The 72,089-nt window shown below is 38.5% G+C and overlaps 3 protein-coding genes across 4 annotated transcripts; 2 read left to right on the top strand and 1 right to left on the bottom strand.

Moving 5' to 3' along the window:
- LOC109229447 lies at positions 20,828-33,617 on the bottom strand. 2 transcript variants are annotated; one of them, XM_019394886.1, is made up of 16 exons: positions 33,242-33,617; positions 30,963-31,115; positions 30,749-30,865; positions 30,356-30,440; positions 30,168-30,276; positions 29,895-29,962; positions 29,685-29,810; positions 29,559-29,610; positions 28,682-29,489; positions 27,764-27,967; positions 27,569-27,629; positions 26,416-26,529; positions 23,601-23,714; positions 23,411-23,497; positions 22,453-22,507; positions 20,828-21,385 (listed from the first exon to the last, which is right to left on the bottom strand). In XM_019394886.1, exons 1-15 carry the CDS (start codon positions 33,343-33,345, stop codon positions 22,481-22,483), a joined length of 2,229 nt encoding a protein of 742 aa, XP_019250431.1. In that variant the 5' UTR covers positions 33,346-33,617; the 3' UTR covers positions 20,828-21,385; positions 22,453-22,480. The 2 variants fall into 2 exon arrangements, with proteins under 2 accessions (XP_019250431.1, XP_019250430.1); XM_019394885.1 differs by having other exon boundaries at positions 28,682-29,610.
- LOC109229446 (beta-amylase 1, chloroplastic-like) lies at positions 41,179-45,216 on the top strand. Its single transcript, XM_019394884.1, has 4 exons — positions 41,179-41,851; positions 43,765-43,975; positions 44,075-44,185; positions 44,287-45,216. The coding sequence occupies exons 1-4, from the start codon at positions 41,283-41,285 to the stop codon at positions 45,091-45,093; spliced, it is 1,698 nt and encodes a 565-aa protein (XP_019250429.1). The 5' UTR covers positions 41,179-41,282; the 3' UTR covers positions 45,094-45,216.
- On the top strand, positions 59,509-61,244 carry LOC109230577 (late embryogenesis abundant protein 1-like). The gene is made up of 3 exons (XM_019396049.1): positions 59,509-59,618; positions 60,145-60,279; positions 60,881-61,244. Exons 1-3 carry the CDS (start codon positions 59,571-59,573, stop codon positions 60,962-60,964), a joined length of 267 nt encoding a protein of 88 aa, XP_019251594.1. The 5' UTR covers positions 59,509-59,570; the 3' UTR covers positions 60,965-61,244.

Here is a 72,089-nt window from a genome sequence, read left to right as displayed (position 1 = left end):
CTGCAGGAGACGTTGTCAATAGCACACGAAAATCTAGGAATCGGGTAGAATTCTAAATTTATGGCCCTAAAACTCCATATAATGAGTAACGGTTATGGCATGGCGGTGACTATAGTTCCATAGTTCATTTTTGATGGGCATGCATAATTTTAAACGATCCAAGGCCATGGATCGGGCCGGTGCAGGAGACGTGGACTATAACACGTGAAAATCTAGGAATCGAGAAGAATTCTAGTTTTATGGCCCTAAAATGCCAAAAAATGAGTAACGATCTTGGCGAGGCGGTGACTATTGTTTCTTAGTTTGTTTTTTATGGGTCGACATAAATTTAGGTGATCTGGGTCCGATGTCCCGGGCCAATACAGGATGCGTGGGCTATACACGAAAAATAGGAATCAGGCAGAATTCCAGATTTATGGCCCTAAAATGCCAAAAAACAAGTAACGGTCATGGCGAGGCGGTGACTATTGTTCCATAGGTCATTTTTATGAGCCGGCAAAATTTTAGGCGATCCGAATCCGGCCGCCCAGGCGCATGCAGGAGGCGTGGGCTATAGCCCACTATAATCTTAAATTGAGCGGAATACAAGTTTTAATGCCCTAAAACCCAAAAAACGGGTAAGGGTCATGAAGAGACGGTGACTATTGTTCCTTAGGTCGTTTTTCATGCGCCGGAAAAATTTTAGGCGATTCGGGTCCGGTCGCCCAGGCCTATGTAGGAGACACGGTCTAAAATCGAGGCGGTGACTATTCTTCCTTAGGTTATTTTTTATGGGCGGCAAAATTTTAGGCGATCCGGATCCGGTAGCCCGAGCCCATGTAGGAGGCATTGGTTATAGCACACGAAAATCTGAGAATCGGGAGGAATTCTAGTTTTATGGCCCTAAAATATCAAAAAACGAGTAACGGTCATGGAAAGATGGTGAATATTATTCCTTAGGTTGTTTTTTATATGACGGCAAAATTTTAGGCATTCTAGGTCCGGACGCCTTAGCCCATGTAGGAGGCATGAGCTATAGCACACGAAAATCTTGGAATCGGGCAAAATTCCAATTTTATGCCCCTAAAACGCCAAAAAACGAGTAACGGTCATAGTGAGATGGTGACTATAGTTCCATTAATCTTTTTTGATAGGTCGGAAAAGTGAGCCCCTGTAGGAGACGTCGTCTATAGCACACGAAAATGTAGGACTCGGGCAGAATTCTAAGTTTATGTCCCTAAAACGCCATATGAGTAGGGCTATAACACGTGAAAATCTAGGAATCGGGTGGAATTCTAGTTTTTATGGCCTAAAATGCCAAAAAATGAGTAACGGTCATGGCGAGGCGGTGATTATTTTTCATTAGTTCATTTTTTTATGGGTCGACATAAATTTAGGCGATCTGGGTCCGATGTCCCGGGCCAATACAGGATGCGTGGGCTATAGCACACGAAAAATAGGAATCAGTCAAAATTCAAGATTTATGGCCCTAAAATGCCAAAAAATAAGTAATGGTCATGGCGAGGCGGTGACTATTGTTCCTTAGGTCATTTTTATGGGCCGGCAAAATTTTACGCGATCCGGATCCGGTCTCCCGGGCGCATGCGGGAGGCGTGGGCTATAGCACACGAAAATCTAAAATTGAGCGAAATACTAGTTTTAAGACCCTAAAACACCAAAAAAAAAGAGTAAGGGTCATGAGGAGAAGGTGACTATTGTTTCTTAGGTCGTTTTTTATGCGCCTGCAAATTTTTAGGCGATTCGGGTCCGATCGCCCGGTGCCATGTAGGAGGCATGGGCTATTGCACACGAAAATCGGGGAATCGGACGGCGTTCCAGTTTTATGGCTCTAAAATACCAAAAAAATGAGTAACGGTCATGTCAAGACGTTGACTATTCTTCATTAGGTTATTTTTTATGGGCGACAAGATTTTAGGCGATCCGGATCCGGTAGCCTTGGCCCGTGTAGGAGGCATTGGTTATAGCACATGGAAATTTGAGAATCGGGAGTAATTCTAGTTTTATGGCCCTAAAACATCAAAAAACGAGTAATGGTCATGGAGAGACGGTGAATATAATTCCTTAGGTTGTTTTTGATAGACCGGAAAAATTTTAGGCATTCCGGGTCCGGACGCCTTGGCCCATGTAGGAGGCGTGAGCTATAGCACACGAAAAACTTGGAATTAGGCAAAATTCTAATTTTATGACCCTAAACCGCCAAAAAATGAGTAACGGTCATGGTGAGATGGTGACTATAGTTCCATTAGTCATTTTTGATAGGCCGAAAAAGTTTTAAGCGATCCAGGTGTGGTGGCCCGAGCCCCTGCAGGAGACATGGTCTATAGCACACGAAAATCTAGGAATCGGGCAGAGTTCTAAGTTTATGGCCCTAAAACGCCATATAACAAGTAACGGTTATGGCGAGGCGGTGACTATAGTTCCTTAGGTAGTCTTTTATGGGCATGCATAATTTTAACCGATCCAAGGCTATGGATCGGGCCGGTGCAGGAGACGTGGGCTATAACACGTTAAAATCTAGGAATCGGGTGGAATTCTAGTTTTATGGCCCTAAAATACCAAAAAATGAGTAACGATCATGGCGAGGCGGTGACTATTGTTCCTTAGTTCGTTTTTGATGGGTCGACACAAATTTAGGCGATATGGGTCCGATGTCCGGGGCCAATACAGGATGTGAGGTCAAAGCACATAAAAAATAGGAATCAGGCAGATTTCCAGATTTATGGCCTTAAAACGCCAAAAAACAAGTAACGGTCATGTCGAGGTGGTGACTATTATTCTATACGTCATTTTTATGGGCCGGAAAAATTTTAGGCGGTCTGTATCCGGTAGCCCGGGCCTATGTAGGAGGCATTGGTTATAACACACGAAAATCTGAGAATCGGGAGGAATTCTAGTTTTATGGCCCTAAAACGTCAAAAAACGAGTAACAGTCATGGAGAGACGGTGAATATTATTCCTTAGGTTGTTTTTGATAGGCCAGCCAAATTTTAGGATTCCAGGTTCGGACGCCTTGGCCCATGTAGGAGGCGTGAGTATAGCACACGAAAATCTTGGAATCAGGCGAAATTCTAATTTTATGGCCCTAAAACGCCAAAAAACGAGTAACGGTCATGGTGAGATGGTGACTATTGTTCCATTAGTCATTTTGGATAGTCCGGAAAAACTTTTTTTTCAAGCGATCCAGGTGCGGTGGCCCGAGCCCCTGTAGGAGACGTGGTAGCACACGAAAATCTAGGAATCAGGCAGAATTATAAGTTTATGGCCCTAAAACGCCATAGAACGAGTAAAGGTTATGGTGAGGCGGTGACAACATTTCCTTAGGTCGTTTTTTATGGGAATGCATAATTTTAACCGATCCAAGGCTATGGATCGGGCCGGTGCAGGAGACATGGGCTATAACACGTAAAAATCTAGGAATCGGGTGGAATTCTAGTTTTATGGCCCTAAAATGCCAAAAATTGAGTAACGGTCATGGCGAGGCGGTGACTATTGTTCCTTAGTTCATTTTTGATGGGTCGACATAAATATAGGCGATCTGGGTCCGATGTCCCGGGCCAATACAGGATGCGTAGCACACGAAAAATAGGAATCAGGCAGAATTCCAGATTTATGGCCCTAAAACGTCAAAAAACAAGTAATGGTCATGGCGAGGCGGTGACTATTGTTCCTTAGGTAATTTTAATGGGCCGGAAAAATTTTAGGCGATCCAAATCCGACCGCCCGGGCACATGCGGGAGGCGTGGGCTATTGCACACGAAAATCTGAAATTGAGCGGAATACCAGTTTTAAGGCCCTAAAACACCAAAAAATGAGTAAGGGTCATGAAGAGACGGTGATTATTGTTCCTTAGGTCATTTTTCATGCGCCGGCAAAATTTTAGGCGATCCGGGTCCGATCGCCCGGGCCCATACAGGAGGCATGGACTATTGCACATGAAAATCGAGGAATCGAGCGGAATTCTAGCTCTAAAAAACGAGTACCGCACATGTCGAGGCGGTGACTATTCTTCCTTAGGTTATTTTTTATGGGCGGCAAGATTTTAGGCTATCCGGATCCGGTAGCCCGGGCCCACGTAGGAGGCTTTGGTTATAGCACACGAAAATCTGAGAATCGTGAGGAATTCTAGTTTTATGTAGGGGTGTGCATTCGATTTATCGATTCGATTTTGACCCGTATCGATAATTACTTATCGATTATCGATTTGTACATATGCTTATCGTTATCGTTTTAATAAGTTTTTGATTTTCTCGATTTCGGTTTATCGATTTTTGGGGCTTATCGATTCAGTTATCGATTACACCAATAAGAAAATTTGCGGGATTCCACGGAAAGTATATCGCTATAAACACGCCTAACTAATATGGATAAAAAGAAGCTAAAATAAGACGAACACCGTTTATAACATAAAAATTGTGTCAACAAGCACATGCAACGAAACTAAAGTAAGGGATCAAATGTATGCCACCAACACTCCAACGGTATAAAAAAAATACATCATCACGGATAATTCTATTTTCCATTAATTTGAACCTCATTCCCTTGAGCTTTAAATATGATCATTCCTTAAATGTGGTAGATGAAATAATAGGGTTAGGGACTTAGGGTAAAGGAAAGGGTATTATAGAATAAGGGTAAAAAAAAATTAGTATTTATTTTCGATTTATCGATAAACCGATAACCGAATAGGACAAAATCGAAATCAAAATCGATAAATCGATAAACCGATAACAAATAATCGATTCGATTTATCGATAAACCGATTTGAATGCACACCCCTAGTTTTATGGCCCTAAAACGTCAAAAAACGAGTAACAGTCATGGAGAGACCGTGAATATTATTCCTTAGGTTGTTGTTGATAGGCCGACAAAATTTTAGGCATTTCGGGTCCGGACGCCTTGGCCCGTATAGGAAGCGTGGGCTATAGCACACGAAAATTTGGGAATCGGGTGAAACTTCAGTTTTTGGCCCTAAAACACAAAAAATGAGTAACTGTCATGGAGAGGTGGTGACTATTGTGTATTAGGTCATTTTTTATGGGCCGACAAAATTTTATGCGATCTGAGTCCGGTCATCCGGACCCATGCAGGAAGCGTGGGATATAGCATATGAAAATTTGGAAATTGGCTAGAATTCCTGCATTATGGCCCTAAAATGCTAGAAAATGAGTAACGATCATGGCGAGGCGGTTATTATTATTTCTTAGGTTATTTTTTATGGGCCGGTAAAATTTTAGGCGATTCGGTTCCTGTCGCCTAGGCCCATGCAGGAGGCGTGGGCTATAGCACATGAAAATCTGGGAATCGATGAAATTCCAGTTTTATGGCCCTAAAACGCCAAAAAATAAGTAACGGTCTTGGCGAGGCGGTGACTATTGTTCCTTAGGTTGTTTTTTATGGGCTGGCAAAACTTTAAGAGATTCGGGGTTGATTGCCCGAATTCATGCAGATGGCATGGACTACAACAAACGAAAATCTTGAAATCGTCTAGAATTCCTGTTTTATGGCTCTAAAATGCCAAAAAATAAGGAACGGTCATGGCGAAACGATGACTACTGTTCATTAGGAGATTCGGGGTTGGTCGCCTCGATTCATGTAGATGGCGTGGACTATAGCACATGAAAATCTGGGGAATCATCCTGCTCTATTTTATGGTCCTAAAATGCCAAAAAATGAGGAATGGTCATGGCGAAACGATGACTACTGTTCATTAGGTCATTTTTTATGGTCCACAAAATTTTAAGAGATTCGAAGCCGGTCACCCCAATTCTTGTAGATGGCATGGACCATAGCATACGAAAATTCTAGGAGTCGTCCTTAATTTCTTTTTTGTGGTCCTAAAAGGCCAAAAAAAGGAGGAACGATTCTGGCGAAGCGATGACTATTGTTCATTAGGTCATTTTTTTTGGCCCATAAAATTTTAAGAGATTCAGGGCCGGCCACCCGAATTCATACAGGTGGTGTAGACTATAGCGCAAGAAAATCTGAGAATCGTCCGAAATTTCTATTTTATGGCCCTAAAATACCTTAAAATGAGGAACGGTCATGGAAAAACGATGACTATTGTTCATTAGGTGATTTTTATGGGCCTGCAAAATTTAGGAAATGCGGAGCTGGTCGCCCGAACTCATGCAGATGGTGTGGACTATATACCACACGAAAATCTAAGAATCATCCTAAATTCTATTTTTATGGCCCTAAAATACCAAAAAATAAGGGACGGTGATGGCGAAGCGAGGATTATTATTTATTAGGTCATTTTTTATGGGCCCGCAAAATTTTAGGAGATTCAGGACCGGCCGCTTGAATTCATGTAGATGGCATGGACTATAGCACACCAAAATTTGGGAATCGTCCTGAATTCCTGTTTTGTGGCCCTAACACACCAACATATGAGGAACGGTCATGGCGAAGCAATGAGTATTGTTCGTTAGGTCGTTTCTGATGGGCTCAGAAAATTTTAGGTGGCTCAGAGCCCGTTGCCCGTATTCATGAAAATGGCATGGACATTAGCACACGAAAATTCTGAAGTCTGCCTGAATTCCTTTTTTGGGCCCTAAAAAAACCAAAAAATGAGGAGCAGTCATGGCGAAGTGATGACTATTGTTCATTAGGTCATTTCTCATGGACCCAAAATTTTTTGGCAACCCAGAGCCCGTCTCCCAAATTAATAAAGATGGCGCGGACATTAGCAAACGAAAAATCGAATATCATCTTGAATTCCTGTTTTATCGCCCTAAAACACCAAAAAATTAGGAGCAATCATGGCGAAGCAATGACTATTGTTCATTAGGTCATTTCTAATGGGAGCACAAAATTTTAGGCAATTCAGAGCCCGTTGCCGGAATTCACGAAGATAGCATGGACATTAGCACACGAACACTCGAAAATTGTCATGAATTCTTGTTTTATGGCCCTAAAACGCCAAAAAATGAGGAACGGTCATGGTGAAGTTAGTATTATTGTTCATTAGGTCATTTCTGATGGGACCACAAAGTTTTAGGCGATTCAGAGCCTGTCGGTCGAATTCATGAAGATAACATGGACATAGCATAGGGAAAATCAAAAATCGTCCTGAATTCCTGTTTTATGGCCCTAAAAGGCCAAAAACGAGGAACAGTTAGGGCAAAGAAATAACTATTATTCATTAGGTCATTTCTGAAGGGCCCACAAAATTTTAAGCGAGTCGGAGCCCGTTGCTTGAATTCATGAATATGGCATGGACATTAGCACACGAAAATTTTGAAATCGTCCTGAATTCTTATTTTATGGCCCTAAGACGCCAAAAAATTTAAAATCATCCTGAATATGACCGTCCCTCATTTTTGGCATTTTAGGGTCATAAAACAATATTACTCATGGCGAAGTAATGAGTATTAGTCACTGGGCGGTTTTCAATGGACCCACCAAATTTCAGGTCAATCGGAGTCCGTCAATTTTTTTAGCATCGCTAGGATCCAAGTGGTCGTGCATAGCACGTGTAGGTTCCATGTAGCCATGCAGATAGGTGCGGATTTAGGGGTGGAAGGGGGTTCACCCGAAGCCCCTTTGCCGAAAAATTACACGATACATATAAGGAAAAATCTGGTTTGTAAGTCTACATATTATATCTTGAGTCCCCTTGATATTGCCCACAAGCATAGCTCAATGGTCAAAAGGGTTCAATATCTTTATTAGGTTGCTGGTTCAATTCCCACTAGAAATAGTTTCTTTTAATTTTTTAATTTTTTTTTACCCTTTAGCGAAACTTCTGCCTCCGCCATTGTGTGCAGAGTATTCTTATGACCCCAATATTTTAAAAACGATGTATGTAGGGGTGTCAATGGTTCGGTTCGGCCGGTTATTTTATAAAAGTTGTACCATACCAATTTTTCGGTTATTCTATTATGCATAATCAAAATTAGACTTTTCGAAACCATCTCAATCATGTCGGTTTATCTTCGGTATCGGTACGGTTCGGTTAATTTTTGGTATTTTTTTAATATCAGGTAAAATTCACCAGTAGAAGCAGAATGCAATAACATACGTTCTTTTATAGGACTTAGCTAAACTCTCTAGACATTTTTACTGTTTAAAGGGTGATGAATTAAAAAAATGGCTAGAGTATAGATCCACCAACTATTCTACAACAACGTAAAAGAAATCAAACAAAGGCAAAGAAAATATAAATCACGCGAGTTGAAAGATATACCAAGCTGGGACTCAAAAATAAAGTCTATAGAAGATTAAATATTCAAAAAGATAAATCTAAATTATATGAAAGGAAACATATTCAATACATTGTGGTTTGCTACTGATCATAATCGGTAGAATATTTTGTGTCTTGCTAATAAAGATATTTGAAATAACTTAGTTTAAGTAGAAGTAGCATAATGGGTTTTAGGAATTAGTATTTGAGTTTAATTACTTGTTGGCTTGTAATAGTTTTCATAATCCCAAGGCCCAATGCATTATTATTTAAACTTACTAAATAAATATATTTTTCATATGTATAATTTATTCGGTACGGTTCGGTATTTTTTCGGTTTATTTTTATAAAATAAAAACCTACCCTTATTATCGGCGCGGTTATATATTTACATAAAAACCTAAGGTTTCTTAAAAAGAAACCTAAAAATCGATTCGGTGCGATACGATTCGGTCGATTTAGTCGGTTTTCGAATATCCATTGACACCCCTAGATGTATGTCATGATTTAATATTTCTCACATGGCCGTATCCGAGGAATCCTCTAATTTTTAGGCCAATTAGAATTCGTCAACCAAATTCAGAAAAATCATCATGTATATGTCATTGTGATTTACCTTGTGTATACAGCTCCCTTTTCCCCATGAATTTTGCTCTTGATAGGATCAATTAACCTCGCTTCTAACGGAAATTTTTTTTATGACAGCACAAAAGTTCTAATGCAAAGACGACATAGCAGTTTCCCAATCCATTCTTCATGCAACGGGCAGCAAAAATCAGAGTATATAGCCTGAAGATTTGACTGACATATATAGCGTTTTGAATTTATACGCTATACATATAGTATCCAAAAAAACGCTATACCCTGATTATGGACCCACCAATAAGTTAACTGACATAACAATAATTTAAATGTGTATAGCGTATATTTAAAGAACGCTATACGTCAAAAAATTTCCATATCCTGGGCTAGCCATTTCCTATATAAAGTGGTTAGGATTTTAGGAAAATTCGTTCACAAAAAATTCTAACTCCCATTCAATCTTTTCTTGTTGTTAAATTCTTAAGCATTTTTTTCGTAATGTCTGAAGAGCGTAGAATAAGAGTTTCATTATATTGGGGGGTTGAGGTTGTGATGGAGAATAACTCTGTGAGGTATTGTTTTCTCCACAGGGTCATGTTAAATTACCACTTACAATGGAGTACGATAAATTGATATCGTTGTTATGCAAAAAAAATGGGTGCGAGGAAACGTTCAGTGATACTTAAAGTTATCGGAAGATATCCGTATTCCGTCACTCCGCAAGGGGCTGCTTTTTACTCGGAGTTAAACATCTACGATGATGAAACTTTGAGGGATTTTCTGAGGACTCCGGATGAATACCGGGAATATCTTGTAATCAAAATGTTAGATATGTACGTCAAGGTCGAAGACGTTCCAAACAATGAGGTTGCTGGACAGGTTCCGGATAACCCCCAGTCATCGGGTGGTTATTCTGGAGGAGTTTTTACCGGACAGGTTCCGGATGAAAGAGTTTTCCTTGATTTAAACTTAACCCCGCCTGCTTTACATAATTTACAAGACGAGTGGTAAGCTTCAATTTTCCTTTGTGTTACGATGTATATTTTTGTTGTATTGAATTTGTATTAACGCTCATATATTTAACAGGGGGTACAGGCCGGATATGAATTTTACAAATTATGAACCCAAGCATAGTTTTGGTGTGTTGGATCATGGTGGTCCATCCGGGAGCCATCACCTAAATGAAAATGTCCATCATTGAATTTCATCACAAACGACTTGTAAGTGAAGTGATACAGCTATATAGAACAGTATCTTATTATTTTGTTGATTGTGCAGTGAAAACGAGCAAGTTGAACCAAATGTACTCACTCAATTTCCCGAAGACGACGTATTAAATCGGGATCTGGCAGATGCACAGAGTGAGGAAGAGAATAGTGATTACGACAACAATGCTGATGAATCTGGAGACGAGACACCCTTTCCTCGTGAGGATGGTGATGAGGAGGATGAGAAGGAAGGACCTGATTTGACGAGAGAGTATGCTCCACCCCCACCCCCCTACCCCCCTAGACGAAGAGTGTACGAGTCCCAAGTGTTGTTTCATTCAAAGGAGATTCCTTACCTTGATAACTTGCCAAGCACGCCGAATGTGGAAGCTCTCACAAGGGATTTTGATGAAATTCGGACAGCAATGTGGGATGAGTCTAGACCAACGGTGCTGGCAAAGGGCATGCTTTTTCCTGATAAAGCGCGCCTAAGCAAGTCTTGTAAAATGCACAATGTAAAAAAGTATCGTGAGATGACGGTATGGGAGTCAAGTCCGGTTGTATACAAGGTTGTTTGTCGCAGGTGGCTTTGGCCATGTCATTGGATGTTGCGTGCGAGCAAGAAGAAGACAGTTCTGTGGAAAGTGGGTAAATACATTCCCGCCCACACATGCGAAATGGACACATTCAACGGGAATCACTTCAACTTGGATATTGACTTGATTTCTCTTGTTCTTATTCCACACATCGAAGCGTCCACAAGGTATAAAATCAAAGAGTGCATTACAGCAGTCCACCAGGAACATGGCCATACCATTACTAAAAGAAAGGCCTATCTCAAGCGCAAACGAGCGTTTGAAATAGTCTATGGTAACTGGGATAAGTCATTTGCAGATCTGCCTAGGTACATGGCTGCACTGCAGCAGTTTAACCCCGGGACGGTTGTTGAATGGAAGCTTGAGCGGAGTCCGGGTAAACCAGAATATATATTCAATTACGTGTTCTTGGCGTTTAAACCAGCGATTGATAGTTTTTCGCATTGTCGGCCCGTAATATACATAGACGGCACTCATGTCTATGGAAAGTACGATATCAAGCTGTTGATAGCCGTGGCAGTAGATGCTAATGGACAGATATTTCCTCTAGCTTTTGCTATTTGTGCCAATGAAAGCCAAGAGACGTGGACGATGTTTTTGAACCACTTGAAAGAGCACGTTGTCAAACAGCGTTCCGGTATTTGTCTAATATCTGATCGGCACGGTGGTATCTTAAGTTCTGTGGAGAACTTGCCTGCATGGCAAGAACCTTATGCCTACCATCGTTACTGTGTTAGGCGCTTTAACGCCAATTTCCAGAAGGCATATCCCAACAAGGATCTGCATGATTTGATGTGGATGGCAGCAACAGACCACCAACAGCATAAATTCCGGAGGCACATGGAATATATCAGGCAAGAAGACGAGGCAGCCTATCGTTGGTTAATGCGACATGACCCTGAAAAGTGGACTTTGCATGCGGATGGTGGCAGATGATGGGTAACTCTGACTACAAATGTGTCAGAGTCTTTCAACGAGTTATTGAAGTCAGCAAGAGGATTGCATGTCACAGCCATGGTGCGAATGTCGTTCAAGCAGATGGCGGAGAGGTTTGTTGAAAGGTCTGCAGCTGCAACGTCATTGATGGAAAGGGGTGTTAAATTTATGCCAGTGCCGATGAAGAGATTTGAGAAATACAGACGGCGAGCGCATGGGCATTCATTTTTGCAGTATGATAACGAAAGAAATGTTTTTGAAGTTCGCACCGCTATCCATCAAAATCGGGGTAATAATGTACATACTGTAAATGAATCTACAAGGTTATGCTCTTGTGGGAAATAGTCCATCTACCACATGCCTTGCTCACATGCCATCAAGTGCTTTCAACAAGTTGGTTTAGGTGCAACCAACTATGTTGATCAACAATATAGTGTTGCGAAGTACCTAAACACATATAGTGGGCAGTTGCAGCCAGTGGGTGCTGAGCATTATTGGCCGCCTGAACCATTTAAAATGGTGTGTAACAAGTCCTATTTGCGTCGAATACAAGTGAAGAAGAGAACGCGTATACGGAACCAAATGGATGTTAGTGATACCGTTTATGCGCGCAGATGTGGTATATGCTCGCAAACAGGACACGACCGTCAAAAATGTCCTTTGGGTGGCAACGGTAATCAAGCTCGTGGTGGATGTTCTTCTATTGTGCCTAACTATCAATGAGTTTATGTTGTAATATTTAGTTGTTTTGCTTATGTTGCAAGATTTATAAAATAAAATTATGTTTGTTAATTATGAGTTGAACTTTTCCATTTCAGTTTTGTTAATGATAACTAAAAAAATTTATATATTCGGAAGAACTTGAAACAACATTGAAATTTCATAAAGCTGATTAATTTAATGTTAATTATGTTTGTTATTTTATATATCTGTGTTGTCTTGTCAAACTGAAAAAGCTGCCCAACTGACATAAAGTTATTTCGTACCCGTCAGAACCTTTAACACGCAAAGTATAGAGCGGTCAAATACTAAGTTATGTGTATATATAGAGCGGTGAAATAATACGTTATATGTGTTGTCTTGTCAAACTGAAAAAGCTGCCCAACTGACATAAAGTTATTTCGTACCCGTCAGAACCTTTAACACGCAAAGCATAGCGCGGTCAAATACTACGTTATGTGTATATATAGAGCGGTGAAGTAATACGTTATATGTGTTGTCTTGTCAAACTGAAAAAGCTGCCCAACTGACATAAAGTTGTTTCGTACCCGTCAGAACCTTTAACACGCAAAGCATAACGCGGTCAAATACTACGTTATGGATATGTATAGCGCTGTGAAATAATAAGTTATATGTGTTGTCTTGTCAAACTGAAAAAGCTGCCCAACTGACATAAAGTTGTTTCGTACCCGTCAGAACCTTTAACACGCAAAGCATAGCGCGGCCAAATACTACGTTATGGATATATATAGCGCGGTGAAATAATACGTTATGTGTGTTGTCTTGCCTATAAATAACGGGCTCATTCTAGTTATTTTCTGCGCTCAACAATAATTGAAAGAGCAAGTTTTTTTTTAACACAAAAATGTCTCAACCTCTTTATGTACCAAGGTGCAAGTGCGGAAAAAAATGCCAGATGCAAAGTTGTTGGGATAATGGTGAAGCTGGACGCCGCTATTGGGAATGTTTAAACAAGTTTTATAAGGTTCCCAGCGAACCTATTTGCAATTTTGATGTATGGATTGATGAACCCTGTCATCAGGAATTCTACAAAGAATTGTTGAATGATCTTAATGATATGTGTTTAAAACAGTGGGAACGTGAAAAAGAACATAAAAGAGAGGTTGTGGAGTTGAAAGCGAAACTTAAAGAGGTAGAAGAAGAAAAAATAAGTTGTTAGAACAATTTAAGTGGTTGGAGCAGAGAATAATGGGCGGCAGGGGCTAAACATTGACATGTATGCGTTTAGTGTATCACTTTATCTTTATGTTTCCTATGTCGTGTATTTTTATTAGTTGTATTGAATTTTAATTATGTTAAGTAGCTATGTTTGTGTTTGTGTTATAGTATTAAACTAAATTAGTTGTAATGAACTTTATTTTTATTGATTGTAATGGAATTCAAGTGTTTGTGTTGTAGTACGAAACTAAATAATGAATGGAGAATTAAAAAAGTAATGCGCATATTATATAAAAATTGTTGTTAATGTATATACAAAAATATTATTTACATCAAAAAGAAAAAACAAGGAAAGAAAATCAATGTGTCACGCATCCAGTGTGCTTCAACGCAGCCGCTGGCCTGAGGCGCATCCCATCCCGCCTGGGTACGCTATCGGGATCGTCATCATCAAGTCGCCTCCTAATAGCCAGATGTGCCGCATCATGAACATCAGTGGTGCTGATAGGATCAATAAAAGGGGCCGCCAGTCCAGTAGAAACCTACATAAGAATAGAAAGCTCAGTATAGCAAAGTATATAATAAGTCACAACAATTTAAATTGTCCTACCATGATATCGTCGGGCTCCTAAATGTAATCATCTGTCGCAGCCATGTCAGCATCGCGTTCAACCTTATAAAGGAAATTAATAAAGAAAATTAATAAAGTTATGGAAAATAAAGACAAATTGTAATTCAATACTAAGAAAATCATACATGCGCCTGTGATGATGAACCATAACTCAACCGGCGCCCACTATGTAAATCTCGGGTCGGCCGGTCCTCAGCAACAGTAGACGAGCCTGGAAAGTATGTATCCCAATCGACTCTAGAAAGGTCTGTGCCCGTGATCAATAATTGACTTGACGGTGTCACCTGCGAAGTCCCTAGAGTGAGATCCATCCCAAGGCTGTATGACGGCATGTCCGTCTCATGTAGGCCACCAGGAAGATCAACAACAACATCATCAGCAGGGGCCTCAAAGCCCCCTTGCTGGGGACAACCTCCTCTCCGCCCACCGCCACATCGTCCGGCACCCCCGCCTCGTCGGGCAACACCACCTCGTCGGGCACCGCCACCTCGTCGGGCACCGCTACCTCGTGCCACACCAGGGCCTCGCTCGTACTGCTCTGGATCCACAAAATCAGGCATGTGTGCCAAACGTTGATCCTCCCGGGCTCGCTGTAGTGTCCGGGCATCCAACTCTACAAATCGATAGTTGTAATCATGCAAGGCGGCTGCAGGATCGCCGACATAATCCTGCATCTGCAGTCCCATCTGATAGACTGTATGTAGTCCAATAGCCTGCACAACGTATAAAATATAAACTACATACATTGCACTAATGTCACGACCCTAAACCCAGACCCGGACGTGATGGCGCCTCTCGTGAAGACAAGGTTAGCCGACACATTTCCAATCCAGTTTTTAAGCAATTAAACAATAAGCGTTTCGTCTAAAATATGATATAAACTCAGAAGTAACAATGACAATACAAAACAAATCGCGGAATACAACCCAACACAGCCCGATACCGGGGTGTCACTAGTCATGAGCATCTACTAATGTCCAAATACAACTGACAAAGTTTGAAATGTACTAAGTACAGTCTAATAGTATAAAGAGGGAGAAAAGCAGTGCTGAAAACGCCGGCAGCTACCTTGCTAAACTCCGATGACTCTGCCTCCGATCAACCAATACCCGCTACCGGGTTCAGTAATACCTGAATCTGCACACAAGGTGCAAGGAGTAAAGTGAGTACTCCGACTCAGTGAGTGCTAATCATAAATAAAGACTGAGTGATAAGAAATCACGAAAAGTGCATCAACATGCTGTATAGAAGTAGTACAAACCAGTAAGAAAGCAATGAAGCTGTGAAATCTCTTAAAGCATCTTAGCTCAGTTTAAACTTCTTCAAAAGTGGCTTTTCGGCAGTTAAGCAATTGAATGCAAAACAACTAGCATAGATAAGCATAGAGAATCCGCCCCTCGGGCACAATTACACAACTAAACAAGTAATTGACAGGTAAACAAAACAGATAAACACATAAAGGTTCGCCCCTCGGGCACAATGTCAACAACTTCGCCCCTCGGGCAATATCTCAGATCAATACCAGCCCCTCGGGCAATCACATAGAACAATACCAGCCCCTCGGGCAATCACATATAACAATACCAGCCCCTCGGGCTATAACTCACATCACAATGGGTACCTGCGCTCACTGGGGGTGTGCAGACTCCTAGAGGGCCCCTTACGGCCAAAGCGCAATAACAAGCCATCTCGTGGCATCACAAACTAGGCCCTCGGCCTCATATCAATCAAGCCACCTAGTGGCGGACATATCTCAGGCCCTCGGCCTCAATTCAGTATCAGTATTTCCTCACAACATAGGCCCTCGGCCTTACTCAGTCAAAGATCCTCACAAGCCCCTCAGGCAATAGTAAAACAGTATTTCTCAGCCCAAACATCATTTTAAAATATCATTTCAAGTCTTAAAACTGAGTAAACATGGCTGAGTATGAAAACAGTGGAAAATAACAGGACTGAGTTTAAGTTTAAAGTCAAAACAGTGAGGAAATATCAATGAAAAGCCCCGAAGGGTTCAAATAGTTGGCACTAGGCCCAAATATGGCATTCAGCCCAAATAATGATGATAGAAAATAGTTTTTAATCAAATACGCGGTAAAATCATCAATCGGGACGGACCAAGTCACAATATCCAATAGTGTACGACCCCACGCTCGTCATCAAGCGTGTGCCTCACCTCAACATAGCACTACGATGTGCAATCCGGGGTTTCAAACCCTCAGAACATCATTTACAACCATTACTCACCTCGATCCGGCTAAATCTCTAGCTCGCGACGCCTTTGCCCCTAGAATCAGCCTCTATGCGCGTCGAATCTATCCCAAATCAGAACGAGGACGTCAAAATATGCTAAGGGAACAAAGCCCAAGCGAAAACAATTAATAAAGGGCACAAATCCCGAAATTGCTCAAACCCGGCCCCCAGGCCCACGTCTCGAAATCCGACAAAAGTCACATCAATAGAATCCTCGTCCTCACACGAGTCCATACATACCAAGAACATCAAAATCGGACCTCAATTGCCCCTTCAAATTCCCAATTTACACTCTCCAAAGTCAAGCCCTAATTTCCCAATTCTAGGCTTTAATTTCCACATATTTCATGATTAAACAAGTAAGAATCAAGAGTTTATAAATCTTACCTCCAGGTGTTATGCCTTGAATCCCTCTTCAAATCCTCTCAAAAAGCTCCAAAATCGCCCAAAAATGGTGAAAGATAGCTTCAACATCGCGGACAATGGCTATTTAAACACTCTGCCCAGGCATCAAAAACCTTCTTCGCGAACGCGGTCAGAGCCTCGCGTTCGCATAGCACAAAAAACCGTTGACCAAAAACTCCTTCTTCGCGATCGCACCTTGCCACCCGCGAACGCGATGCTTCCACAGACTAAACCTTCGCGATCGCGTAACATTTCTCGCGAACGCGATGAATAAACACCCTGAAGCTCAGTTGCCCAATTCCTCTTACGCGAACGCGGTCCACTTCACGCGAACGCGATGACCAATCACACAGCCCTTCGCGGAGCCTGCCTTGCGAACGCGAAGGCTAAATTCCAGCCTTCACCAGCTAACCCTTCGCGAACGCGATGGCCTATCGCGAACGCGAAGGCCATTTTCTCTGCAACACTGAATCTGCAACTCCAAACTCCATGAAATGGTCTGATTGACCACCCGAAACTCACCCGAGGCCCTCGGGACCTCAACCAAACATGCCAACATATCCCGTAACATTATTCAAACTTGTACCGATCCTCAAAACATCTCAAACAACATCAGATCAACCAAAACACTTCGGATTCAAGCCAAACTTTCTAAAATCTTCTGAATTCCGCTTTTGATCAAAAACACAACCAAACCACATCTGAATGACCTGAAATTTTGCACACACATCCCAAATGACACAACGGAACTACTGCAACTTCCGGAATTCCATTCCGACCTCTATAACAAAATCTCGCCTATCAACCGGAAAATACCGAAATCTAAATTTCGCCAATTCAAGCCTAAACCTTCCACGGACTTCCAAAATGCATTCCGATCACGCTCCTAACTCCCAAATCACCTAACGGAACTAACCAAATCATAAAAATTTCGATCCGAGATCATATACAAACAAGTCAAATCTTGGTCAAACCTTTTAAATTTTAAGCTTTAAACTGAGAACTGTTCTTCAAATTCATTCTGATTAACCTGAAACCAAAACCAACAATTTACATAAGTCATACACCACACGGGGCAAGTCATGCCCGAGAGCTGACGATCAAAGTGCAAAAGCTCAAAACGATCGGTCGGATCGTTACATCTAAGTTACAGTTATATAATTAATAATAACAGAAAACATACCAGGGCCTCGTATCGCCCGGCGTATGGAACGTACCGACCGCCAGCCTGATGAATAGGGTTCCCGATAAAAAGTCGGGTAACGTGGCGGTACCAGGACAGATACCCCTCAATAGCCACCTCCTGGATCTGTGTAGGTGGGGCGGAATCATCTGATCTCGCTGGTCCCAAATATGGATCTGCACCGTCAACCATGCCATAAATGCGTCGTCCGCCCTGCAACGGTCATCCCTCTGATAATGTCTAGGGTCCCATATAGGCCCCCTCGGTATATACTGCAGGCGGCCAAACTGGCGAAGTACCCGCTCCGAGGCATGATGCTCCACAATATCGAGGCATATGAGCGGGGCAGAAGTGCTCCAAATCAATCGGCCGGCCCAGCAATAAGCTGGCAAGCCAGCTATCAAATCATCGATGTATGGCGTCTAGATGAACTATCAAATAAGAACACAAAACGTGAGTATGCGCAACACTAAGTTAATCTATACCAGGTAAGTTTAGGTACATATTTACCTGTGCGCCCTGCAGCAGATCCAACACATCCCTGCAGATGGGGAGATTATGATGAGCATCATACTCTCGTGAAAGTGTACGGCGCAGAACCCACCTCCTGGCTAGAGGGAGTTCCGGAAGTGCTCCATTAGGAGGTAATTGTGGTTGAGGTGGCTGAAACTGCAAGAACCGCTCCCACGCCCTAACCTAACATAGAAAGTTGACGTTAGGTTTAAGATAAATTCTAACTAGGTAGAGTTGGAACTGATGAACAGATTATTCGAATATGTTGTCACCTGTAGAAGCGGCAGAAAACCACAAACATCTCTCTGAGTGCCCATGCTCGCCCGGCACATACTCCTGTACATGTAGGCGAGAACAGTAGCACCCCAGCTGTAATAGGGTAACTCATCTAGCAGCTGAATATGATGAAGAAATCTCAGGCTGACTAGGTTCCCCGAAGTGTTCGGGAACCAGACCCCTCAAAATAGAAGAAGCAACAACAACCTCGTATACCGGGTAATATGTACCTCCTCTGTATCGTCAGTGATAATGGGGTGGAGTACCTCCAAGTATTTTCTAATAGGGGTCAAAGACAACCGACTGGCACCCGACGAAAATGTCTCGTCCTGTGGCCTGAAACCCGTGAGCTGCTACAGCATGTCCCAATAATCATCGCGCGACATAGATCTCATAGCAATAGGCAGTGAAACGGCCATGCCATCAACGGGTATAAAACCTCCACGTCCTGCAGCGTGATGGTGGCCTCGCCAATGGGTAGGTGAAAGGTGTGCGTCTCCGGTCGCCACCGCTCAATCAACGCCGTGATCAAAGCCCAGTCGAGCTGCATCCGCCCGATCTCAATAATCCTATAAAATCCTGTATCCTGTAGGCGCTGGACTACAGGCTCGTGGAGATCTCTGGGCCTCAAAAAATCCCACAGGTTGTCAACTCTCCTAGCGCGGAGAGTCTGGGACAGTAACTCCCCGTCCCATATATGGGCGGACCTATGATCGCCCTGTAGCACTAATATCTCACGAGAGTAAGGGCCAGGATGTATAGGCGGCGCGTCCATGTCGTCAACTGTAAATTAAACAACATTAATTGTATGGTTAATTATTTAATTGTACAAAGTATATATACCTATTGGGTTCCAGGCTCGATATTTGAGGTCCAGTAGCACCAAACTATGATGAATAATTATGTGTGTCAAATTCAATATTCTGATAATTTTGTGTGTGTTTGTTTTATAATTTAAATTCTTAATTTTTAATTATTTAATTGTACAAAGTATATATATACCTATTGGGTTTCAGGCTCGATATTTGAGGCCCAGTAGCACCAAACTATCATGAATAATTATGTGTGTCAAATTCAATATTCTGATAATTTTGTGTGTGTTTGTTTTATAATTTAAATTCTTAGTTTTTAATTATTTAATTGTACAAAGTATACATATACCTATCGGGTTCCAGGCTCGATATTTGAGGCCCAGTAGCACCAAACTATCATGAATAATTATGTGTGTCAATTCAATATTTTGATAATTTTGTATGTGTTTGTTTTATAATTTAAATTCTTAATTTTTATTTAATTGTACAAATTATATATTTTCATCTACCAATATAAGCAATACTTAAACTACGGGGATTCTACGCTAAAATACTCTACAGTTTACTACGCTACAAGGTTCTACAATTTACTACGCTAATAAATAATCTAAACTAAATATAAACAACAAATACATTTTGATCACATAACTTCACAAAAATACATATAACATACTAGTTTCACAAAAATAAAACACAAAGCGACATGGAAACAGTAATATCTAAATCCTGATATTAACAGAAAAAATTATTTCTCAATTTTACATATTTTTTAGAACACTAATATCTAAGTCCGGATAAATATAACATACTAGTTTCGCAAATAAAACACAAAACGACATGGAAACACATTCAATCAACTAATAAATATGCATTATTATATAAGTTTCGACATAAAATAAATCGAAATACCTCGATGTAGTATTTTGTGTGAAAATTTGAGTCCGAAAGAGTGAAGGTGGGGCCCACAATTTTATTTTTTTTAAAGAAGACGCTGGGAGGGGGGACCAGAAAATTCTTCAAAAGTAAAAAAGTGGGGGAGGGAACGTTCAGGTCGGGAAGAAGACGAAGGGGATTATTTAATTAGGTATATAGCGCGCTGTATTTGTACGCTATAGATAGCGTAAAAATACAGGACGCTATACCTGTGTCAGTAAATGTCAGTATATATAGCGCGAAAACACACCACGCTATACCTTAACGGCAAAAGTTACCGTTAAGGTATAGCGTGGTGTGTTTTCGCGTTATATATATAAATGTAACCTTTTTTTTTACACCTATTTACGTATCTTTTGTCAAAAAATACAACAAAAAGATTCCGGACTTGGAAACGGCAGTTCAAACACCCAAAATATCTGTTTAAAGGCAACTAAAATTAACCATATTAGAAAGCGTTCATTTAAACACCCACACAATGTATAACGGTAAAAACTTGTACAATTTACCCCTGTACTTCAAGAGTAAAATAGAGGACCCTTAAAAACACTCAAAGATGTACGTCACGGCCTTTTTTTCTTTACCTTTTTTTCTGCTAATTTGTAAGAAATTCAATTCATCTAAAATCCAACTCCTATAGTACATCTGAAGTCATCTTCAGGGAAATTGCAGAAACGTTCCCTCGATTCCCCACCAGCACGTCCTTCGTCAGGTTAGTACTTAGGCAGAGAACCCCAGGGTCCAGCAGCCACACGGATAGTAGTTCAAGCGGAGACGTTCTATGAGCCTTCCGGCTTCCGGTCCCCGACGGTGCCACAAGTTTAATCTGTAGTGGGTAGGTCAGACAAGCTCAAGTATAAACCTCTTTCATATTCTGTGTACTGCATTAAAACGTGAAGGTTTCATCATCACCAGAAAAAGCACTCAACTTTGCAGCCGCTAGCCGTGGCCCGGACTAGTATCTTGTTATGAGACCCTGAGTAGTAATATTCATCAGCATAATCTTTTAAAGTACCAACAATAAGCTGGGAAACTCTAAAGAACTTCAAAATTGGAAGAAAACAAAAAGACACTAAAGCGCAAGACACCATCTTGATGATGCAATTTGAACAAATACAATTAACAGCCTGGAATAAGTGTAATAAATACAGAATCGAGATGCATATTTGTGGCATTTCAATTAACTTAACAACGTGAAATGATGACTCCTATCTATGCACTTTAACCACACGCAAAGTAAGAGCTATTGAATACTTCAAAATTTGGCAGAGATGATCATTAAAATCCAACACTGTGAAGTGATTCAAAGCATTAGTATGACCTACTAGTGATACTCTGGGAAAAGTATACTTGCTTGTTTGCTTGATATTCACAGGCAATCCAGCTCACAATCTTCACCAAAACTGAAGATGTTTTACCAAAGAGAACACAAAGCATATGAAATACGGAGTTCTCATTATCCCGAAGAAAAATCAAAACAAAGACAGACGGATAAAGAGCCCTGATAAGACACGAGGCCGATTTCCCTTTCACCCATTTGCCACAGCTTCATGAAGCTAACCAAGGAGCTGTCTATTATGTCATACTGAAGTTGCTAATATACACGTCATTTAACAAATGTTCCACTAGGAAAATCTAGTTCAGTCCTTAAATATCCCTTGTTGGGGACAAATTATGTTCCTTGTATCCTCAGCGAGGAATAAGTTCTTAAAGATATTTTAATTTACAACAAGATTACTATTTACATTGAAATACAAATTAAAATACTGCAGTACGCCGGGACAGCATTATACTCGAACTGGTTTTCTCCAAGTTCATAGCCTCAATGCCATTTTATCTGACTTTCATCATCAATAGACTCGTCTTCATGCACTACTTGTCCCCCCCCCCCCCCAAAAGGCACCACGAAAGAACACGGCAAAAGCACCATCTGACAGTACTCTTAAAAAGTCTATTGAATATTTCCAATCACAAGTGTCCATATCTCAACATACACCACAAACAAATTTTAGGAGACAAGAACTGTTGACAAATGAAATATACCTATCACCTTTTCCTATCATCAAAGTTACTAGCCTTCTAAAGCATATGTTGGGACCTGCATTAAATTTACAAGATACCAATGTGAGTAATAGATATAAGTTATCCCAGACTAACAATATTCACTTCAATTTCATTGTACCGCATCATGGCATTGGCTTATTTTCTCAAGGCATACGGAGGAAAGGTGGTCATATGGAGTCACTAGAACCTCTATTGCTTGAGGACCACCGACGAGGGGGCATGCATAAAAATGGATTTTGTTTTTCCCCCCACCCAATGAATCCAAAGTTAGTTCTGTACTCTTCAGTTTCATTTCTTTCTGTTTTCTTTGTTCTCTCTTTTGTTTACTTGACTTAACTTTATTGGCTGTATAAATGTATGTTTTACTTAAAGTCTTTTCTTTTCTCCTAACAGTGTTCTCACCTACAAATGTCTCTTTCCTATCAGTCACTCAGTGGTCCCAATCAACCAGAAAGATGACCGTGGATGAATATTTAACAAGCAGTCTTCAGTAGGAAACTATGATTTTCAGTTTAATAAAGCATAAGAATAAGTTTAATTAATATGGCCAGTGATTGATCACAAACACATCTTCCATAAAGGTTTGAGGCAATAGAGAGACATACTGGAATAGAAATTGGCAAGCTAAATACTCGTACTTCTTCAGAAGAAAACAGTTACTGGAATTTTGGAGCTAAACTGAACAAGGCTATTTGCATTCTCAAAAAGAACTAGACCCTTACAAGAATTTCTAGGAGAATAACCATACTATGCCTTTTTATTAGTAAATTAGCAATTTAACTTATCCTAGGCAATCAAAAACAAAATTTGATCTATCAAATGACAATCACCGTCTAAAAAGTCAATTGCTGGTTTAAAAAACCTCTACTCCTACTAAAGTCGTGACCAATAAGACTCGAAAAATGTAATTACAAATTCAACTTGGGTCTTATAATACCTCGACAATGTTTTCAACAGGAGAACAGGATATTGTGCGACCCAAACCATTTGAATTGTCATATTGGAGAATCCTCAACTTCCCTTCCTGCAAAATTTAGGAAAATAAATCATGATGAGAATTTAGAGACGAGAATAGATTTATCTTTAGAACCAAGAAACATAAAAGCTCATAACAAGTCATTGTTTACCTTGGTTCCATAGACAAGGCCACCACCAATCGAAGGATGGAAGCAAGCGACATTAACCTCATCCTCCGCACTGGGGAGAACTCTCACAAGTTCCATATCAGAAACTCTATAGACCTGATTTGGAAAAGTACAAGTTGAAAACTAGAAAAAGCAGAATATGCAAAAATAGAAGGGGAAAACCTCTCCTAAAGCTGCCAACACACAGGCATCCAATTTCAAGAGATCGATTTAATACTAAGTTGCCCCAATTTAACTAAAGTGCCACTGGGTTCCTTCAACTTCTAGGGTTTTTCTTCACTTCTCAGCTTTGACCTTTAAGGGCTTATTTTACTTGCATGACGTAGTTGTATTCGACTTAGCTCTTTGAAGCAGATGTCTAATTAAATTACAAAAAATGCTTACTCATAAGCAAGGAAGAAGGGCTGATTTGCATTAATTAAGTTGTTCACGATTACTTTGAGAGGGGTTAGTCAATCAATCAACTAGCATCAACGCGGAACTTGTTGGGGTACATTAGATCAATACGTTAATCTATTAAGTGGACATATTTTATACCATTACTAAATAGTTTATCTTTTAAAGCAATTAGACGTTCTCTAGATCTCACACTTATCTCTACACAGACACACAAGTCTCTAACTAGTCTAAGACAATCCCTGCTAGGTTAAGTTTAAAAACAACTCAGCACTAATTCCAAGTAGTTGATATCACATTAATCGATCAGTTGCTTCCATTATGTTATGTTCGTAATCAAATCCGTATTAATTTAGAGAAATTCTAAGTCTCGAGATACGACTTTCCTCCAAGTAGTTTTAGGTCTACCTCATCCTGCTTTAGTACATTCACTCATCATACATCAATGCCCATCTACTTCCTATCCTTCCAATCACATCCCACTAGACCAGACAGAGAGGTCATGCAACAAAAGGTTAGTATAAAGTTCAGACTTTTACTAGTTTGAGCAACAAGGCTCAATTCCCTTATACAGCCAGTTAATGCTGTTGAACAACCTCAAGTTCCCTGGCTGATATAGCAGGCCCACAACCAAGGCCTCAAAGGATTAAGACATGCAAAGCACAAGACACAAGCTACATGTGTTTCCTGCTTCATGTTATCATCCATTTTAACATGAATCTAAAGACCTGCAACAAGCATGCCCAACCCAATGGGTAAGTTCAACCCTTGTCAACATTGTAATTACACAAGTGCACCAAACATTCTAGTATATTGCCATGAAATGGGATCAAAGTTCAAAGTAGTAAGTGGAAGTAAAGTATCTTTGTGGAATGATAACTGGCTAGGACAAGGAACCTTGAAGGGTCTCTTCCCTGACATTCATGAACTGAATCACCAACAACAAGCAGTTTTAGCAGAGGTTTGGACAGCCCAGGGATGGAACTTCACCTTCAGGAGAATGTTAAACGATTGGGAGATTGACAGACTCATTGAGTTCTACAGGGTCTTGGAACAGTTCTCTGGAATCAATGCAAACCAAGATCTTATCATGTGGCAAGGGAATGGGCAGGGAAAGTTCTCAGTTACGAGTGCGTACAAAGAATACAACCTTTCTAACAATCAAATCAGATGTTGGCCGTGGAAGATGATATGGGAAGTCAAAATTCCATACAAGGTCACTTGCTTCACATGGTTATTGGCAAAAGATGCAGTCCTAACACAAGACAACCTAACAAAAAGAGGATTCCAATTGTGCTCTAGGTGTTACCTATGTGGGGAACAAGCAGAGACAATCAACCATCTTTTTTTGCATTGCAAATTCACTATTCAGATATGGAGGATTTTCATTAGTCTAAGGGGAATCCCATGGGCAATGCCGGGAGGAATCCTTGATATTCTAGCTAGCTGGAATAGAGAGGGAGCACTTTCAAGAGACAGAGAGAAATGGAGAATTGTCCCAGCTTGTATATGGTGGACAATATGAGAAGAGAGAAACCAAAGATGCTTTGAAGAAAAGTTCAACAACATCCAAAAGATAAAGATGAAATGTGTAGCTCTTTTTTATTTTTGGTGTAAAAGAAAACTTTTGGAGGATCATGAATCCATCTTAGATGCCCTAGATTCATTGTAAGAACAACAAGGGTGAACAGTGTCTTTTTTTGTTTAGTTTTGTATGGACACTCACACTGTAATTATGGGTGACTTCACAATTTCAGTGAAGTCTTTATATTAATATACAAATTGTTACCTTCTCAAAAAAAAAGTAGCATAGTTTAACAGTTGATTTAACTATTATGTACCGACTCCAACCCATTTTTCATTATATAAGGCTAGTAGATCAAATACAGAAATCTATTGGTTCCATTAAACTTAACTATATTCTGTGTTTTCAATGATTTCTACATAAGGAGGCAAAAGATGATATCTTGAGCATTTACATTTACAGGACTGCGACCTAACACAAATAGATGCTTCAGAAGTTCCATAAAGATTACTTCTCAACACAATTTTCAAATCATTTAATTCTCATGCATGGATTCTTTATTGTCCGTTAGGGTAGAATATTCATGTGGGATTTTCTTGCGGAACATGTTCCTTCTGTTTCAAATATAAGAAAAGACTTGGTAAAATATTTGTTTCATAGAGAAAACACTATATCAAGGAACTTGAATTTCTTGAAATTTCTACAGGTTATTAAAAATATTATGATAAGTAGATCAAACATATTTAGATGCCCAAAAAGAAAATGTGCAACATAAACTAAGACAAGTATCAATAAGTGTTTACATAATGTAGCTATAAAGACCAATGAGAGTAGTACTATAATAATTTTTTAAGCCCGACATAAGATGGTTCTCACCTCAAGAATCGTGTAAATGGGTATAGTTGTGTCTCCATCAATAACAACACTTTTAAGTAGTGAACTATGGCGACGCCCATAAGCAAGTAACAGATGCTCTGAAGCTGGAGAAAACTGCAATTACAATGGATGTGGAGCCCCAATCAATGTCTCAGATCAGTAAGCAACAGAGCAGTCCAAAAAATACAAAGTTAATTATTATGTGTTAATGATTGACCCCTTTTTTTCTTTTGGAGAAGTTATGTGTCAATGATTGACTAATTTCACAAAAAGAAGAATTAAACAACTTGTGAGATCCATCTTGAAGTCATGCCAAATTCAATTTTTGCATATTGTTTGTTAACTACTATTGTAATATTTCGCCAGGTACTGGCATGAAGTAATATGGATCAGAACTTCTATTCTATTGATGGGTATATGTAAAGTGCTATGCAAGCTCGATTATACAAGTCAGAATAGTATCCGTAGATGTAAAGAAATCTACAATATAACAATGTCATGAATGATGAAACTCAATAAAGACTTGACCTGATGAACAACACTTTATGAATTAACCTCTCCTGTCTCCTAATTCTCTCTATCATTGTCCACTTTTTCTCCCTTCTTTCTCCCTTCTCACTTCTGGTACCACATAAAAAATAGATACATTTCATAGAAAGGCTTGTAATTTGCATATAACTTTTTGTCAGGAAAGGAGGACCGGCTACACAGTAAAATACTGTGACATTCCAAACTATGGAAGACAAGAAAGAGTCAATCTACCACTAGGTAAGGCAACTTTCACATAAAAAGCAGATGTCGGTTCTCAACGAGAGATCAGCATCCTGTGCCATCTATAGATTAACAGATCTTATCATAATCACATGCTCAATCTCATTTTAGATTTTCATTCACTAATCGAAACAGAAGAGAACAGAACCCCTTCCTCTACTTTTCTCTTCCAAATAGATCTAATATTTTTCCAGTTCCTACAAGTTCTAAAACAAAATGATCAAAACTATTAGATCTAGAGTTTTATTTCCTTAGTCAAAAAAAGGCAAAGAGAAAGAAAAAGATCCAGAGTTTAATATCATAAAGAATGTTCCTTCTCTACCAGAAAACAAGTTTGATCTTACAAAGCCATGTATGTAAATGACACAAACAAAGCATTTACCTGAATTGAAGTTAAACAATGAGCAGCTCTAATTGCTCGAGATGCAAGCACTGAACCAAACCTACACAAGGAGAAAGAGTATCAAGTAACCAACAACCATAGCAGGAACCGAAATAGAGAATGTGGATAAAATAGACAAAAAGGAAAGAAAAGGGAATAAAAGAAAAATAGAAGCTACTGTGATTGGGTATTTACGTTGCCTCCTCCAGGGAATATATCCGTAGCTCATACATAACCTGGTGGGCAGCAACTGGATGTCTGGTTGGAGAAGTTCCAGCTGCCATAGTATCATGATGAAGATGGCCATGAAAACCAGGATCAGCATCCACGTTTGGCAGAATACATGCAACACAAGCTGCTAAAAATCTCCCACATGGTGAAAAATGGGCTCCCATTTCACTGAAAATAATACCTCACAGTAAGCATTCAGAAAAGTTCATCTAAAACCATATCTGAGTTCTGACATACAAATTAGGAACTCTCAAAGGCAGGAATTTTTCTGAAGTATACGGCTAAGCTAAGTTGCTCAGACATAGGTGCTGGTGTCCGACACGGGTGCAGATCTAGAGGCCGGATCCTTCGAGATGTAAATTCTAAGACTCGGGAATACGGATCCTACTATCGATACAGGAGCGGGGATCTAGCTGAAAATAAAAATAAAAATAAAAATATATCTCTAAATTATGATAAATTTTTTGGGATACTTACATATAGCTTGTAAAGTATGTTTTTTTTTAATAGTAAGGATTGATTTCCTAGATAAGGTATGCTATTTTCTTTAAGTTTACCCTAGTTTTGGTTTTGATTTCGGGAATCAAATTGTATCTCATTTCGAATTTTCCATCCGTGATGGTCAAAGTTCCCAAAATTGTTTGACCAAATCCGGCACGGATCCCGTACCCACACACATACTAGTGTCATGTCGACACGGGCGCGGCACCTAAACTGCCATGTCGGAGCAACTTAGGGGCTAAGAGGCTAACCATCAACTACTCTAATAGAAATATTGTCCAAGCTAGATCATCATGACAGCTTAATAGCTCAGTGTCTGTAAATGCTTATCCATATCAAGCTTCCAAGCCAAAGATTTGAAACAGTAGATATCATCCCCACCTGCAAAGTACAGCATGTGGTATTGTTAAGCGACATCTTTCAGCATGAAGGGGTGCACATGGAACCTTAACATCATGAGGCCATATTCTGAGTTTCACAGTGCAAGGCAATTCAGCAGCCGCTGCTGCAGCCAGCGAAGTAGCTATCTCCGACTGGATGCGACCAATAGAAGTTTGAGAATCACTCTCATCATGCATAACGTTAAGCGAAGCAGCACCAGCACCAGCTCCAGCAACAGGAATCGCTCTAGAGCGTGAAGAACGCTGCCGAGAACCAGATCTTCCGGACCTTGGATGATTATTGCTTGAAATTACCAAGGGAACAGCAGAAGGATTTTCCAGTTCACCATAAGTTGATGGATTAGTGGTAGTACCACTAAGGTCTGGATGAGTTGCTTGCTGGGCAGCTTGGCTTTGGCCAATCAACCATCCTTGCAAAAAAGGCAATTCCCAGTATGCTGGGTCACTAAAAGGGAAAAACTGATTGTTTCTTTCTTCTGGCTGCACATCAGTCTCCATAGGATCAACTAAAGGTTGAGTACCTATGTTCTCGTTTTCCCCAACAGAAGAACCAGTATGAGCTTCTTGTGCAGGAGATGCACTTTGCTCAACAGGGGACAATAAAAGTTCATACTGGCCGGACGGAGTTGAATATGTGAGAAGGCGGACAGATGATGAAGTATCTGTTCTGTGCTGTACATTGTCGGTTCCCATATCTATATCAGTTTGCTGCACAGGCATTCTGGGATCACCTCTTGCAATTGACGGCCAGATCAGGAAAGGTAGAGACATGATAGGCAGTTCATTTGCTGAAGCAGATTGATAAGTGGAATGAGCATCAGTCAAATACACAGTAGGGGGAGGGTACTGCAAGTTACCCGGAGAAGTAGCATGTGTCATTGAAGAATCTGATGAATCCAGATCGTTGACCTACAAAATAAAGGGTTAATGGCAGCTAAAACAACCAAAATTCACACTTCAAGTCACCAAACACAGAGTAATACCTCAGCTGTCAAAAGAAATGGGGCAGCATGTGGGTGGAAATGGACAGCACGAAGAGAACGCCGTGTCTTCAGTACAATTGCTGGTGAAGAAGCCTCTCCTCTTCTGTTGTAATGCCATATATAAAGCTGTCATCGATTGCAAAATCAGCACCCATTACCAGAGCTTGGAATATATCACTCAAGAGAATGTTCTCAGGCCAGAATCTTTACCTTGTGGCCTGAAGCAACGGCTAGAACTTCCCCTTGGGCATGGAACGCTATGGATGCGATGGGACGATCTGTAGGAGATGAATATTTCACCAGTTATAATAAAAAGAAAAGAGTAAAATGCACACAGAGGCTGATCTATAACTATCTGTATGTGAACCCAGTTACTATTGTATATTAACTTGAGATCTTTCTAGGAACCCATATACTTCAAATCCTGGATCCCCTCTGTGCACACAGTTTTTTTTTAACTACTGAGATATTACAGAGTATTACAAAAATCTCGCGATCCTATACACTCGGCAGTTTTTGCATCCCACAACCGAACTTCGTGGTCCAAACTTCCACTTGCCAGTATTTCAGGGTACAATGGATGGAAACGAACCTACAGATGTGAACCAGAATGTAAGATCAAGGAACAAAGGTGTTATGCCAAAACATTCAGCAAAGAAAGACAGCCTTACCACCCAAGGTGTCCTGCGGTGTCCACTCAAAACCTTTAAGCACTTCCCAGTTTGGCAGTCAATTATTTTCACTGTGTGATCTCCACTGCCACCACAGAAAAGAAATTATATGTTTGTAAACTTACCAAAGTAGCAAAATTCTAAGTTTAATCCAACCGGAAACAAGTAAAATTGTTGTCTGTCTTATCTATAAGGAGGGAGAATTCACAAATAGCTAAACTACAATTTAGCATATATCCAAATATGGTTAGTTAATAGGTAAGTTTGCAAGATGCAGAGAGCTAGACAATTAAGATAATAACTACGATTATATTAAACAGATGGATAGAAACTAGCATAAGTGCATAACATATCACATATTGTACATGTCTATGTAATCTAAGAGAGACTTACTGCGTAGAAGCAAGTGTCCTCTCATCAGGACTGAATGCTGCTGCAATGGTAGACCTTGGAGGAGGCAACAGTGGACAATACTTCGCCGATAAATGTTGCAGTGACTCTGCCTCTACCCTGCAATATTTAAATGAGACTGACGGAGAAAAAAAAGTGACAAGATTCTATCAAACATTACAGGGAAAAAAAGGGAGCTTAGAGATTATGAAGTTACCATGATATTAGTCCCCGTCTAGCATCACTTGCCACTTCGCGTTTTAATCCACAGGAGTCAGTAGTACATTTAGTGTTCTCACCCCAAAATTTTCTGGAAGCGCGTTTAGTTCGAGGAGATACCTCCCTTCTTGTTAACAGCTGAAAGACATTACTGTAGCAGGTAGAAAAATAAACCATATCAGCAACCAAAATAAAATCAGATAGCACCCTCATTGAGTATGCTCACAAAATTTTCTGGAAGCACGTTTGGTCCGAGAAGATACCTCCCTCATTGCATATGCTCAGAAATTACTTGGCTGAATGTTTAATTATTTAACCCTAAGATTCTAATATTCAAACCATATCTTAAGTATTATTGTACATTCCTACTACAGAAACCTTCATGCAAAATTGAAGTGACCAGACATAAGCATATAAATACTCGCCCCCAACGGGTGACCTAGCATTCAAAGCTCTTGTGTAAGAGCCTTGGAATCAAGGTGTGAATCCTAATAGAGGTGGCACTAGGTAAATTATTCCTAGCTACCTAAGCCTTGGTAGAAAGATTTACACGGTACCTATGCTACTGAAAGGTAGCAGGTATTCGATGAATTAGTCAAGGTGCAAGAAGATACAAGAGTGTGTGTGTATTCATTCTTATGGTTAGCTAAAAGCTCAGGAATCTAACTGCACCCATTAATAGCAACATTACAACTATTACACCCTTCAAACTTTAAATTATGATGTAAGGATTGTTAAATTTTTGTCAATCCACATAGAGAAAAGGTAACAAAGATGAATTACGAGCTTTAATTCACATGCGGAGGAGGTCAAATTCTGATTGTCATTGACGTTTTCCCAAAATTTTCCTCAAACTCTCGGTCACATGTTACTTTCTACCACAAAGTCTCTAACGAAGTTTTACGTTGGTTTTTCTGGCGATACGAACGTATTTATAAATTTTTTTTTAATTGAATAATGCAAATAGGTCAATGAGGTAGCTTATAACTATAATCATTACTTTCATTTGGGACAAGGAAATGAACTATAAATTACCTATAGAATGTTAGAATTGCAAAATCCAAGTCCATAGCACCATTTGAAACAATATCTAAAAGTACAAGATAAAGAGTTAAGACTTCTTTTTTTATGAAGATGGTGTCCGAGCCAGCTTTTCCTGAACCGAGGGTCTATTGGAAACAGCCTCTCTATCCTCACAAGGTAGGGGTAAGGTCTGCGTATACACTACCCTATCCAGACCCCACAGTGTGGGATATTACTGAGTATGGTGGTGGTGGTGGTGGTGTCCAAGCCAGCTTGTGCACACCTCGACTATTCAATCCGGCACTTTCTTGGTAACTCTTTCCACCAAGTATTAAGCAGACGAAAACTTATCACCAAGTTTTTATCCTCTGCAAGAATTTGAACCTGAGAGTTACCAAGCCTTAGGCAGATAAAAACTTATCACCTAGTGTTTTTATCCTCCGCAAGAATTTGAACCTGAGACCTCATACTTCTCCTCCATCTTCGTTGAGCACACCCTTGGGTGCAATAAAGATTAAGACTTGGTTACGCTGGTAAGCTTCTTTAGGTCCACCGTTCACTAAGAGTTACATATTTGTATATCAGCAAAAAATATAGAGAATTACCGGTATTAGACCCCCACTCGATAGGAAACTGTGGAGGTCGAGCATTAAGGTTGTAGGTTAGGAGGTAGTTGAGCATATTTCTAACTCTTAGACTGCTAATGGTCAATGTTATGTTCACTACTCTTTCGTTTACTGGTTATTATTTTTGCTTTCCATCTACTTACTAGTTCTTGTAATGTTATTATTTGTATGGTTTTTGTTGATGGTACTGATATATTGTCTCTTTTCATCCCCTCGGGTAAAGGTAAGGTGTGCCTACACAATACCCTCCCCAGACCCCACTTGTGGGATTTTACTGGGTCGTTGTTGGTAGTTGGTTTACCAGTATTAGAGAACCTAAATTATTGAATGTTGGATTAAGACTCTTCGAGATGGAGATAGAAACTACTAGTATTGAATTGAGGTATAGTAGTTGTTTCTGTTGTTATCATTGTTGTTGAAACTACAAGATGAAAACATCGCAATCATCGAAAAGCACACACTTAGACATCATGCCGTCATCTGCCGCTTCAGATCAATCATCAAATCTTAGTTCAATTCCAGGCATTAGAGATAGTTAATGAAGAAAAACCAAAATTTTCAGATCTGTGAATAAGTAAGTAACTAAAGATGCAAAATTGAGATAAAAATTAGGGTTTTAGAGATAGACCTGTGTTTACAATTGGAGTTTCGAGGCGCCGTCGCAGAAGGAGGTGAATTCCGCGAAGTTGACGGCGCACTGCTTGAATTCTCCGGCAAGACAGACGATCTCATGATTTCACCGCATTTCAGTGAACTTAAACAAATTTTATCGGAAAATTCAGATTGGTATATAGAAGAAAATAGAGGTTCGACTTCAAATTTTGAAAATGTCCTCGAATTTTGATGAATTTCCCGGGAAAAGAGAAAAGGACGGTGAGGATGTTGAGATCTTGCAGAAGGGCAAAATGGGAAGAGAAAAATTGGAGAAATGAGAAGAGGAAGAAGAAGACGTTAACAGGGGAAGGGCTGTAATATTTAGGCGCTTCGGATTTGGATTTTTCCGGCGTCGGACAGTAATATATTTGCTGATAAAAATCCTCGAAGGCGCGTGAAGTCACTATCTAACTTAAAAAATAAAAATAAAAAATCTAATTGGGAAAAAACTTATATGGAAAAGAAAAAATATATGAAAAAAGGAATTTAGTAAATGGATATTCGTTAGTATTTTGTTTTACCCTCCATGTTTGATATTTGTATTGAAGTCCCAATTAATTTAAAATTGCGATGTAAAACTCCTCAAAGAGGAACGCTCTTTATCAGCATTACACGTGAGTCAGGAATTAAAAAATGATTATTAAGGCGAAGAATTTAATTAGCTCTAAAAATTGAAATCTAATTTCTCTAAAGCTATATCATACGTCCTCGTCTTCAAGTTTGTCTTACAATATTTACTCAATATTAACAAGATAAAAACGTCATTAAAATAATAAGAACAAGTTAAATTTTGAACCTAGACTTTTAAGAAAGACCCGACATATTATATAATATTGTAAATTTATTAGACGTATATTTTAATATTGTTTAGATATCAATTTGAGTGAGTTTTTACTGCATGAGCTTTTGTGAATTCATTGATACATTTATATTACTTGTTTTAGCATTTGGTGTATAAAATTATTGGACTGTCTAATATAAATTTGTAAGAGCATTTATATTAAGCGTAAGTACAAATGTTAAAGTCAAGCAATTATTATTTAAATATAAAAAGTGAAAATCTTTTCACGTCACGGTAGATAAATATGAAATTCACAGATTATATATGTTGTGTTATAAATAAAGTGAATGTATATGGATGTTCATTTAATCCATCCATACATTCTATACAATGTACTACTTGGATAGATGTACCTATTAATTCCTAGGATGTATCTAGTGAGTTTTGGGTGTATCTTGTATAGTATAAATAGGACATTCTTTGCCTATGGAAGAACACACAAGAAACACACTTGAATAAGATAACTTCTACATTCTCCTGCTATAAATCTTGTCTCTATTACTATATTGTTCTATTTTGCTTTCATTTCTTAACACGTTATCAGCACGATTATTCTAATCAACTGAAAAATTTACTTCAATCGGGTATATATAGCAAATCGAACGGGACAACTAGTTATAGTACATATGAATCAGTGTGTTGAAAGTAATTGGTGAATTTGCATGGAATGACTATAATATCTCTTTGTTATTTGAATGATTCACTACTGTTAATATGCCTTTCATGACATGTATATATTTATATTCAGAATATTTAAGGCATACTACTTGTTACATTTTTTTTTATCATGTAGATTAATTCTACTATTTAGTAAGATAGTTTTATACTATATTAAATTTATAAAAACTTGAATTTGTGGCGATCTATAATTATATTTCATTCTCTAAAGAGAATGAGATAATTTGTGATAAATATTATATGAGCGTAAGACAGTGGGTTCAAGCCCCACTGCACCATGAGGGTAAGACACCGGGTTCATATCCTGGTGCACCATGATAATAAGATGTTGGGTTCAAGTCCCATCATATTATGGCGTAACACGTCTCACATAGGTAAGACATTGAGTTCAGGTCCCAATGGCCCATATTGATGATATAATAATGGCAGTGTGAAAATGACACACTACCGCATCAGCTCCATTCCCAGAAGCGAATGTGGGCACGAATTTGACGTACGCCTGAATATTTTGTCAAACTTTATCAAGCCTCTATCAAAGGGAAACAAAAGAAAAGGTTAAGGCTCACTTGACCTTTCAAAATGATGTTGAGGCGGGCCCTATGAATAATCATGATAAAGTTGAAGCAAACATTGCCGATAAAGATTATATTTTTGAAGGCCTTGCAGATACTCATTTAGAAGTTGGAGAATTCTTTGAGCTTCATAACTGAAGACTTATTACGGGGAAAAATTAAAAGAATAATTTTTATGAAGTTCATATTTTTGAAAAAAAAATATTTTATGTTGGCTATATTTAATTTCCTAAGTATGGTTTCTTTTGTTCTTAAAATTTTCAATATTACTTATGATGTATTTTTTTTTTTCTTGAAGAATATGAAAACTTCTCAGTCTTCAGTTGACCGAATGAATAATAAAGAAGAAATATGTCTTCTGGATAGTGCTACGACGCACACCATATTAAAAGATAAGAGATATTTCTCTTATTTAATTATGAAAGAAGCCAATATAATTACAATATCTGGTAGTACAAAATTAATTGAGGGCTCTGAAAGAGCTACTATCTTACTACCAGGAGGAACTATATTGGCTGTTAATGATGCATTATATTGTAGTAGGTCTCAAAGAAACTTGTTGAGTTTCAAAGATATTCGCCAAAATGGCTATCATATTGAGACCACCAATGAAGGAAAGGTTAAATACATTTATATTACTATAATAAAATCGGAAAAGAAGTATGTGCTTGAAAAGCTTCCCGCATTTTCCTCCGGATTATACTACACTAATATTAGTGTAGTCGAATCACATGCCATAGTAAACAAGGAGTTTACTAATGATTTTATTATTTGGCATGACCGGTTGGGCCATCCCGGTTATAATATGATGCGCAAAATAATTGAGAATTCACATGGTCATTCATTGAAGAACCAGAAGATTCTTCAAACTAAAGAATTCTCTTGTGTTGCATGTTCTCAAGGCAAACTGATTATTAGACCATCAGTGATTAAAATTGGAGTTGAATCTCCTGCATTTTTGGAACGTATACAGGGTGATATATGTGGGCCCATACACCCTCCATGTGGACCATTCAGATATTATATGATTTTGATAGATGCATCTACAAGATGGTCACATATGTGCTTGTTATCAACCCGCAATTTGGCCTTTGCGAGGTTACTAGCTCATTACTAAGATTAAGAGCACAGTTTCCAGATTATGCAATTAAGATACCTCGTCATGATAATGCTAGTGAATTTACGTCTCAGGCCTTTAATGATTATTGCATATCAACTGGGATAACAATTGAGCATCCAGTTGCTCATGTTCATACTCAAAATGGTCTAGTGGAATCATTGATCAAACGCCTTCAACTAATTGCTAGACCAATGCTTATGAGAATAAAACTTCCCATTTCGGCATGGGGCCATGCTATTTTGCATGCAACAGCTCTTGTGCGGATCAGACCCACAAGTTATCATAAAGTCTCCCCAATACAATCGGCTTTGATCAGGAGCCAAATATTTCCCATCTTAGAATATTTGGATGTGCAGTATATGTTTCAATTGCTCCACCACAACGCACAAAGACGGGACCCCAAAGAAGATTGGGGATATATGTTGGGTATGAATCTCCTTCTATTATAAAATATTTGGAACCTATGACTGGAGATTTATTGACGACAAGATTTGCTGATTGCCATTTTGATGAATCAGTATACCTAATAATATGGGGAGAAAATAAGCAGCTGCAAAAGGAGATAGATTGGAATGCATTATCACTATCTCATTTAGATCCTCGAACAAAGCAATGTGAACATGAGGTCCAAAAGATAATTTATTTGCAAAATATTGCAAATCAACTGCCAGGTGCATTCACTAACCTACCAAGGGTGACTAAATCACATATTCCAGCTGCTAATGCTCATATTCGAATTGATGTCCCGGTTGGACAATCTATAAATACAAATGAGTCTAAGACACGCTTGAAACGTGGTAGACCAATTGGTTCCAAAGATAAAAATCCTCGAAAGCGAAAAGGAGCAAATGATCTAGGAGATTATAATATGGAGACAATTGCTCAAAGAGAGCCTTGTGACATAACAAATGATACGACCTCAGAGGAGGCCCAGGTACCTAAAAATAATAAGAATGAAGAGATCGCAATATGTTATGTCTCTACGGCAAAAAGGTGGAACCGAAATAATATTATTGTCGACAACATTTTTGCTTATAGTGTTGTTGTTGAAATAATGCAACAAGATGAGGATCTTGAACCAAGATCTGTCGATGAATGTAGACAGAGAAATAATTGGTAAAAATGGAAAGACGCTATCCAGGCAGAATTAGTGTCACTATAAAAACGTGAAGTATTCGGACGTATAGTCCGAACACCAGAATGAATAAAACTAGTGGGATACAAATGGGTTTTTGTGCGAAAACGAAATGATAAAAATGAAGTCGTTAGATATAAAGCACGACTTGTGGCACAAAGATTTTCGCAAAGACCTGGCATTGATTATATGGAGACATATTCTCCTGTGGTGGATGCAATCACTTTCAGGTATCTCATAAATTTGGCAGTCCACGAAAAACTTGATATGCGTCTAGTGGATGTTTTCATAGCCTATTTTTATAGCACACTAGATAACGAAATTAATATGAAAATCCCTAAAGGGCTCAAAGTTCCTGAAACAAATAAATATTTTCGGGAAACTTGTTAAATAAAGCTTAAAAAATTCTTATATGGATTGAAACAATAAGGGCGAATGTGGTATAATCACCTGAGTGAGTACTTGTTGAAAGAAGGGTATAAGAATGATCCAATTTGTCCTTGTGTATTTATAAGAAGGCCTGGATCTAAATTTATTATAATCGCTGTGTATGTTGATGATCTAAATATCATTGGAACTCCCGGGTAACTTCCAAAAGCAGTAGTCTGTTTGAACAAAGAGTTTGAAATGAAAGATCTTGGAAAGACAAAATTTTGTCTTGGTATACAAATTGAGCATATGAAAGATGGAATTTTTGTCCATCAATCATCTTATACCGAAAAGATCCTAAAGCGTTTTTATATGAATAAAGCACATTCATTGAGTACCCCGATGGTTGTGAGATCACTTGATATAAATAAAGATCCATTCCGACCTCATGAAAATGATGGAGAGCTTCTTGGTGATGAAACTCCATATCTTATTGCAATTGGGGCACTAATGTATCTTGCAAATAATACTCGACCAGATATAACTTTTGCAGTAAGTTTATTAGCAAGATTCAGTTCCTTTCTAACAATAAGACACTGGAATGGTGTTAAGCATATTTTTAGATACCTCCGAGGGACTATTGATATGGGATTATTTTATTCTTATGAATCCGATTCACAGATAATTGGTTATGCAGATGCAGGTTATTTGTCTGGCCCACATAAAGCTCGATCTCAAACGGGCTATCTATTTACTTGTGGGGCTACATCTATTTCATGGCGTTGAACAAAACAAACTTTAGCTGCTATATCTTCCAATCATGCAGAGATAATAGCTATTCATGAAGCTAGTCGAGAATGTGTATGGTTGAGATCAGCGACTCAACATATTCAACAATTGTGTGGTCTTTCTTTAAAAACGAAGATTCCAACGATATTGTATGAAGACAATGCTGCTTGCATAGCTCAACTTAAAGGAGGATATATCAAAAGAGACAAAACAAAGCACATTTCACCAAAGTTCTTTTTCACACACGATCTTCAGCAAAATGGTGAGATAGATGTTCTTTCACACACGATCTTCAGAAAAATGGTGAGATAGATGTTAACAAATCCGTTCAAGTCACAATCTAGCAGATTTATTCACTAAGGCATTGCCAACACAACATTTGAGAAGCTGAGACATAAGATTGAAATGTGTCGTCTCCGAGATATCAACTAAAGCTTTCATCAGGGGGAGTATAATATGCGCTGTACTCTTTTTTCCTTAACCAAGGTTTTGTCCCAAGTGGGTTTTCCTGGTAAGGTTTTTAATGAGGCAGCACTCAATGCGTATTACAAGATATGTGTACTCTTTTTCCTTCACTAGGCTTTTTCCCACTGGGTTTTCCTAGTAAGGTTTTAACGAGGCACATTATCTTTCAAATGAACATCCAAGGGGGAGTGTTATAAATAAAGTGAATGTATATGGATGTTCATTTAATCCATCCATACATTATATACAATGTACTACTTGGATAGATGTACCTATTAATTCCTAGGATGTATCTAGTGAGTTTTGGGTGTATCTTGTATAGTATAAATAGGATATTCTTTTCCTATGGAAGAACACACAAGAAACACACTTGAATAAGATAAATTCTACATTCTCCTGCTATAAATCTTGTCTCTATTACTATATTGTTCTATTTTGCTCTCAGTTCTTAACATGTTGTTCCTTTTACGTTATTAATTTTCAGAGGACTTCAAATGTTAATAACTAAGGCCTCGTTTGGCCATGAGTTTTCCCAAAATAAATTTGGGATTTATTTTCAAAACTCGTGTTTGGCCATAAATTTTGCTCATATTTTGGCCAAATCCTAAATCCCAAATTTCAAATCCCAAAATCAGCTATTGAGCTGATTTGGGCCAAAATCCCAAAACTTGGGAATTATATACATGTTTTTCCAAAATAAAGTTGGAAAATATGTTTTGAAAACGTATGTCCAAACACATTTTCATCTTCAAACCAAACTTCACCCAAATCAGATTTTTCAAAATAAATTTGGGATCTATGGCCAAACGCTAGCTAAATTCTTGGGTGAAAATCATTTACCCTCCCCAACTTTGTGTTAAAAATCAAACTCCCCCCTCAACTTTGAACGATAATCATTCTCCCCCCTTTATCCTACACAATACCTTTTTTGCCCTTGAATTTTTAATTTCCTCCTCAATTCAATACTTTTTTATTATATGATATTTTTTTTATGGTTTAGCTATAACTTAAATTATGTAATATCTATTATAAATTATAATTAGAGTTTATAAAAATTATAAGTAGAATAAGTAATCAGAGTTAATTAAAATTACCTTATCTTTATGATTGTTATTTTAATGTAATGCATATTAAATATATATTTAAGTTATATTTTCTTAGCGACGGAACTAGAAATTCATATAAGAGGATTGAAAAACACCCCAATTTTTTTTTATTTCGGATTGAACTTGTGAGCTAAGATAACTTGGGATGTTTTTCAATCCTCTTATATGAAGAACTCAAATTGAACTTATGAGCTAAGAAATTAAAATTTGTGAGCTAAGAGAATAGAGTTCATTAATTTCTTAGCTCACAAGTTCAATCCGAGTTTTTCATATAGAGGATTGAAAAACACCCCAAGTTATCTTAGCTCACAAGTTCAATCCGAAATTAAAAAAAACTAGGGTATTTTTCAATCCTCTTATATGAATTTCTAGCTCCTTCGCTAAGAAAATATAGCTTAAATATATATTTAATATGCCTTACATTAAAATAACAATCATAAAGATAAGGTGATTTTAATTGACTCCAATTACTTATTCTACTTATAATTTTAATGAACTCTAATTACTTTATAATAGGTATTAAATAGTTTAAGTTATAGCTAATACCATAAAAAAATATTATATAATAAAAAAGTATTGAATTGAGGAGGAAATTGAAAACTCGAGGACAAAAAAGGTATTGTGTAGGATAAAGGGAGTAGAATGATTATTGTTCAAAGTTGAGGGGGGAGTTTGATTTTTAACACAAAGTTGGGGAGGGTAAATGATTTTCGCCCATGTAAATTTTATTCTCACGTTTCTAAATTACACGTGGCAAAACCCAATTTAAGATAATTATGTTGACTAAATCTTACATTATCTGTACTTCTTTATCACTATAAATATTCCACCTTCCTTGTTCTTGTATCTCCGAACTCAAACTGTAAAACACAGAAAAAAAAAAAAAATCAAAAGACTCAATATTTGCTCTTATATTCTTTCAGTTTGTCACATTTTACTTATGGCAATGAGTTTGCCGCATCAAATCGGAGCATTATCAGGAACGGCAATATCATCGGAAACTGAATGTGTTTCCGGCGAAGCTCCGGCAAAAACAACAGTTACTACATCAGCATTACGGAGAGCTTCAGTTACAAATCTCCTAGTATCGATGCAAAATTCAGGAACTGAAGCAGATAAAGTGCTAACATCACCACCTTTGAGTCCGGTGACGTGTCACGCGCTAACGGAGGTGCGTGCTGGTTTAACGGAGACGGCGGAGGTGAAGAAGGAGCACAAATTGGGGAAAGGAGTGCCGGTATATGTGATGATGCCGTTGGACAGTGTGAAAACGGATAATACGGTGAATCGTAAGAAAACAATGAAGGCGAGTTTACAGGCGTTGAAGAGTGCTGGAGTGGAAGGGATAATGATGGACGTGTGGTGGGGATTGGTGGAGCGGGACGCGCCGGGAGAGTACAATTGGGGCGGTTATACGGAGCTTTTGGAAATGGCGAAAAACCAAGGGCTTAAAGTTCAGGCTGTGATGTCGTTTCATCAGTGTGGCGGAAACGTCGGTGACTCTTGCTCGTGAGTAGCATAATAACTATACTATTTTGAATGAGTTTTAAGTTTTATACCTGCTGTTACAAGTTAAAATTCATGATAGTATAAAAAGATTTATACACTATTAGTGTATATAACCTAAATTCTTTCAAATTGTTATTTCTTTAGTAATCTCTTGAAGATAATTCGAGTTGTTAGTTCTTTAGTAATCTTCTCTTGAAGATACCATAGTTTGAAGCTGTTTTCAACTTACATTACTTTATGTAGGATTCAAGCTGGAATTATAGTCTATTTGGCCAAGCTTTTTTTTGGGCCAAAAATATTTTTTTTTTTTTTTTTTTTTTGCCAAAGGCATTTTTGGCCAAAAATTAAGGTGTTTGGCCAAGCTTTTGGAAGGAAAAAAAATGCTTTTGAGGAGAAGCAGAAGCAATTTTGGAGAAGCAGAAAAAATTAGCTTTCTCTCCAAAAGCACTTTTCTGAGAAGCACTTTTGAGAAAAATACACTTAGAAGCAGTTTTCAAAAGCTTGGCCAAACACTAATTACTGCTCAAAAGTGCTTTTCTGATTAATTAGCCAAACACAAACTACTTCTCACCAAAAGTACTTTTTTTAAAAGTACTTTTGAGAAAAACACTTCTCAAAATAAGCTGATTTTAAAAGCTTGGCCAAACGGGCTATTAGTTAAAGAAGCTAATTTACTTTTCTTGACTCGGCACAGAGTTTAAGGAAAAAAAGAAAGACTTTTGAAATTTGTGGTCTTTAAAGCTTAAGGGGTAAAACTTTGTAGCCATGACTGTTGTGTGGTTATAAAAGCTTCTCATTAAGGGTAAAATGGGTAAAATGAGGAGTTTAAAGTTGAATTATTTCCAAATTTAGAAATGTGTCATTTATTTTGAAACAATTTAAAAAGGAAAGTACCTCATTTAATATGAAATGGAGGGAGTAGTAACTAATAACTATTATTAAGCATTTAATAGTGTAGTATATAGTTTATAATGTAAAGATATTAGTACTTTTTATGTAGGAGTACTTTTCGATAGCTAATTTATAGGATCTGAGGAAGGGGAATAGGGGAACAGGGGAAGACAAGCAAAAAGTTGCATAATCATACAATTTAAACTTAAACATGTCAATCTTGTCCTTAAACGTAAATGGGGGTTAAAAGCCTAGAATTGTTCGAGTATCCTCATTATCTTAGAACTGCGGATAAATTTTAGTTGGTGCACTCCTTTGGATACTAGGTACTGACAACATTTAGCAACTCCTTTAGGTCCTGATGGGGGCTTGGTAGGGTATCGGTAAAGAGGACATTATTATTTTTTGTGTTTAATTAAACATTCCAGGAAACATGTAATAAAAGTTTCTGTTGCATTCATAGGTTAAGGTCTAATTTGCTTTAGAATTAAAGGGGTAGTTACATTATGTTACAAGGATGGAATAAGCAAGCTAAGTACGAATTGGTTTCTATGTTGCTTCGTCAAGATCTGTGCTTTTTTGAAAAAAGAGTCTGAACAAAGCTTTTCTGATAAACATGTATCAGCAGGCTGAATTTGGTTAACTTGGTCTCTCGGAAAACATGAAGTCATCAAAAGTCATTGATATTTTGATTATCAACACGGCAGAGTTATTTGCAGTGTATAGAAATATTGAATGTGATGAAGCGTTTGAGTTGGAAGAGTATGTTGATCAGTGATTTGATGACTGCTAATATTAGTAGTTGTTTGAAACTGCTTGTTGTAATCCTGTCTTGCCGAGTGTATGTGTATAAAGAGCTCTTCTGAACATGTAGATCCACAAAGAAGTCGTGGTCACATTGTTAACCACTTTATTGTTGATTAACTTCTAAGATATGACCGGAGAATGCAATATCTCCACCTATTTAGTGATCATCTATTATTGGTTTCTTGTCTACTTAATAGTCAGTTTTTATATTCTAGGATCCCTCTTCCAGGGTGGGTCGTTGAAGAGATTGACAAGGATCCTGACCTTGCATATACGGATCAATGGGGAAGGAGGAATCATGAATATATCTCGCTGGGTTGTGATACTCTTCCTGTCCTTAAAGGGAGGACTCCTGTTGAATGCTACTCCGACTTCATGAGAGCATTTAGAGATAGATTTGAGAATCTGCTAGGGGACACTATTGTGGTAAGTTTTCACATTTTTTAACCTTAAGCCTGCTGAATGAAATTGCTTATCCAAGTGTGTGGAAGCTCAAGCTTTTCTTAACCGCCTTTTGTACTCTAGGAAATTCAAGTTGGCATGGGTCCAGCTGGAGAGCTACGTTATCCATCCTACCCTGAAAAAGATGGAATATGGAAATTTCCCGGTATTGGAGCTTTTCAGTGTTATGACAAGGTATACATCAACCTTCTTTTGTTCTCCTTTCGTTCTGTATTCCTTAATTTTTTTTTGCCTTATCGTTGATGAATTGTTCTCACAAATCTTATGTTTTGCAGTATATGCTCAGCAGCTTAAAGACTGCAGCAGAAGAAGCTGGCAAGCCTGAGTGGGGGTACACTGGTCCGACGGATGCAGGCGAGTATAACAACTGGCCAGAAGATACAACCTTTTTCAAGAAAGAAAGTGGTGGTTGGGATTGTCCGTATGGTGAGTTCTTCCTCACATGGTATTCTCAAATGCTTTTGGACCATGGTGAGAGAATATTGCAGTCCACCAAGGCTATATTCGAGAACAAGGGCATCAAGATATCAGTTAAGGTTGCAGGCATTCATTGGCACTATGGAACCCGGTCCCACGCCCCTGAACTCACAGCAGGGTACTACAACACCCGTTTCCGAGATGGTTACCTTCCAATTGCTCAAATGCTTGCCCGACACGATGCTATTTTCAACTTCACATGCATTGAGATGCGAGATCATGAGCAGCCACAGGATGCACAATGTGCACCTGAGAAGTTGGTTAGGCAGGTAGCATTAGCAACTCGGGAAGCTCAAGTTCCTCTAGCTGGCGAGAATGCTTTACCACGATACGATGATTTTGCACATGAGCAGATCCTCCAAGCATCCTCATTGAATATCGACAGCCAATCCGATGATAGACAAATGTGTGCATTTACTTATCTGAGGATGAATCCAGAACTTTTCCATCCCGACAACTGGAGAAGGTTTATCGCATTTGTGAAGAAAATGAACGACGGAATAGATGTGCACCATTGTCGGGAACAAGTGGAGCGGGAGGCTGAGCATTCTGTGCATGTTACTCAGCCTCTAGTGCAAGAAACTGCAGTTGCCCTCATGCACTGAGCATCTCAGCTGTATACTTCTGCTGCTTGTATATGTATGAAATGTATTATAGTGCAATCTTGAAAGATTGGGATATCATATTTTGAAGATATTCCTGAATAATATTGTACGTACTCTCCTTTATTTCTTTCTCAAATAAAAGCAGAATCAATCGTGAGAGAAGTGCAAACTTCTCTTGATTAAGAGCCTTTGCTCTTCTTCTTTTTTTTTAATACTAAATTTCAGGATCCAATGCTAGCATAGAGGAAAGTACCTAGGTTTTGCCAGGCCAATCCTCCACTCACATGGTATGTTTTTGATATCCAGAATATCGACTTTCTCTTGAACAATAAAAAACAAGTAAAATTATGATTCTTTTCCCATCTATCAAAGCCCTACGGCTTGTATTGTATTGTATTGTTATTTTAAATATAATGTTTGTTTTGCATTGTTACTTAAATTTTTATTGAATCGTATCGATAAATCTGTCGTTACATAAAACGACAAAATGTGCTACATTATGTAACCTCCGATTGGTGTGATTGCATCGTTACCTTGCTTTTTTCTCGCATCTTTCCCTTTCTTATTAAATAAACCTATTTTATCCTTTACCCTACATTTTTACATAATAATTCTATCCCTATCCGATTTTTTCTTTATAATATTGCAAGTTTATTCTTCATATTGCTGGCGCATCACATCATGAAACGTTGGCAAACGATATAATCTATCCAAACATTTTATTCATCAAAACAATATAATGCAATATCGTACAATACAATACGATATATTATGAGATACATATAGTAACCATCCAAACGAGCTGTTAGTGGATAGAGTTATTCGGTACATGTGCTGATGGAAGATAGAAGATATTTCATAAAATTAGTTGAATTATGCGCAAGCTAGCTAACCAAGACATTACGGTTTTTAAAAAAGAAATGTGAAATTGTTACTGGGGAGAGTGTAATTTTATTAAGCCTAAAAAGTTTTCTTGTGCTTTTTTCGATATTTCTCTTACTCGAGGATCTTTGGTCGGTAGATAAATTTTCCAGCCAACTACGTTACTGACTTATTGTATCGAAGGTTCATGCACCAAATTTCACATCAATATTTTAATTAGTGACAGCTCCATTTATATAAAATGAAAGTTCTAAAGTTAATAGTGAAGTACAATACAAGTCTGATGCTTTGACTAGAAATCGGGGAAGAAAATACGGAAAATTAGGAAGAAAGCGAAGAAAATATATATTTTTCTTCCTTTGTTCGGTTTCTGGAGTAACAAAGAGAAATTTGAGAAGAAGACAAACTTCTTGTTTACAACAGCCAAGGCAAGAGAAATAGTATTAGTTAGAAATCTCGTGTATTCCATAAGGAATACTTTATCTCTAAAATGTGATATTTCGGCGTGAATCCTAATTAGTTGGTTCTGAAACGGATATCAACACTAGGTAGAAAACTAATATATATATATATATATATATATATATATATATATATATATATATATATATATATATATATATATATATAGGGGTATTTGCGATATTAGGCCACTAAGGCAATGGTCTTAGGCCCCCAAAATACTTAGGCCCCAAAATCTATAAATAATATATAGATTTAATAGATTTGCGATATATATAGGGGTATTTGCGATATTAGGCCACTAAGGCAATGGCCTTAGGCCCCCAAAATACTTAGGCCCCAAAACCTATAAATAATATATATAATATTTAATAATTATGCACTATTGATAGAATTTTTAAATCATTTGGTTAAAATAGTTATAGATAAAATAGTTGTTTCCTGTCTTTAATTCGTCCCAACTTAAATCGTCTTCTTACAATGTTAGTTTAAAATAATTTCTTTTAATTCTTGAGCGCCTTTGTAGATATTTTTCAAGCTACTTTGATAAGTAACTATTAAATTCGTCCTTAACATTGAATGATTCTTGAAACAAAATAGTTACTGTAATATTATTTTTCTCAACTTATATTTAGAATTAAAAGCGCAAAGAGAAACTGTATAAGTAGAAGAATACTCTATTTAGCAAACTCGATCAGGTAAAGGTGTTAATTCAATTACCTTTAACAATTTTTATATTAATTGCCTCGGTTGAAAAAGTTTTTCAAAACCAAATCAATAAAGCTCAACAGAATAACACAAGAGAGATTAGAGAAATCGGTTAGACATTGGCAATAATTAAAACTGATTATAACTTCTTTAGATTTCGATAAATCATTAGAGTGAAAAAAAATTTAAAAAAATTTAAGACCTCACTTTTTATTTTCGCCTTATGCCCCATATTATGTCGAGTTTACCTAATTAAGTATGTTGGTTTGTCAAATATATATACACCAAATCAAACCCAATATAAATTCAGCCTTTTGGTATATAGGGATTATTTTATCATTAAAATAAGAGAAATCAAGCAGAAAGAGAAATCTGATCATTTATCAACAGAAAAAACAAAACAAAAAAAACTTTTTGCACGGATAAACATATTCTATGGAAGGCTAAACAAAATATATCCATATGAAGGAGAATCAAAAGCAGCAACACATGCGTTATCAATCAACTAAATCAGTAACCTTTGATGTTGTGCTTAAAGTATATACATTTGTATGTATATCGCCTCATATCTTATTTTTGTTTCATCGATTTAGGATGTGAAATGTGTTAATTTATGTTAATTTGATGTGTTTTCATGTGTAGGAATGATCGGGGAGCAATCGGGGGCGGAAAGTACAAAATTAGAGCCAAAACGGACGAAAACATGGAGAGGGTATATTTCAGCGCCACAGGTGGCGCCCAGCCCTACCTGTGGCGCCAGAAACAGAATCTAAAATATTGGAGCGCTGTGGAGGGCGCCTGGCGCTAGCCAAGGCGCCAGTGACGTGAGTTTTCTCCAATTTCGCCGGGGACAAGGTTATTTCGGCCCTAGACCTACCCAACACGTATAAAAGCAAGACTAAACTTATTTTGTGAGGAGGGACGCCACTTTGGAGAGGGAATACACACAAGAAACATTCGGGAGCAAGAACATCTTAGATTTCTTCATCTTTTCTAGTATTTTCAATTATTCAAAACTTATGCAATTGTTTGCTAGTATCATGAGTGGCTAAAAAACCCACTGTTCTGGGGTTGTGATTTAGCCATGAATATTGTTATTTAACGTTGACTTAACCTCGATTATAATTCACTAATATATGGTTGTTTCTTCAATTCTTGATTAATTGCTTAATTGTCTGGCCAGCAGTTAGGTTCTATTTACTATCTACGCTATGCTTGGGAAAGCCATGTTTAGATTAGAGAAGAATTGAAGAGAGCATGATCTTAACCCTTAGGGGGGCAGATTTGTGGTTAGGATAGGAATATACCTAGTCACCGTGCTTAATTAAATATCGTAATCTTAATGCGTTCTTAATAGATTGATTTCATAGGGGTATAGGCATTAATCTATTTTGAACAGGCGAGTAGTACTTCAGGAGAAGGCTATGAGAGCAATTATCGATTAATTAGCAACTATGAGTGAATTGTATGAGAGGGAGAGTTAACTAGAACACAATAAGATTGGTGAATCGATCACAACCCTGGAATATTTGTCTCTATTGAATACATAACAATCATTCTACTGCTTGATAATTTAGTTATTACTTAGAATTGTACTTTAGTATAATTAAACTTTTGAACTCGCATTTAGCTTGACTGAATAATAATATTGGTGAGTTAGTAAGTAGTTGATATAAGTCTCTGTGGGTTCGACACTCGACTTATCATTTTATTACTTGTACGACCACGTATACTTGCGTGTGCGTTTGGGAGCAACAAGTTTTTGGCGCCGTTGCCGGGGACTTAAAAATTAGCTACTTTACTGACTTAAGCTTTATTAGTTATTTGTTCAAGTTTTAATTTTCAGTTTACCTTGTTTGTGTTAACACATGCTCTTCTCTTGAATGCGGAGGAGTAGAAGCGTAAACAATCTCCTTCCTCTTGATCCTGAAATTGAACGAATACTTCACAGAGTGAGGAGGGAAGTCGAAGCTAGAACTAGAATAGAAAGAGAGTTGGACATCATAGTTCAACCACAACCAATAGAGATGGCAGGTAATGCAGAGCGTGCAGTGATAGAAGCCGCAAGGCCCAATCTTGCTAATATGACTCAGGCTATTGTGAAGCCTGAGATCATAGGGCATTTTGAACTCAAACAGTACATGGTACAGCTGATTCAGTCCATAGGGCAATATGTGGGTCTATCTCATGAAGATCCACAGAGGCACATTCAGAATTTCTTGGAAATTATGGATACCTACAATTATCCGAACGTTTCCAAGGACTATGTCAGGCTGACATTTTTTCCCTTTTCACTGCTGTTTGAAGCTAAAGAATGGTTGCAGAAAGAGCCCGCGAACTCAATCCACACTTGGGATGATCTAGCAAGGAAATTCTTAATCAAGTTTTTCCCCACCAAGAAGACAAAGTCATTGAGGAGTCAGATTCTTGGGTTCGAACAACGGGATGGCGAGACACTTCGTCAAGCTTGGGAAAGATACAAGAAGCTACTCAGAGATTGCCCGCGCCATTATTAGACTGATGAGGTATTGGGACACACTTTTGTTGACGAACTAGATGAGGCCTCAAAGATGAATCTTGATTCAGCTTGTGGGGGTAGTTGCATGGCGAAATCGTACAGTGAATCCAACTCTTGCTAAATAACTTCACTGCTAATGATCATAACTAGCAAGGAGATGGGGATTCACGCAAGGAAATTAAACAGAAAGTAGCCGGGTTGATTGAGCTTGATGACTTCTCATCCATGAGAGCTGATATAGCAAAATTGGAAAATTAGGTGAATAGAATGACAATGCAACAAACACAACAGATGTCTCTTTGCTGCGAACTATGTGGTGACAATCATATGAGTGACATGTGCCCCACGATCCCTGAATCTATATACTATGTGGGGCAACAGAGCAGGGGTCTAATGGATCAGAATGCACAATATGGGAACACTTACAACCCGAATTGGAAGAATCATCCCAACTTCTCACGGGGTGGAAATCAGCCGAATCAGAATCATTATAGACCCCAAGGAAATTTCAATCAACCTCAGAAGCCACCTCAACAGGTAGAAGAGAGTACGAATGATTTGTTGAAGAAGTTGTTGCTTGACAATCAACAACTCAGGACCGGTTTCAGAAATTTGGAGCGCCAAATGGGACAGCTTGCCAGTGCTCAAAACACCAGACCAGTTGGAGCCCTTCCAAGTGACACTGAAGCTAATCCTAAGGCATCCCTTAATGCCGTGTTGTTGAGGAATGGGAGAAAATTAGAAGAAGCTCAGTCGAAAAAGAGGAAACAGGTGATTTTTAATGAGAGGCCAGCCACTATAGAATCAACATCAGAAAAATCTAAGGAAGCCAGCTGGAGAGGCGATGGCTGAGCAACCCCCACCAGTTGTTGCAAGGCCACCACCTCCGTTCCCTCAAAGATTGCAGAAAGTCAAGGATAACGCCCCGTATAAAAAGTTTCTTGATATTTTGAAGCAGGTGCAGATTAATATTCCATTGGTTGACATATTACAGGAAGTACCCAAATATGCAAAATAGATGAAGGAGATTGTGGGAAATAAAAGGAGGCTGACCGAGTTTGAAACCGTGGCACTCACTGAGGAGTGTAGCTCAAGAATTCAAAGCAAGTTACCTCAGAAATTGAAGGATCCAGGTAGTTTCACTATCCAAATCTCGATTGGTAAACATGCAGTTGGGCGAGCCTTATGTGATCTTGGAGCGAGCATCAATTTGATGTTGCTATCTGTGTTCAAACAATTGGGGCTGGGTGAGCTGCGCCCAACAACGGTAATCTTACAGCTGGCTGATCGCTCCATTGCTCATCTTGAAGGAGTGATTGAAGATGTGCTAGTTCAAGTGGGGTCTTTCATATTCCCTGCTGATTTCATTATCTTGGACTACGAGCCTGATCAGGAAGTCCCATTTATTTTGGGGCATCCATTCTTAGCCACGGGCCGAGCTATTATTGACGTTTGTGAAGGAAAGATGACGATGAGAGTAGGTGATCGAGTGGAGATATTCAATGTTTATAAAGCACTCAGGTTGCCAGCCCACTATGAAGAGCTATCTATGATCTCTGTAGTGGAAAGTGATGCCACATCATTAGTGCCATATATGAGCCCTGTAGATCCTGTTGAACGAGTATTGATTGGGGATGAAGAAGATAGTGAAGATGAAATGATGGGAGAAATTGAGCAAGTACTAGATATGTCCTGCAGTTATGTCCATGGGTTTGGAAAATTTGAGGAGTTGGACAGGCCTGTCACTCTGACCCCTCCTAAGCCATCCATTGAAGAAGCTCCGAAGCTAGAGCTTAAGCCCCTTCCAGCGCATCTGCGCTACGCTTATTTGGGGAACTCTGAGACATTGCCCGTGATTATCTCGTCCAGCTTGACTAACACTCAAGAACAAAAATTGCTCAGAGTACTTCTCGAGCATAAAAAGGCTATTGGGTGGACTATTGCTGACATCAAGGGCATTAGTCCATCGATTTGCATGCATAAAATCTTCTTGGAGGATGGACACCGAGCAGCAGAGGAGGTTAAATCCCATTATGAAAGAGGTGGTGAAAAAGGAAGTAATCAAGTTGCTCGATGCAGGTATCATTTTTCCTATTTCTGACAGCAACTGGGTAAGCCCAGTTCAATGTGTGCCCAAAAAGGGAGGAATGACTGTGATTGAGAATGAGAAGAATGAGCTAATTCCTACTCGCACTGTGACGGGGTGGAGAGTCTGCATTGATTATAGAAGGCTCAACAAAGCAACCCGCAAGGACCACTTCCCACTTCCATTCATTGACCAAATGCTAGACAGATTAGCCGGGCATGAATATTATTGCTTCCTTGATGGTTATTCGGGATACAATCAGATTGTCATATGCCCAGAGGATCAGGAGAAGACCACTTTTACTTGTCCTTATGGTACTTTTGCGTTCAAGCGAATGCCGTTTGGTCTTTGTAATGCACCAGCCACTTTCCAGAGGTGCATGATGGCTATTTTCACCGACATGGTGGAAAAATTTGTGGAAGTGTTTATGGATGATTTTTCAGTTTTTGGGTCTTCTTATGATGATTTCTTGAGGAATTTAAGCAAGGTGCTGGCCCGTTGTGAAGAAACAAATCTGGTACTGAATTGGAAAAAGTGCCATTTTATGGTACAAGAAGGCATCGTGTTGGGTCACAAAGTATCTAGGAGCGGCATTGAAGTTGATAAGGCGAAGGTGGAGGCGGTTGAAAAATTACCTCCACCTATTTCAGTGAAGGGTGTCCGGAGTTTCTTGGGACACGCGGAATTCTATCGGCTCTTTATTAAAGATTTTTCTAAAATTGCTACTCCTTTGTGCAGGTTGCTTGAAAAAGATGTAACTTTCAACTTTGATGACGCCTGCCTCAAGGCATTTGAAGAACTCAAAAAGAAGTTGGTGTCTGCTCCCATTATTGTGGCACCCGATTGGTCCTTACCATTTGAACTTATGTGTGATGCGAGTGACCACGCTATTAGGGCAGTGCTAGGCCAGAGGAAGGACAAGGTATTTTATTCCATCTACTATGCGAGATCACAACTGAATTACACCACCACTAAAAAGGAGTTGTTAGCTGTTGTGTGGGCCTTTGAAAAATTTCGGGCATACTTGGTGGGAACGAAAGTCATAGTCCATACCGATCATGCAGCAATCAGGTATCTATTTACAAAAAAGGAATCTAAAGCTAGATTGATGCGCTGGGTTTTGTTGCTGCAGGAATTTGATATAGAAATACGAGATCGAAAGGGGACAGAGAACCAAGTAGCTGACCATCTATCAAGGCTGGAGAATCACGACCACATGGAGGAGGGTGGCCAAATTAAAGAAGTCTTTCCTGATGAGCAACTTTTTGCTATCACCCAAGACCCTCCCCCATGGTACGCAGACTATGTGAATTATCTTGTGAGTGGGGTACTTCCTCCTGAAATTGAATCTGAAGCTAGAAAGAGGTTTCTACATGATGTGAACTTCTACTACTGGGATGAGCCATATTTGTACAAGGAATGTGCTGATCAGTTGATGGGGAGATGCATTCCTGAAAAGGAGGTGGAATTAGTGTTGTATGATTGTCACGCATCACCTTATGGGGGCCATCATGGAGGAGATAGAACAGCTGGAAAGGTACTACAATCCAGTCTGTTTTGGCCAACTTTATTTAAGGATGCCCATGCATTCGTTAAGAAGTGTGACCAATGTCAGAGAACAGGAACAATCACAAAGAGGCATGAGATGCCTTTGAATAACATCCTAGAAGTTGAGATTTTTGATGTGTGGGGATAGATTTTATGGGACCATTCCCATCGTCCAGAGGAAACAAATACATTTTGCTAGCAGTTGACTACGTGTCCAAGTGGGTGGAGGCAATTGCTTTGCCAACAAATGATGCCGTGGTGGTAGCTGCCTTTGTGAAAAAGAACATATTTTCGAGATTTGGGACTCCACGTGCCTTAATTAGTGATGAGGGGACTCATTTTTGCAATCGGTTGTTGAATAACCTGCTAGCTAAATATGGAGTTCGCCACAGAGTTACTACAGCATATCATCCTCAAACAAGTGGGCAAGTTGAAGTGTCAAACATAGAAATAAAGCAGATATTAGAGAAGACGGTGAGTGTGAATAGGAAGGATTGGGCTGCAAAGTTAGATGATGCCTTATGGACGTACAGAACTGCATATAAAACGCCAATTGGAGCGTCTCCTTATAAGGTTGTTTATGGGAAAGCATGTCACCTGCCCGTTGAACTTGAATACAAAGCATACTGGGCCATTAAGAAACTGAACATGGACCTTGAAGCCGCGGGCGAGAAAAGACTTTTGCAGTTGAATGAGTTAGATGAGTTGAGGCTGCACTCTTATGAAAATGCTAATCTTTATAAAGAAAAGACAAAAAGATGCATGACAAGCATATCAAGCCGTGTCATTTCGAGCCAGGCCAACAGGTATTATTATTCAATTCGAGGCTAAGGTTGTTTCCTGGAAAGCTAAAATTGAGATGGTCAGGCCCGTTTGAGGTGGTGAGAGTCACTCCTTATGGTACAATTGAGTTGCGAGCTTTAAATGGTGAAAGGAAATTTTTGGTGAATGGATATAGAGTCAAGCACTATTGGGGAGGAATGATTAATCATGAGAAGACCAAGGTTGTACTCGCTAATGAGTAAGCGAGACTCTGCGTCGTGCCGCGACGTTAAATCAGGCGCTTGTTGGGAGGCAACCCAATTTTTACTGCTTTCCTAGTTTAACTTCTTAAATTTTTTCTTTTTAGTTAGAGTAGATAGAGTTTTGCATTTTCTTTGTAGGTATGGAAATTTTAGATATAATAATGTAGGACGTGTAAATTGAGTATATTAAAGGTTCGGGGGATCAGGATGTTACATAAAAAAAAAATTCGAAAATAGCGCCTAGGCCAACGCCCAGCGCTGCCTAGGGCGCTGAAGGAAGAATACTCAAATCCCCCAGCGCCAGGCATAGCACTGAGCGCTGGGCTGGGGGGTGATCCAGGTAAATATATTTTATTTTTTTTATTTTTTCGTTTTTTTATTTTCTAACTCATACCCATTTAACCCAACCCAAATACCCATTTACACTAATACTATACCCCATCCTAATACCCATATTCATTCCCAACCCAACTTAACCATAACCCAAACCCACCCAAACACAAACCAACGAACAAACACAAAAAAAAAAACGTGCAAAAAAAATTCTACTGCTTCTGCACGATTTCTCTCTTCTTCCTCACAAAATTTTCTCAAAGTTTTTCTTTTGCCCTCCTTCTACACTCTCCAGGTAAGTTATTCTTTCTTCTTCTTCTTCTTCTTCTTCTTCTTCTTCTTCTTCTTCTTCTTCTTCTTGTTTGTATGTTGAATTATTAGATATCCCATTCCCAAGAGCCCTAATCCCCAAAAATTTTCCCTATGTAGTTCTTATGAAATTTTTATGGTGGGTGGCTTGAGTTGGTCGAAATTGTGTGGTTATTGTGTATACGGAGTAGTAAACTAGAATTTCCTCTACTTCGTTAAAAATTGGTAGGGCCACCATATTCCACCATTATTGAATTAGAAGCACACACTTTATGCCCGCAAGGTGTTTGTTAAAATGCTTGAATGAGGATTTTGGTGTACCGGTGAAGTCTGAGTAACCGGGTATATTTGTGTATGAATTTGGGCTAAGTGTGGGTGTGTAGGGATGCTTTTACATGCTAGGAGGTGTGATTTTGATGCAATACATGTTCCTACACCATCTATGTTATATAAAGTATGTTGTAGATTCTTGTAAATTTAACTAATTTAGTGTAGTCTAGTAGTTGTGGAAAGGTGAGTACCATATGCCCTTTGTTTACCTTAATGTGAATTCATGTAGCCATGATCACTCACTATTGGGTGGCATGGGGAAGTCTTGAGTACCCATAGCTTTGGAGTGCAACACTTGTACATGTTAGATCAAAAAAATTGTGAAGTATGTACATTGTGCCTTCGGTTTTAAGTGTGGGGTCATTTCATGACTAGCACGACAACCTTAGGCATATTTCTGGACAAGTTCTCAAATTCATGCTTATTTGTGTTGCAGGATACTATGGCTCGTGATGGTTCTAGCAAATGCAAGGGCATTGGAAAGTCCTCCACCACTTCCCCAGCAACCAAAAAGCGAAAGCAGAGGGAAAGCTCTTCACGCCAATCCAAAGGAAAACAGGTTGCTGAGGCATCCCAGCAAGCTCCATTAACCCCACGGCCTCGGTTGAAGCTAGTTTCTGATGCAGCTATTGCATGGCATAGGGATTTCGTGCAATAAGGGCGGTATGTCTTCGAGATGGGGATCGATATCAAGTCTTTGGAACGCAACTTCCTGGATGTCCTCGGCCGATTACGAGCATAAAAAATGGACAAACTCCTAGAATGCCCTGGACACACAAATTTGAGCATGGTTAGAGAATTATATGCTAATTGGAATTACAAATTATCTAGGTCGCATGTACGTGAAGTGGACATGCCATTGGATAGGAGGGTGTTATGTGATTTTCTAGGGGTTGAAAATGTTGACCCTGGGAGGCTCCAAAAGTTTGTCAAGAGTCCCAAATACAACTTGATACGTCACACTCTTTTTGGCGTGGATTCCAATGCAAAGTGGATCAAGAAGCACGGCGATGTCCACCTCTCGATGGTTCGCTCTGATTTTAACAAGACTGCCAAAGTGTGGCAGAATTTTGAGCAAGCCAAACTCATGCCAGTCGAGCACAGCAGTGACTGCACTCGAGCTAGAGTGTGTGTCATATTCTTCTTGATGACTGGCAGACCCATTAATGTGGGTGAGATTATGCTTGGTGAGATGGCCCGTACGAGATTTGGGCGGCAAATTAAGAGGTTCTTCTTTGGCAACCTACTCAACCGATATATACTCTCCCGGGAGGCACCGGAGTATCCTAGACATGATGAGGTGGTGGAGGCTCTGTCAGGGCTTTTGGACATCACATCTCTGTTGGAGACATCGTCAAAATCACTCCCGCCGCACGGATTGAACGAGATGAGAACTTCAACAGGTACCTCTATAATTCTCTAAATTTACTCATGAGCAGGTCTGGTATTTCAGACGAGGAGCGTATGCATTTACGCAATGACTTGTCAAGTTCGTCCAAGGAGATGTTGGGGATTGCACCTGGCAGCCCCATTCACTCATCGGAGGACGTCAACACTGTTAAGGGCTCGGATTCAGAGGAGGAGTTTGGTGATGAGGTTATGGGGCCCATGTCTTTGGTGCCCCTAGGACCAGATGATGATGTGCCTAGAGCTGCTGATGAAAGGCATGTTGCGGAGGAGGACTCCGACTGACAGGGAGCTTTTCTTTTCACCCTACTCTGTTTTATATTTTATATGCATCGAGGGCTATGCATAGTTTAAGTGTGGGGTGGGAGGAATACTACCTGTGTTGTAGCTATATATCTTGTATCAACTTATTTTAATTTGTTTCTTTTAGTAGTTCTAATGTGTTTCTTTTATTGTTTCTTTTATTTTTATTATTTAGTTTAGTAGTTTCATTTTTAGTCTAGTGTAGTTTAGTTGCTTTAACACAAAAAAAAAATAAAAAGAAAAAGAAAAAAAATGATAGTGAAAGTATGTAGAAAAATACACACCTCCAATTCTTAATAATTTGTGCTAGTGGAAGTATAGAAGTGCTTAATGAAATTAAGGGCTATGTTGCATATGGTTTGTGGAAAGTGAAGTGGTTGAGAAGAATATGTGCTTGAATTGTAAATGTAGCGTATTAAAGTGCTTAGGAGGGTTAGCCACTATTTCTAAATGTATCATACCCGTCCCTTAGCCTACATTACAACCTTAAAGTCCTAATTGATCCTAGATTTGGCTAGCTTAAATTAGTAGAGATATACATTACGGACAAGCTTATGGTACGGCCACGGGATGCATATGAATTCTTTGAAAGAGTGAGCGAATTTTGTTCAATTGTGTGATGTCCTTGATCTATATTCAAAAGCATATTTGAATGTGTGGACTAATCTATATTCACTCTTTTGTTTGTTGGTGAGGACACATGATCTCATGAATGATTGGTAATATTGTAAACTTTCTTGTTGGTTGAGTACATGAATTGAGGGTGCTTAGTGGTTACAAGTCGGCTTTTGAGGTTGGGTGGTGACAAATAGGTTGTTGGAATTGATTGAATTAAAATGTTATACTTGGGCATGCTTAAACGAGAAGAATGTGAAATTTTGTGTGTTCATGCTTGTGTGCCAGTATTGATCATAGTCAAGGGTATAGTGTGTGGTTAAAAGTTAAAGTGATCCTCCATAGTTGAGACTTGTACGTAGTTGGGGGTTTATTTGATAATCCCATTGCTCGAGGACGAGCAAGAGTCTAAGTGTAGGGTGTTGATGTTTTGCTTAAAGTATATATATATTTATATGTATATCGCCTCATATCTTACTTTTGTTTCGTGGATTTAGGATGTGAAATGTGTTAATTTATGTTAATTTGATGTATTTTCATGTGTAGGAATGATCAGGGAGCAATCGGGGGCCGAATGTGTAAAATTAGAGCCAAAACGGACGAAAACAGGGAGAGGGCATATTTCAGCGCCACGGGCGGCGCCCGGCCCTACCTGTGGCGCCAGAAATAGAATCAAAAATATTGGAGCGCCGTGGAGGGCGCCTGGCGCTAGCCAGGGCGCCAATGACGTGAGTTTTCTCCAATTTCGCCGGGGACAAGGTTATTTCGGCCCTAGACCTACCCAACACGTATAAAAACAAGACTAAACTTATTTTGTGAGGAGGGACGCCGCTTTGGAGAGAGAATACACACAAGAAACATTCGGGAGCAAGAACATCTCAGATTTCTTCATCTTTTCTAGTATTTTCAATTATTCAAAACTTATGCATTTGTTTGCTAGTATCATGAGTGGCTAAAAAATTCATTGTTCCGGGGTTGTGATTTAGCCATGAATATTGTTGTTTAACGTTGACTTAACCTCGATTATAATTCACTAATATATGGTTGTTTCTTCAATTCTGTCATTAATTGCTTAATTGTCTGGCCAGCAGTTAGGTTCTATTTACTATCTATGCTATGCTTGGGAAAGCCATGTTTAGATTAGAGAATAATTGAAGAGAGAATGATCTTAACCCTTAGGGGGCGGATTTGTGGTTAGGATAGAAATATACCTAGTCACCGTGCTTAATTAAATATGGTAATCTTAATGCGTTCTTAATAGATTGATTTCATAGGGATATAGGCATTAATCTATTTGAACAGACGAGTAGTACTTCGGGAAAAGGCTATGAGAGCAATTATCGATTAATTAGCAACCATGAGTGAATTGTATGAGAGGGAGAGTTAACTAGAACACAATAAGATTGGTGAATCGATCACAACCCTGAAATATTTGTCTCTATTGAATACATAACAATCATTCTACTGCTTGATAATTTAGTTATTACTTAGAATTGTAATTTAGTATAATTAAACTTTTGAACTCGCATTTAGCTTGACTGAATAACAATATTGGTGAGTTAGTGAGTAGTTGATATAAGTCTCTATGGGTTCGACACTCGATTTATTATTTTATTACTTGTACGACCACGTACACTTGCGTGTGCGTTTGGGAAATCATTAGGGATTATTTTATTTTATCATTAAAATAAGAGAAATCTGATAATTTATCAACAAAAAAAACAAAACAAAAAAAAAATTTTGCACGGATGAACATATTCTATGGAAGGCTAAACAAAATATATCCATATGAAGGAGAATCAAAAGCAGCAACACATGCGTTATCAATCAATTAAATCAGTAACCTTTCTATTTATAGATCCCATCCTCATACAAGTTTTCATAACCAAGTTAAGTATAAATTTCTAAATTACCATATAAGTACTTTCTTTAAGGTAAAATAAAAATAAAAATGGCAAGTGCTCAGTACAATGCTGGTGAATCCCATGGCCGTGCTCAGGTAAAAAAGAATTGTACTCTCTTTCTTTTTTCTTCTTGTTTTGAAGGAAAAATCACTTAGTGTCAGTGACGCACAGTTTAAAACTCGATGGAAATTGAGTTTGTTCCTTGATCTTTCTCCGTTTAAATATCAGGTTTTTGTCTTCGACAAGATCCAAACACATATTGTGCGCCTTACCCACACATTATTTATCGTGCTCTTATCACTAGATCAAAGGAGAGCCTTAGAGCAACTGTAAAATTATCTCCGTGTGACCTATAGGTCACGGGTACGAATTGTGAAGCAGCCGTTAATGCTTGCATTAGGGTAGAATGTCTACATCTTAGGGTACGACCCTTCCCCGAACCTTGCGTGAACGCAGAATACCTTGTGCACCAGGCTGCCCTCCCCTTATCACTAGATCAAAGTCATGGGACAAATTTTTTGTACTCCCTTTATTCAAAATACAATTAATTGTTGATATTCATTTATTTATTTATTTTAATTTTTAGAGATGAAAATATTTTTTTTTTTCATCTATTAATAGGCCAACACAGAGCAGTGGGTAGATTCAGGGAAGAGTATAGCAAATTCTGCTGTAGACAAGGCTGAAAATGCTACACAAAGAGCTAGTGAGACAGCTGAACAAAACAAGGACCAAAATTCTGGATTGCTTCAACAGGTCATCAATCTAATGCAGATTACAGATAATTCTGTTTGTTTTTTAAATTGTTTTCTTATTTTAAAGAGTTTTAACTTCTATATACCGAATAAGATAAAAGAATTTTTGTATTATTAGGTCATTTAAATATAATTACAGAGGTAAAAGTATTACACAATTAGGTCATTTTAAAGGTAATTGTATCTTTAACAATTTCTGATTTCTAGTGAACCTCTCAGTAGGATTCAAACCTAGCTGAAGTTCTGACCATCTATCAGAGAAAAAAGAACAAACAGATATTGTAGGAAGCACGTAACTTTATTTAATAAGTACTGAGTGTTAACATAGATTAAATGGTAGGTAGCTTGTTTTAACATGTTAAATTATAAAGATAGCGTAAAAATGTGTGCGTTTGTATAACTTAAATCCTTATAGATAACCAAAGCATTCATAAAATTGGGATTAATAACCTGAAAATAAAACATGTCACCGTGTTATAACGAATCAAAATACACTATAGTGCAATTGTAGGTTAAAACATTTTATTAAAATATTTTTGTAAAAGTAAGGTTTCTCAATAATTTATTTGTTTATTTATGCTTTGATAATTTGATTGAATCAGACAGGAGAGCAAATGATACACATGGCTCAAGGTGCAATTGATGGAGTGAAGAATACTCTTGGAATGGGATCAGATAAGAAGTAAAGAGGAAATTAACACTAGTTTTACCTACTAATTTCCATATTTATATAAGTTTTGTGATTTCTTGTTTTTAGATCTCTCACTAAGTGCATTTGACTAAGATACTTAGGATTTAATATTGGATTATCCAATTCATTGGTTTTGATAAATCAGAGAGTCCATCTTTTTGGTGTTAGTCAAATGACAGTTTATTGAGATTCTGCAATCATGATTCTCATGGTTATGTAATAAAGATACTATAAGAAATTAAAGTTTATTTGGCGTTGGGAATTCATAATTTTTATTTCTTTCTCTTGTTCATTGCACTAATATGTGGAGAAAAAAAGAAGTTAAAATGTTTTTCAAAATCTAAATACAAGTGTATTTGATTTTAAATAAGGTGTTCAAGAAAAACTAAAAAATTGAACCAGATATCAAATATCGAATCAAGTGAGTTAATTGGTCAGCGGATTCAGTGGTATCCCAAACCCACAAAGTCTAAATCATAGATCCTCCTCTGCATATATCTATGTGTATGTAGATAAACACCTCTAATACTTTAACTAATATTAAGTTATAAGAACTCATAATTTCGATGATACAATGTGCTCACGCTAAAAATCTCAAAGATTAAACTCATCAAGTTTAATCATTTATCTACGGACAAAATTATCAGATACATGTGGAGTAGGACATACACATACCAAGCGAGCAAGCTCGCTCATATTGAAGTAAAAGGGGCTAAAGGAAGCACACAAGAAACTAGAAGGGAGTAAAGTGTAAATAATAGAAAGTAGTGAAGTAGAAGTATAGTTAAATAGAAGAAAGAGATATACGGATCTCAATTGTACAAAAACAGACTTAACTGAAAAATCTAGAAGCTTCTCTTCCTCTAATCTTCTCTCTTGCTAGTCATTGTTCCATTGCCATAGTTAGTTGCATGTGTGAACTGATGTTATACTTGGCATAATCTAGCTCAATTACCATGGTATCAGAGCTACGATCTCAAATCTAGGGCTCGAATTCGAAGTTTCGACGGAAGGGAGTGAAATTTTCTGAAAATTAGGGATTCATAGTTCTTCGATCGGAGCAAAATGGCCGGAAATGAAGTGACTTTACTTGAGCACAATCACCCACTGTTTCTTCAAGCATCTGACGCTCCAGGTCTAGTTTTAGTCCCAATTAAGCTCACATGGCCGAAAAATTATGCCCTATGGAGCATGGCGATTAAGCTAGAATTGAGAGTAAAAGGAAAGCTTGGATTTGTGGATGAGTCATGCGTCAAAAGCACATACAGAGGAGAACTTGCAGAGCAGTAGGAAAAGTGTAATGCAATTTGGTTGTCGTGGATCGGAGCCCTGTTGCAAGTGAGTTAATGCCAAGTATTGTATTTGCTTCAAATGCGAAGAAAGTGTGGAGTGATTTCAAAGAAAAATTTGATAGGTGTAGCTTAACAAGGATACATCGCCTATGGACAGAAATTGCTAGTTTGAAATAGGGTACAGACTCTGTTACTAGCTACTATGCAAAAATGAGTGATTTGTGGAGTGAGTTCGATGTGTTGGTCCCAACCTCTGCTTGTGATTGTGAGGAGTCTAGACCATCTTTAGAATATTTGGCTCAACAGAGGTTGTTACAATTCCTAATGAGGCTGAATGAGATTTACAGTAATGTAAGGGGCATCTATTGCTAAGAAGGCATGTTGTTACTGTGAATGAGGCATATGCTATTGTAACACAAGAAGAAAGCCAAATGTTGTTAGGAGTTGTCGACACAAACAATGATCATTTAACAATGATGGCGGGAAGAGGTCAAATTTTAAAGTCAAAGAAGTTTGGGCTGATTTGTGATCATTGTGGATACAAAGGCTACTTGAAGGAAAATTGTTACAAGATCATAGGATACCCAGCAGATTCTAAGAGAAACAAGAAATTTCAAGGTGGATGAGCTAGACCTTATGTGAATGCTGCAAGTGTTGAAGCAGGAGAAGGCTCAGGGAATCCATTTCAAGGTCATGTGTTGACAGAGGAGCAATACGAGCAATTGATAGGTCTTTTGAACTATTGGATATAAGGTTTGGGTCGTGGGTCGCACATGTGGACTGACCCGACCCGTTTTAAAAAGAGATAAAACCTAAGAGGTTACACGTAGGTTTTATTACTCCTAAAACTACCGCACGTTTTCTTTTGAGAGACGTGAGAACGTGGAGTGGTGGTTTTCATCGGTAGTTCTCCCTATCTCCTCTTCTCTATATACTTCTCTTCAGTACAGAATTCGGAAGAGCAGAAAGTTGAAAAAGGAAGAACACAGTGAACTTTAGGCATTTAGTTTGTGAACCAAAACTCTGTTTCCTGGAGATTCAGAATACGATTTGGGAAAATTCTTTTGGTGGTGAGTTCAAAGGTTTCCGCTGCATCAATAAGGTACACAATTCGTTGTTCTCTCCCCTAGGTTTAATCTAACAATGGCATCAGAGCCAGTGTTGTTTCTTGTTTCTTTAAACATAGAATAATAGAAAACTCTATTGAAAAAGTTTGGTTCAGAAAATTGAAAAAGGAGTACTAAAATGGCGTTAATTTTTTTCTACCATCTAGTACTGTTATTTAATGGTAATTAAATTGTTACTCTTCATGTATTTAGTATTAAGCCAAAGCAAAACAAATACCATTAGTATGATCTATGATGTGTACTCGCCATCTAAACAACAAAGTTGAGAATTCTTGACAACTGGCGGTGAGTTCACAACTGAATGAATCTTATAAATAATTCTTTATAAGAAAGTAAACTTTTTATAAAAAAGTAAAGTAACTTACTTTTAGGAGAAAAGCTATAAACTTTGATCAAATTGAGGCAGAAGTGGTGATTATTCTGATTGTGGGGTTACTGCCCACCTATGGTAGTACCTGATAATTCACTACTGGATTTGGTTGAGAACGACTGATCCAACTTTGTTAGATTGATAATGCAACATAACAATCAGAATAATAATTAACTTGATTATTCTACAATCAAGTCAAAGGGATTCTCCCCATGTTTAAAGAATCAATAAGTATTAAGCCAAAGCAAAACAAATAAGGAATATCAGACCATTGAATTACCTAGTTGAAGTACCTACTGTGTGGGCATCATTTAAGAGAGATCATGTAAAACCATTCTCCATGACAGCAGAGGGGATGTAGCTTAATATCTTATACCTGCTTAACAAAATAACTGAACTTCCTTCGGAATTGATCTAGTACATGCTGCACAACCATTGAATGATCTGCTTGACCTTTAGCTACTAAAGTGATCTGATGCTCAATAAAACTTTATGTAATAATCTATTCAAATGATGTTGGTCAAACTAGGAGTATAGATCTCAGCATGATAATGCTGATATCACGATGATAGCTCCTCGTGATTACATCTCTGTACCAACGTGTTGGAGTTTTGGTATCTATTTTTGAATTAGGCATGTGAAATTTGTATTTCTGGTTCATAAGCATTCTGTTCTCATAATATGCTTTCACTTGTTGAAACTGGAAAAATGATTTTTTATCTACTTAATATAGAAAATTAGTTTAGTCCTTATCCCTTATATTGAAATACTTCTACGAGTTATTGTGACATATGTTGTAACACTGAGTGGTTGTAGCCATTCTTATTGTTTCATTGGTCCAATTTCAGATATGGCTGAACAGGGACAAATTCGAATTACTCCAAGTGGGAGTTCGCGAAGTCAAGGAAGAGGACAACGTAGAAGGGTACGTCGCCGCAGGACTTATTTCTATAATGATTCAGACTCGGAGCCTGAAGTCATCAGGAATGTCCCAAGGGCGAGACAAAATAAGTTAAGGGATCGAAGGGCTGAATGAAGGGAAAGAGAAAAGAAATTTAGGGAGTTTAAGGAATTTAAAATGGGCCCTAATGTTTTCGTTCCTGAACATGTACACCTCTTTAAGATAAAAAGAGCTGAATTGGCTAATTATGTAGAAATGACTGATTGGGAAGCATTAGCTATTTTAGCGGACTCTCTTCGAGAGCCTTGGGGTAAAATTTTAACTGAGATTTATCATGATGTTTGGCCTAGTGCATCTTTTAGCGTATATGAGCAAGAGTTAGTGTTTGATTGGTATATGGATGTCCTAGCAAACATGTAAATTGTTATTATGTGTTTTGTTTTAATGAAATTTATATTATATTTCTTTTTGTCTCACTAGTTACATACATTGTTTATTATATCCTTTTGTAATGGATTGAGACTTAAAATATGTACACACTAAGAAGTGATCTTAATATTAATTAAAAATATTTAGATATAGATGATGAATGGAAACGTAGTGACCATTCGATTCTATACTAAATGTAAAATTAATATTATAATTAATTTTCTTGAGTGTGTAATCACATGCATAAATTAACTGAAGTATATATTGATGAGTTAAACTTGTAATATTGTCTCTAATAACAGACATGGCATCAAAAAGTATCATTACTGACTTGAACAAGGGTGACAAACTGAATGGTGAAAATTACGATATCTGGAGTCGTAAGATGTGGTATGTACTCGAAGAGCAAGATGCTCTTGAAAGTATTAACCATGTTATGAGTCACCCAGAGGAGGGTAACACTGCCCAACACAGGAGGGATCTGGAAACTTATAATGTTTGGAAAAAGAAAGATTCCACTGCACGTGGAATTATTGTAAGTTCAGTTGCTGATGATCTCATCCACGAATGTGAGCAGTATCCTACTGCTCAAGCCATGTGGGCACATTTAAGAGAGGCATATGGGGGTACGACTGTGACTCGCCTTCGACAGCTGACAATCAAGTTTGACACGTACAAAAAGCATTATGATCACGGTGTCAAGCAACATCTAAGGGTGATGTCAAATATGATTGCTCAACTCAAAAGTGCTGGCCATGTTCTCTCTGATGAGCAACAGGTTCAGGCTGTGATTCGGTCTTTTCCCAATAATTGGGAACATTTGAAGGTTAACTTGACCTACAATGATAGCATCAAAACTTTTGCTCATGTTGCCCGTCATGTAGAGCTTGAAGATGAGCGGCTTGGTGTTGCTAAAGCTGTACCTAATGCCTTTGTGGCAGAATCAAGTGGTACAAAGAGATCAAGCTTCAAGCGCAAGAGAAACTGGAAAAATGACGGAAAGGGTAAGGAGACCGGAGTAGGACCCTCCAAGAAAGGAAAACGGTTCTACAAGAAGAAAGACAAGAGCAAGATGAAGTGTTACAATTGCCAAGTCCCAGGCCATTTTGCTCGTGAGTGCACTGAGCCGAAAAAGGTAGCATTTCAAAGCGCATCTCTTAGTGCTATATATGTTTCTAGCACTGTTTTACTAACTGAATCTTATCTTGTGTGGATTGTAGACTCAGGGGCCACCGACCATGTGAGCCGCGATAGAGAAACGTTTATAGAGTTTCGTCGAGTTCCACCTGGATCAAAGCATGTATATGTGGGAAATAATGCTAAGCTTGAAGCCAAAGGGATAGGCACTTGCAGAATGGACATGCGTGGTGGCCGATCTTTGATGTTGCATGACGTCCTATATATTCCAGAGATTCGACAAAACTTAGTATCTGTGTCTGTTCTTCTAGATTTAGATTTCAATTTGAACTTTAGTCGCAGTGGTCTTAGAATTACTCAAGACAGTGTTTTTTATGGTTTTGGACATCGTTATGATGGTTTTATTGTGTTAGATTGTAATTCTTCTACGTATAACTATTATGTTGACCGTTGTGTTATGGCATGTTATTCTAGTAACAATGATGTTGATGTTATTACATGGCATGCAAGATTAGGTCACATAGGACAGGATCGAATAAATAGATTGGCTAAGGAAGGACATCTAGGTCCTTTCTCTAAAATTGAAATGCCAACTTGTGAAAATTGTCTTGCCGGAAAGATTACACGTAAACCATTTGGAAAGGCTAAGAGAGCTCCTTTTCCATTGCAATTAATCCATTCTGATATCTGTGGTCCAATGAATGTGAGGGCTAGGTCTGGTGCTTTATATTTCATTACGTTCATTGATGATTTCACACGCTTTGGTTATGTATATCTGATCTGTCATAAATCTGAAGCACTTGAATGCTTTAAGAAATATGTGAATGAAGTTGAGAATCAATTAGACAAAAGGATTAAGACCTTAAGAACCGATAGAGGGCGTGAATATCTTTCAAAAGAATTTGAAGGAATGTGCAATGAAAAGGGAATCACCAGATAGTTAACTATTCCATACACACCTCAACAAAATGGTGTAGCAGAAAGGAGGAATAGAACACTGCTGGACATGATAAGGTCCATGATGGCGCAGGCAAATTTACCTATCTCCTTTTGGGGAGATGCGTTATTGACTGCAACTTATATATTGAACAAAGTGCCTTCTAAATCAGTTTCTTCCACTCCTTATGAGCTATGGACTGGTCATAAACCAAACTTAAAAGATTTACGACCTTGGGGTTGTTGCATGTATAAAAGATTCTTTTAGTAAGTTTGGTAAATTAGGTCTAAAAGGCAAGAAATGTATCTTTATAAGATATTCAGAACACTCCAAAGGGTATGTGTTCATTGGTGAATTAGAGGATGGAAGTGTTACTGAGATTGAATCGCGAGATGTCACTTTTTTGGAAAATGATTTTCCAAAGAAGGGCGAGGTAAAGAATGGAGAGCCTCTTTATGAAATGTTGAACTCAGATAGTCAGCAAGTGTCTTCTGACACAGTTGATAATCAAATTGATCAAGATCTTATTCTTGATCCGAGTGGGAGTGGGAACTCTCAATCCCGAAATCCTTCTGACGAACCTGAATTTCAACTACGAAAGAGTGCCAGGAAAAATATACCCAAACGTACTTATGAAATTGAAGATTATATTTTCTTGGTATCTCCCACAGAGATGGATGAGCCAAAGTCTGTGACTGAGGCTTTATCGAGCCCTGGAAAAGATGAGTGGATGAAAGCAATGAAAGAAGAATTAGAGTCCATGAAAACCAACAAAGTCTGGGATCTAGTTGATCTTCCGCCTGGGCGTAGAGCCATTGGGATCAAATGGGTTCTCAAAGTTAAACGCAAAGCGGATGGGTCAATAGAAAGATACAAGGCACGATTGGTGGCAAAAGGCTTTACTCAAGAAGCTGGAATAGATTATGAGGAAACATTTTCACCAGTTGTGAAGTTTACCTCAATTCGCTTACTTTTGGCTATTGTTGCACGTTTGGATTTGGAATTACATCAAATGGACGTGAAGACAGCTTTTCTCAATGGAGAACTAAACGAAGAAATCTACATGGAACAACCTGTAGGCTTCATCGTTAAAGGCCAAGAAAAGAAGGTCTGTAAATTGAAAAGATCTATTTATGGCCTAAAGCAATCTTCAAGGCAATGGTATTTGAGATTTTACAAGGAGGTGATCTCATATGATTTCACCATGATCGATGAAGACCATTGCATTTATGTAAAGAAGTCTAATGGGATGTTTGTAATTCTTTCTCTTTATGTGGACGATATTTTATTGGCCGGAAACAATTTGGAGTATTTGAAAACTTTCAAATCATGGCTTTCAAAGTCATTTGACATGAAAGATATAGGCGAGGCAGACTATATCCTTGGAGTTAAGATCCAAAGAGACCGTCCCAAAAAGTTGTTGAGTCTATCTCAAGAACCTTATATAAAGAAAATTTTAGAGCGTTTTCGCATGAATAATTGCAAATCCATGGATACTCCTATAGCGAGAGGTGAAACTTTAAGCCTTAAAATGTGTCCCAAGACTGAAAATGAAAAGGAAGACATGTATCGAGTTCCATATTCAAGTGCTGTCGGGAGCTTGATGTACGCTATAATGTGTACTCGCCCAGACATTTGTTATGTCGTAGGTCTGGTAGCAGGTATCAATCCAATCCTAGAAGAGATCATTGGAAAGATGTGAAGAGAATTTTCAGATACCTGAAGGGAACTGCAGATTATTCACTATGTTATAGTGGAAATGATTTATACTTGAGAGGATATACAGATGCTGATTGGGCTGGTGATCGGAATGATAGAAAATCAACATCCGGTTATGCCTTCTTACTTAATGGTGGTGCTATATCATGGAAAAGTAAGAAACAAACGTGTACAACCCTTTCAACAATGGAAGCTGAGTTCGTGGCTTGTGCGTCTGCAGTACAAGAAGGTGTTTGGTTGAAGAGATTCTTTGAGCATTTGAATATTGCAAAGAACTCTCAGGGTGCCATGACTCTATATTGTGATAGTCAAGCGGCTATTGCATATACGAAAGATCCAAAGTATCACAGCAAGACCAAACATATCAAGTATAACTTTGTAAGAGACATGGTAGCAAGTGGAGAGATAAATTTACAGTACATTCCTACGCGAAGCATGATAGCTGATCCTTTTACAAAGGCGATATCTAGAGACCTGTTTGAGAAACATGTTATGGCTCTATGTTTGCAAAGGATATGAATATATTTATGTATTGTAAAATGACTTAAGTATTATAATACATTCATCAATATTTGACTCTTGAATTTGTGCTTATATCTCGTATGCATGTGATGAATATTTTGTTAATAAGGTGTGTCGAACAAGTCGCGAGATTGGCTCTCTCACACGAGCAATCGCCTCTTACGTTAAGAATCGTGAAGAGATGAGGCCTTATAAGACCTTGGATAATGCGGGGTTATATTTACTAGTAGAGGTCGTTCTTGATAGCTTACGAATTTTACAATTCGATTATGACTTGTTTTGTAAGCCAGATGGAAGTTTCTCTAAGATGAGGGTTTGAGGATTATTGAAGTGAGAAACTCAGGTTAGACATTTGGAGGTGTCTAGACCAAAATCTGTACGGTGTTGGATGATTAAAATAATAAGACACACGCGCCAATATAAGGTGAGAACACCGTGATATGTGTTTCATACCACGTGTGCTATCGACCATGGGATAATGAAAGAATGAATCCCTGCTTCTTCATTGTGTGAGATCCCAAAGAAGTTACATTAACTTTTATTGGAATACCCTTTGACCTTTTACTGTTTCTTGAAGCGCCAATCAGTGTTGCTACTTTAGCATGTTACTAATAGCCATGAGTGATTCGGCAATGCAGTGCATGTCTAGGAAAGCAGTTGATTTGGAATGGAAAGATTCGAGTAGAAAGGGAAGACGACTAAAATTTAGTAATTTAACATGTATTCATAGGTCGACCATTACACTTACCATGAGGGTATTGAGTGTAATTGTGGATACAAAGTTAAACATGAACTTGAGTTCACCTCTTTCGAGGATGAGGCATTAAATAACTAGCTACTGGAGTAGCAGGTGATGTCTGGGGTATTGCGAGTAACAAGATCCTCATGTTAGTAGTAAATCCCTTCCGCATGTGATCGGATTTCTACATAGAGCTGTTAAACAACCTTAAAGGGATTAAGAATATTATGGCTCTTAATGCTCGCAGGTCGCACGAACTATTTGCCGGTATGAATTATGTGTGTTGCTTTCACGGTAGTTACTAGTTTGGATCTAGTCCACCAGTGCGAAGCGGGAGATGTTGGATATAAGGTTTGGGTCGTGGGTCTCCCATGTGGACTGACCCGACCCGTTTTAAAAAGAGAAAAAAAGGGGATAAAACCTAAGGAGGTTATACGTAGGTTCTGACTCCTAAAAAAAAAAAAACTACCGCACGTTTTCTTTTGTGAAACGTGAGAACGTGGAGGAACAATTATCATCGGTAGTTCTCCCATCTCCTCTTCTCTATATACTCCTCTTCAGTACAGAGATTAAGTGTGGCAAAAAAAATTGTGAAAGGAAGAACGCAGTGAACTTTGGGCATTTAGTTTGTGAACAAAAACTCTGTTTCCTGGAGATTCAGAATACGATTTGGGGCAATTCTTTGGTGGTGAGTTCAACGGTTTCCGCTGCATCAACAAGGTACACAATTCGTTGTTCTCTCCCCTCGGTTTAATCTAACAGTATCCAACTCACTGGACGACTAATTTAGATTTGTGTCGCGTAAAGCCGTCTAAGGGAGAAGCCCTCTCTATTATCATGAAAAACATCTTTTTCTTTTTTATACGCATTTGATATCTGGAACATATATATTGATGCTTGAGATATGATCACGCCCAACTGTAGTTCTAAAAAGGATAAGTGGTCGCTGCAAATATAATCCGGTCTAAAAATCCAGAGTCGAATCCCAGAGAGAACTAATGTTTAAAGAAGTAAATTGACAACTAGGGATGTTGGAGACTAAATTAAGGAGGTCTAGAGTTTTGATTTCCTCACAATTGTCGGAATCCTTCCCGCTACGTCTTCTATAATTTCGCCTAATTATTCTCTACCGAGCGTGAGTAGTTCGAGTGTCGTAACTCTCTTTCGAGCAACTACTTTACTAGACATATTCTTTCGAACTTACTAGCTGGCACTAGTTCACCGCTCACTACGATCGCATCAAGGTTTAGTTATTTTTAATCCCTCCTTTAAACCCTCTGTATTGATTTTTCATATACGTTAGGAGTGATGTTGTTCAACAACTACCTAAATGTGTATCATTTACAAGCAATACACACTAAATTGGCATAATCAATTGATGGTCATTCAATCAACAGTAATAAACACGTAGTTGAACAAGTAGCAAAATCCAATGCCTGAATTATATAAAAATATAACAAGAATTTAACTTACAAAAGGTTCCATCAAAACCCTAGATAACAAATTAGTCATTCATATAGTATGTAAAAATACAATACTAGAATTCATATCCAATAATAGAAATAGGAAGAAAAAAGTGAAAAATTCGTAGAAGAATTCTCCGACTTGCTCCTAGAGTGTTCTTGCCTCCTTAGATCGAATCCCCTCTAAGAAAACGTCCAACCCCTTATCTTAGACATGTTTAGGGAGTATTTATAGGCTAGAGTCGAAGTCTCCAAGTGCAAAGTTGAGTAGAAAATAATTTATTTATGGACTAGGGGACCAGGCTATAAGCCAGGCGAGGCATGGTCTGTAGTGCGCCATAAGCCATGCGAAACCCGGTCTAAAGCCTGGTGGAGCTCGCCTTATGCCAGGCGAGGCGAGGTCTATAGTGAGAAACAACGTGCTGTAGAGCTAGCAATGCCTGGACTGGCGTCAGGCTCGGGTACTTCATGCTTTGTGCTCTTT

Source organism: Nicotiana attenuata, chromosome 7 (genome assembly GCF_001879085.1).
Source record: "Nicotiana attenuata strain UT chromosome 7, NIATTr2, whole genome shotgun sequence".
In the NCBI taxonomy this organism is placed as follows: Eukaryota; Viridiplantae; Streptophyta; class Magnoliopsida; order Solanales; family Solanaceae; genus Nicotiana; species Nicotiana attenuata.
Note: the sequence above shows the minus strand (reverse complement) of the source record. Positions and strands in the feature narration are given on the sequence as shown.

Bases quoted from the DNA above. Each gene is read 5' to 3' on its own strand.
- LOC109229447 (XM_019394885.1), bottom strand. From the start codon at position 33,345: ATGAGATCGTCTGTCTTGCCGGAGAATTCAAGCAGTGCGCCGTCAACT. The intron at 30,441-30,748 runs GTAAGTCTCTCT...CTGTGGTGGCAG, and splicing joins AGGACACTTGCTTCTACGCA to TGGAGATCACACAGTGAAAA. The intron at 22,508-23,410 runs GTATTATAAGAC...AATTTAATGCAG, and splicing joins CTGTTGAAAACATTGTCGAG to GTCCCAACATATGCTTTAGA.
- LOC109230577 (XM_019396049.1), top strand. From the start codon at position 59,571: ATGGCAAGTGCTCAGTACAATGCTGGTGAATCCCATGGCCGTGCTCAG. The intron at 59,619-60,144 runs GTAAAAAAGAAT...ATCTATTAATAG, and splicing joins AATCCCATGGCCGTGCTCAG to GCCAACACAGAGCAGTGGGT. The intron at 60,280-60,880 runs GTCATCAATCTA...TGATTGAATCAG, and splicing joins ATTCTGGATTGCTTCAACAG to ACAGGAGAGCAAATGATACA.
- LOC109229446 (XM_019394884.1), top strand. From the start codon at position 41,283: ATGGCAATGAGTTTGCCGCATCAAATCGGAGCATTATCAGGAACGGCA. The intron at 41,852-43,764 runs GTGAGTAGCATA...TTTATATTCTAG, and splicing joins AACGTCGGTGACTCTTGCTC to GATCCCTCTTCCAGGGTGGG. The intron at 44,186-44,286 runs GTATACATCAAC...TATGTTTTGCAG, and splicing joins CTTTTCAGTGTTATGACAAG to TATATGCTCAGCAGCTTAAA.